General features: G+C 41.0%; 5 protein-coding genes across 16 annotated transcripts; 2 read left to right on the forward strand and 3 right to left on the reverse strand.

Moving 5' to 3' along the window:
- The first annotated feature begins 1,076 nt into the window (after positions 1-1,076).
- Positions 1,077-9,272, forward strand: LOC120107658 (putative protein-S-isoprenylcysteine O-methyltransferase). Of its 3 annotated transcripts, XR_005509353.3 has the most exons (6): positions 1,077-1,302; positions 6,506-6,749; positions 7,421-7,491; positions 8,160-8,288; positions 8,524-8,626; positions 8,745-9,272. XR_005509353.3 is itself a non-coding variant. In XM_039121021.3 (5 exons), the coding sequence occupies exons 1-4, from the start codon at positions 1,179-1,181 to the stop codon at positions 8,612-8,614; spliced, it is 588 nt and encodes a 195-aa protein (XP_038976949.3). In that variant the 5' UTR covers positions 1,079-1,178; the 3' UTR covers positions 8,615-8,622; positions 8,745-9,272. The 3 variants fall into 3 exon arrangements, 2 of the variants coding, with proteins under 2 accessions (XP_038976949.3, XP_038976948.3); XM_039121021.3 differs by lacking the exon at positions 7,421-7,491 and having other exon boundaries at positions 1,079-1,302; positions 8,524-8,622; XM_039121020.3 differs by lacking the exon at positions 7,421-7,491 and having other exon boundaries at positions 1,080-1,302.
- Positions 9,273-9,408: 136 nt separating this feature from the next.
- LOC120107657 (nifU-like protein 3, chloroplastic) lies at positions 9,409-27,304 on the forward strand. Its single transcript, XM_039121019.3, has 4 exons — positions 9,409-10,196; positions 10,340-10,415; positions 10,491-10,786; positions 26,920-27,304. Exons 1-4 carry the CDS (start codon positions 10,086-10,088, stop codon positions 27,109-27,111), a joined length of 675 nt encoding a protein of 224 aa, XP_038976947.3. The 5' UTR covers positions 9,409-10,085; the 3' UTR covers positions 27,112-27,304.
- Positions 27,305-27,434: 130 nt separating this feature from the next.
- LOC103718057 (Tetratricopeptide repeat (TPR)-like superfamily protein) lies at positions 27,435-29,464 on the reverse strand. The gene has a single exon (XM_039117536.3). The coding sequence runs from the start codon at positions 29,054-29,056 to the stop codon at positions 27,614-27,616; it is 1,443 nt and encodes a 480-aa protein (XP_038973464.2). The 5' UTR covers positions 29,057-29,464; the 3' UTR covers positions 27,435-27,613.
- A 114-nt stretch (positions 29,465-29,578) lies between these two features.
- LOC103718046 (uncharacterized) lies at positions 29,579-31,132 on the reverse strand. Its single transcript, XM_008806690.6, has 3 exons — positions 30,885-31,132; positions 30,602-30,772; positions 29,579-30,062 (listed from the first exon to the last, which is right to left on the reverse strand). Exons 1-3 carry the CDS (start codon positions 31,019-31,021, stop codon positions 29,822-29,824), a joined length of 549 nt encoding a protein of 182 aa, XP_008804912.4. The 5' UTR covers positions 31,022-31,132; the 3' UTR covers positions 29,579-29,821.
- A 4,488-nt stretch (positions 31,133-35,620) lies between these two features.
- On the reverse strand, positions 35,621-51,112 carry LOC120103659 (centromere protein O). Of its 10 annotated transcripts, none has more exons than XM_088716724.2 (15): positions 50,926-51,112; positions 50,625-50,789; positions 50,348-50,477; positions 48,221-48,268; positions 48,063-48,111; positions 47,865-47,913; positions 45,844-45,914; positions 45,305-45,363; positions 44,650-44,748; positions 41,445-41,502; positions 40,479-40,615; positions 40,331-40,387; positions 37,773-37,870; positions 36,099-36,298; positions 35,621-35,993 (listed from the first exon to the last, which is right to left on the reverse strand). In XM_088716724.2, exons 3-15 carry the CDS (start codon positions 50,438-50,440, stop codon positions 35,923-35,925), a joined length of 1,089 nt encoding a protein of 362 aa, XP_088572850.1. In that variant the 5' UTR covers positions 50,441-50,477; positions 50,625-50,789; positions 50,926-51,112; the 3' UTR covers positions 35,621-35,922. The 10 variants fall into 10 exon arrangements, with proteins under 10 accessions (XP_088572850.1, XP_008776492.3, XP_088572851.1 ...); XM_089929120.1 differs by having other exon boundaries at positions 35,784-36,023; positions 48,221-48,265; XM_008778270.5 differs by lacking the exon at positions 50,625-50,789 and having other exon boundaries at positions 50,926-51,110.
- Positions 51,113-70,704: the final 19,592 nt, after the last annotated feature.

Raw genomic sequence — 70,704 nt, forward strand, 5'->3', positions numbered from 1 at the left:
GTAATATGCTTCACTACGATGTTATAAAGGTGGTTGCATATTTAATTAGGAGTTAAAAAAAGAGAAAAATAACTAATTTATAGATCAGTATGTGTTTTCTTTGGTTTTCTTTCTTATCACTTGATTTGGTTTCTGGGTTGTTTGTTCTGGCCCTCTTACGGCATTGCTGATTAGCAAAGGGTATGCTTCTGCAATGTACAAACTGGAGGTTCTCTTCTTTCCAGGATTGAAGTATACTTGGCGGGTGAGCAATGCGAGTTCGCCGCATGATCTTCACTAAAGGTGTTGTACGACCACTTAAATCCTCCTCAATGGACGATGGTTACAGCTTGGCCTACGATCGTGTGCAGCTAATCTGATGCGCATAATAGGTGGGTAGCCACTGAGTTATATGTTCACCTTACTCGATAATGGATGCCGGCCCATGCCTTATATAAACAACGCTGGGGAACCTCTAGGTACACTTTCTCTATGCTTTTCTTACTTACACTCACTTCCTATCAAATCTCTATTGTTTCTTCAAAATTCATGCCCGACTTAGCCATCGGAAGGCCTTCCTCTAAGCAAACTCCGGCAAATGAACTTCTTGTTGTTTTCAGGTCGGAAGACGGCAGCCATAGCCAACCATCCTCGCCAGCTGACCTCTCTAAGTTCGAAAGTCGTATTTTGGCAGCAGCAAGGAGGTCATGCGAAAACTTCTATTCCAAGAGCCTATGTGCCTTCACACATAACAACAAATATATTATGAGGATCACATGAAATTGTGAGTTGGGAATCATCCTAATATTCACTCCTCTCTATGTTATGGTTCGATTTTTGGATGGATCTCCATAAAATCAGCTAAACTTTGGCTATAGTATGGGAATTGTACCCGATGTCAAGTTCAGCTCAAAACGGTCGCTAAATTGCACCTTCTTTGTGTCCAAATCTAATTGGCCTGGCCAAGTTTTGTAATTCCCACAGACAGCCCACTATTTGGACTGGGGCCCAACCAATCATGGGCCTTAATCAGTGAAACGGACGGGATTCAAGCTTGGGGCTTCTAGCCATGTAATACAAAGGGCCTTTACCGCTGAAAACAAAACGGGCCAAAATCGGCAAATATCCTGAAGCCGAAATCCACGATTGGCGTTGAAGACGGGGGCGGAGCGATCTGATCTCCGGCGAGAAGAGCGGAGATGGCACTGGGTTTAGCCGCCCGCATCCAGCTATTGCGATTCCTCGCCGCGGTTCTTTTCTTCCATGGCTCCGAGTACATCCTCGCCGCCTCCATCCACGGCCGCTCCAGCGTAACCTTGAGCTGTAAGCGTTTTTTCTCTCACCTTCCTTTTCTCTCTCGCTAGGGATTTGGTTTTCGGTAACTCGACTTTCTTGATTGGAACTAATTGTACCCTTTAATTTCATTTCCTGGTTTGATTTCATTGTTTTCTTGTGTTGGTGGATTTCTTGGATTCAAGATTTGGTGAATCAACCACCAAGTGCATGCTCGACGGGTATCACCTCTTGCCTCTTGGGGACGGGGTTTGAATCCTTTTGGAGTCATCTGGGGTGGTGGTCTAGGGTAGAAGGTGGGGATTAGCTCCTCCTAATCTCAAAAAAACAAATCAGGGTTTTAGGTGCAAGAAAATTAAAAATCTTTTAAATTATACCGGGATTGCAGGACATTGACCCGTCTGTTTGATCGAATTTTGTTGATATGATTTTTGTTATTTCTTCTTTTGTGGATTTCTTGCATGAATTCTGGAAGACTGTGTGCATGCGAGATTTGGTGACTTAGGGAGTTCAAAGCAGAACCTGATATGTGTGTTTGACATAGCTCAAGAATATGCGATATCTCAAGTCCTAGACAAGACGCGCGTGATAATTTCTATAAATTCCACAGCATGTGACAAGAGTGATTGGAGGATGTTCTTTGTCTTGAGGTTTCAAAGGCTAGGTCTCTGTCAGATAAGAGATATAAGCTGTAGAAGATGCTAGTTCTGCCCGTGAGATGATCTTGGAAAAAATTAGTGACGTTTCTGTTTCAATATTAGTTATATCTCATTTTTAGTAGTATAGTTGTGTTAGAACGAGAACCATGCCCTTGTTTTTTTTTCCTTAAAAAAATAAATGCAGATATACTAGATTTGATTTCACAGGGTAGATTCCTCAAAGATAGAGAATCTACATTTGGAAATTTTTGTTTCACTAGGATGTAAATAGTGTGAGTGAAGATAGTATAGCAGTTGGGTGGTTTAGGATGCATAAGCATCTCAAGTATTTCACTTGTTCTATTGGATGGTCTGTGCTCTCTTTATTCTTTTCTCCCCTTAATATATTTCTTTTTGGTACTGTTATGGGACTTTGAAAATCCATATCTTTCTATGAAACTTAAGAAGCAAGTGTTAGTATGGATGTGCAGCCTCATGGGGGTTATAAGTATCAGCACATTGGTATCTCTTTTGATGTTCCCCCATGCATCACTGTTTGTAAAGTAGTGCTGTATCACTGTTTGACTTTCTTTCTTTCTTTCTTTATTTATTTTTTGCATATCTAAAGTTGTTAACGGGCTTGTTTAAAGGTCATTTTGTTTTTTAGTACAGTTAGATTACTATTTACTGAAATTTCAGAGTCTGTGATCGGATAATTCTGTATAACCCAAATACGCAGTGGCTAAGTGCCAATATTTAAAATTCTTTAAGGAGATCTTATCACTAATTTAATGATAAGTAGTCATGATGGCAAGTTTTTGGTTGGTTGAATTAGAAGACAAAGGAGAGTTAGTGCTAGACATCGATTTCCTCTGGGGCCTCACTAGAGCTAATCAGGCATGATTTTTTTTCTTCTAATTTGTTCTCCTCTAGTGGTGGCTGCTTTTCCCCAAGAGGAGATTTTTTTGGAAAGAAATGGCCCCCAAGAAGCATGGGTTGGCTGCTGTTGGAGGTAGAACCGGGGAGCCACGCTCATAGGTCAGGTGGACATGCTTTGAAAGTCAGTGGAGGTTTTGCTTCTTCCAATATGCATGGTTCACTTTGCTAAAATGTGATGATCCTGTCATAATGTAGTCCTCTTATAGGGTTAAAGTAATGTAAATGTGGCTACATATGAAATAGTTGATTCTTCCTCGTTTTCTTGGCTCAATTTATCACCAATCAATTATATTGGAATCTTACATTTATTCCCATGAATATCGCAAGAACCTATAGACAAACATTTTGGGTTTAAAAAGTAGCATGAGATTATGCAATAATAATTCCATTTATTTTGACCTAATTGTTGAAGTGTACATTAGTAAAGAAGTCTTTAATATCAAGAATGCAGATATACATCAAAGTATCAGATTGCTTTTCTTGTGGATTGTGAGTAAATGGTAAATTGGTTTGACCAAAAATGAAGCTAGGCTGGCATGAACTCGACCAGCTCTTTGGTTGCTGAGACACTTTGATGGGCCACAGCCTGGGAGAAACAGAAAAGCACTCTGATATCGTAATACCCGTCTCCCTGCTTGCCACTTAATGCCAGAGTCACTATCTCTAATGCCGAGCTCGATCACCACCAGATCAAAAACACCTACTTGCTAGCTGCAATTTTTGATAAAGTATCCATTAGTTTTAAACTGATCTAAACATAGATGTTAAGGTAAGGACTCATGTCTGAAAGAGGCTAATGAAAGTCCATGTTTCTCTCCCTGATGTGGTCATGATAAATGTAAGGTTCCCTATGACTGGAACATGGTGAACCAAAGGCATGTGACATAATTTATTTGTCAATTTACACCATTTTGGCACATTTAGGCATGTAAATTGTTTGATATGCATTTGAAACACAATTTACATCACTGTGAAGCTAATGATGCAAAAAACTGAAATCCTACGAAGCAATTTATCCACAATTGCATTTTTGAAGAACTGGGAAGCTCTTTAATGTTATGTAGTTTATAACGAACCTATGTGATTTAGTTCAGTATTTGTTGTAGTAGATCCCTAAGGTCGATGGACCCTATATATTCCAGTTATGTTCTATAAACTCTTGTGCTCTATTTAATTTTCTCATATTGTTCGTTGCTACTTTTTTGTGCCCTTATTTGGTCTGATCATCTAAGATATTAAATTTTTAATTAAATTTTTAATTAAATTTTTAATTAAATTTTTAATTGAATATTATCCGAAACCATACCTTGTGATTTGGAACTGGAGCTGCCTCTGCATCCTTTTAAGTGTTTCAGAGATGGATGCTAATCATTAATATTTCCAAATCACGAGTTATTTATTTCATGAAGGGATTGGATCCTGAACCTCAGGTGGACAATACTCCAGCAAGCTGCCATGCGCATCGCTTCTGTTGTCATGAGAAAATGGACATACCCAAGCTACAATCTTTCTTTCTGACACCCACCTTCATATACCTATGCCACACCCTTTATGGGCCACGAAAGAAGTTATAGTCATGGAATATCCAACATGAATTCATATCTCGATTGCTAAATTTAAAAAACAAGTGTTGTCACCAAGTCAAATTGGTGTACTAGGATATGGTTCATATTCACATGCAAGTACTACAACACCATATATTGGCACTCATAGGCATTCAGAACCTAATTCTATATCAAGAAGGGTTCTGTCACCGCATCAGATTACTGTACTTGGATATTTTTTCAATTCACTATATCAATATAGTATATGGTAGGATATGGTTCACATTCACATGCACTATACTTGCAAAGGGCAAGTTATCTAACATGTTGGTTTTACGTATGCCAGCCACATGATAGATGCACATGAATGGAACCAAACAGAAGAAGCCATCTTACATGCCTTGCATTCTAGAGATGCATGAACTCATGTTGATGCACCACCTTGTGGACAGAAGTTCACTTGTCCTGCTTCTTTCTCCAGCAAATGTCCAGGTTAAGAACCCAACACTGATTCTCAATCAACTGCGCTGAGGCAAGACATGGCTAATTTATAGGAGTGTTGAATGCTTCTTAATGTTTGGCCAATGTATAATTAGTGTACAAGATGTGGGCTATGGCAATATGGGTCTTGCCTCCCGCTGCTGCAGCCAACCCCACCAATACTCCCTCCGCACCCCACAAAATACAGAAAGAAGTAGAGGAGGCGGCTTCATGTGTGAGCACATTGCCGAACTATGATCCATTTCTGCAGAAGGAATGGGAGAGGTGATAATGGGTCGTGTCTCAGGGGTTGTGTCTAGGTTTAGCATGTCAACGACCGATTCATTCAAGTAATGGGTTAATATAGGTCTAAGACACTACATTTTGAGTAATCCAAAATTGCCCACCGTTTTTGGCTCTTTGCTCTGAGTCTTCTGATAAAAGTAAAATTAGGCATTATGGTCATATATGGGACCATAGCTCAAATGAGGACACTGAAAATGTTGAAAATGAAATAAGCCAAAAGGGTGCAACATATAGACCTCCTTATGGGATCTCTATGAAGAATGTATTCGTAGTATCTTGCAAGATTTGGTACCTATGAAACATGTTCGGAACAATCAAATGAAACTAGATTGAACTAGAAAAGAATTCAGGCACACAAACAAATGATACAGCAGTTGATTACAGGTCAGAACTGAAGAACGATTCAAATTGATGCTTCAATGAACCAAATGCTCATGAATGATGGAGAGTGATACGACAAACCTATAAGCTGAAATTTCAGGAGCAGTGACATGCAAATGGCGAAGATATGCAGTATCCTATCTATAACTGTATTTCACTAATGAAAATAAGAGAAAAGAATTGAGAGGTAAGCAAGATTATTATAAGTAACCATAATTAACCTCTAATGACAATTCAAGAGATGAAACAACACCCCTTTCTTTCTTCTAAATCTGGTGAACTATCTAGTGGCTATTAAAGCTTAGATTTTGGTCTCATGAAATTATTTGTCTATCAGCTTATTGAGCAAAATACCATACACCCTTAGCTCACACCAGGGAGAAAGTTCCGTGGTTGAAATGTTGAAGAAATGACTATCGCATTCCCTTATTATTTTATCATTGGTCATTCTTAAGACAATCATGCATGCATGATGTCACAAATAGCAAATATCAAATACTGTCACTCATGAATTGAATTCCTTTGAATTGCTGACTAATGTTAAACAAGTCTGTGGTTGAGATCTGTTATAAATAATGTGTATAGCAAGTATGAAAGCATGTGCCAACTACTTCTAAGAATAAACTAAAAGAAATGACAGTTGATAGGAGAGCAGTCTTTTACAGTATCCCGTCAAACTCATGATTAACAAGTATTTTGATCTATAGGCACTTTCCTAATGTGTTTGGTTGATAGGTAAATGTAATAATTTATAGTTAAACATAGTTTTCCATTAAAAATTCCCTAAAGTTTGCTCATTGATGATGTGCTTCACAACATAGAACAGATTGGACACGTGTCTGCATATTTATTTTGGTGTGAGCACAACTAATTTATAAATGAATATGTGTTTCTTTGATTTTCTTTCTTATAATTTGTTTTTGTTATAATTTGGTCCTCTTGCAGCACTTTTGATTAGCAAGCAATATGCTGTTGCAATGATTTGTGCATTGCTAGAGTACAAGATAGAGCTAGTCTTCTTTCCAGAATTGAAGGAGAATTGGTGGATGAGCAACATTGGCCTTATGATGGTAATAATAGGGGAGGTCATACGGAAAGCTGCTGTTTTAACGGCTCGCCGTTCCTTCACACACACCATCAGAGTTTATTATGAAAATCACCATCAGTTGATCACTCATGGAATTTATAGGTAATTTCTTAATGAAGAAATTCATCACAATGTTTACAGTATTGCAAAGAACTCTAAATGTTATGGTATGATCAGAATTTACTTTGAATAAGCTACTTGCATATAGATACAAGTTCTTATTGAATAATCACTGATTCACTAGGTAGAATAAAATAGTTTCCTTGCTGGATAAGTTGAAAATAGTAGTGCAGATAATATTCTTGTTGATTAGGAGCCTCTTGATCTTTGACCTGCATCAGTTTTTCCAGTTTGTAACTGAATATACATTTCATGCAGCTAACTTGTTTTAGTTAGTGGAATGGGAGCCACATGAAACCAGTATGCTAAAGTACCAAGGATGCATCAGTATCCCTGCATGCTGATTTGTGGTGTGGATAGTGCTGGTAAATTAAAGTATTCCAACTAGGACTGCTAACAGATCTCCTGCACGTGCTCCCAACCCAACAGAATCAAAAGAAGAGGGAGGAGGAAAGAAATTTAAGAACTTGTTAATTTTACTCATGAGGAGAGGGAATATTGACTGATTTTAAAATTATCTTATATTAGGATTAACCTGATCAAGGCTCTAAATTCTAAAGTCTGATGAGGATAAGGTGTTCAATTTAAAGGTTAAGATGTTGGATACTTATTAATATGTTTCAACTGTTTTTTTTTTTTTACTTTTTGTATAGACACATGCCAGATTTAGAAAAAGAATTAGAAGCTGTACTATTAAGGAGCTCTGCAAAATACAGCAATTCAGGTGAGTAAAATTTCAGGTTTGGTTGTTAAAAATATAATGGTTTGAGTAAGCTATGTAAATGATATTCGTCTAAAGAAAATAAAGTAAATCTCTATTTAGGTTTCATCCTTCTTATCATGTGACTTTTTTCTGTACATTATCAATTAGATTAATGGCCTAATTACTCAGAAAAGAGAAATGCTTCAGGATGCTGCTGTAGTTTGATTACGGTATTTAATCTTTTATTTTCCAAAAAAAAAAAATCCTTCTCTTTCTTTCTTTATTTTTACCTTTCTTTTCTTTTCCTTGGAAGTTGGGATTTCTTTTTGTTCTCAGAGCTCATAATTTGTTAGTATCTGCTATAAGGTCTGAGGTGGTATAAGACAGCTTGTTCTTCTATATTTTAGATGTACTTATGTTCTGCACTGCTGCTTTATGGGATAATAAAGGGGTGGGCCTCTCCCAGCCAAATCCCTACCCCAATGTTTCTTAGGCTATAAGCCTTGTATCAGCATGATCCCAAAAATTGATGAGGGAGATCTTGCATAAACTAATCCCAAGCAAACTTTTCATTGCTAGAGCCTGAGTCCTGCATTTGACATAGTATACTTGCTATTTCTACTATTTGCTTCTAATGGAATCAACTAGTCATCATATAATAGTTGTCTAATATGTATTCAATGAAACAGATTCATGCGCCATCCAGGGTATTGTGGCTTTTTTATCTGGGCAACTGGAACTCAGCTTATGCTCTGCAATCCCATATGCATCGTAGCCTTTACAATGGTCACCTGGCGATTCTTTTATAGGAGGATACGGTATCCATTTTGGCAAGCAAAAATGATTAAATCATATTGCCTTTATTGCTGTCTTTAGTGTGCTTTTCATTTTGAGACGATTGACTAGATAGAAGAGTTTGTTGCCACAGTTCCTGAGTTAACAGGGATATTTCCATCTTTGATAGATTGAACCTAGCATGCTATTGAACTAAAAGGTTGATTTTTAGTTTAGTCATATACATTTTTTAAATACTAATCCTTAACTCTGAAATAGATTTGAAGAGTTCTTCTTGAGGCAGTTTTTTGGCTCCCAGTATGTGGAATATGCACGGCGAGTTCCTTCTGGACTTCCTTTCATAAAATGAGAAGCTGTGCAAGTATAATTGAGCATTTGTCTTGTTTCTTTTTGAGTTTCCCTGCAGCTTTTCGAAAGCTAGCAGATAAAAATTTCTAGGAAAGTGAAAATTAGTCTATAACTCTGCACTATGATTGCAGATTGACTTCTTACCAAATGGGAAAATGTCTGCTTCAGCATCAACTTGTTTGCTATCTGGCTGTGTGAAGGATGCAGGAAACACATTCAAGGCACGTATCAATTGATCTATGCAGTAAATTTTGGCATACTTAACCGGCCAAATGATGGTGGGGAGTTGTGGATAAGTTGAAATTCAGTCTCTCGCTTATGGATCCTTGGTCTTAGAAAGGAGCTGCCAGGTCTGAGCAGTGGCTGAAGATGCTTGATTAGTAACAGTCCTGTCCCAAACAGTATGCTAGGCTTTTCTCATCCAGCACAGCAGCAGTCATTTTTTGTTTCTGTTCAAAGTGAGTTACCAAATTTAGTTGTCTGAAATTCTGTATGTGCGTGCCCTGAGGTTTCTACAACTTCCTTCCTGTAGTAGCTACCAGCATTGAGAGAGATTTCATAGTCGTTTGGTTCGCTCTATGTGATTTCAAGACTTGTTGTACTCCATTGTATTCGAACGAAAAAAAGACTTGTAATCAATGTCTGAATCTCATTCCCAAGGTGCATGCATGTGCATGTTGACCATGACTCTGTAACTAATACAATCGTGAATTGTTACCTTCCTACGTGTGTATATATTTGTAACTCGAGGCTCTGCAGTCCTTATTGAAGACCACTGCCCGGCAAGAAGGAACCACATCAACCCTTGCTGCATCTTCTGCAGCCAATAGAAAACATCGGTGAATTCGCATCTGCTTGTAGCTTTTGAGAAGAAAAGCAAAGATGCCCTTATTGCTGCCATAAAGTGAGATCACGTCGCAAGGTTTTCCATGAATCTGTAGGGCTCGCAGCTCCTTCGTCGGTAGGGGGACGTTATCATAATCATCAACCCAATCAGCTACTTCGTGTTGGCTTAATGAATCCTGCGTAGGCTTAATCAATTCTCGTTCGCTAAATAATGTTCCTATCAGTGAGTGGATGTTAACAATGTTGAGGAAAAGAGCAGGTTCGTGCTCGCACCATTTTCAAAAGGCACGATGGGCACGCATAGATGCTTCTGTGCGGGTACGGAACAAACTCGATCCGCGGTGCCCGCATGGAAATCTAACTATCTGCGCATCCGGATTTAACAACTAAGCTTACGTGGCACTCCGTTTCCCACCCGAGGAAGAGGAGGGAGAGCACGGCAGCGGCTGAGAGAGGAGAACGAATCCTATCCACATACCATCCCTCTCAAAACTCCTCTCTCTCCCCACGCACCCCCTTCTTGTCCAAATCCAACTAGTGTCCTGTTCTCATATTAATGGATTATGGACCACTAGAGAGCGGGGAGAAATAGGAGGGAGGAGGAAAAGAAAGAGAAAAATAGATAGATGGGATTCTTGTCGTCAGCCCGTCTGCAGGGACCGAGCTCAACAGCGGCAATCAACCCATTCCCTCCTCCATCTCAACGCATCTCTACTTCCCACTTGAGCTTCCCCAAGGTACTCCTCTTCCTGCCCTGGCTTCATGTTATTCCAATAAATACTCTTCTCTTTTCGGCCGTCTGATGGAGAAAGTAGTGTTAAACAAGCCAATCATCCTGCTTATCATCATCCATTCCTCTTTCGGATAAACTTGGAAACAGAGCAGAGGCCAAACCGACCTCAGGCGTTCTTTCCAATTCGCTCGGCATCGGGGGAGAAGAAGACGAAGAGGGGCAGGTAAGCAATGATTAGGTTTATTTGGACGATGATATATGGTTCTTTGATGTAACGGATTCCCATGGTTGGAATTAGGATCGAGCTCGGCGGTCTGTGTCCTGCCATTGACTGAAGAGAATGTTGAGATGGTTCTGGACCAGGTGAGGCCGAGCTTGATGGCGGATGGAGGGAATGTGGCCCTGCAGGAGATTGACGGCCTCGTCGTGGTGTTGAAGCTGCAAGGCGCGTGCGGGTCGTGCCCGAGCTCGACGATGACTTTGAAGATGGGCATCGAGACGCGCCTCATGGACAAGATCCCAGAAATTCAAGCGGTCGAGCAAATCCTTGATAGCGAGACCGGGCTCGATCTCAATGAGGAGAACGTAGAAAAGGTTAGCCATTGCCGTAGCTTGATGCCAATTTCATGCATTTAAACTTTTCTTTTGATGAAAAATAGTGCATTTCAAACCTAGAATGCAGATTACTAGTTTTGAACAGCGGTAGGAAATCGATGAAACTAACAATTTCAGATTGTTCGGTCTGTTTTAATCTTTGTCCACCGTCACGAATACAAGTTATCAAGGCCCATGCAATCTTCTCACCACCTTAAATGCTAAAAATGTTTGAATGAACATAGGTTTGCGCTATTGACTTACGACTGTTTCGACATAAAACATGCTTCCCCATGAGTTGTCTCGCGCACAATTGGGAAGGTGGGAAGAAGCAAACAGGATGCTCAAACAATTTAGAGGCTTGTGGAAATCCATATTGTTGGGGGGAACAAGATTTTTCCCAAATGACGCAAATGTCCCTAAGGAGCCGCACGACCTCCGACCCTGGACGGCCGAAGTCGGCGTCCGACCTCGCGACGCCCGACCTCAAGACGACCGATCTCGAGACCTCCGATCCGAGAAAAACCCCGATGTTCGAGGTCTACTCTTGTCAGCCACCTACTACGGCCGTGCACCTCTGAGGTCCGGCCGAAGACCATACCCTGACGCCCCTCTGGTATTTATTGCGCATGATCGCTGTAAACCTCTGGCTTACTCCACAATAAATGCGGACCTCCGGCTTACTCCACAATAAATGCGGACCTCCGGCTTACTAATGCGGATCTCCGGCTTACTCCACAATTAATGAGGATCTCCGGCTTACTCCACAATTAATGCGGATCTCCGGCTTACTCCACAATAAATGCGGATCTCCGGCTTACTCCACAATTAATGCGCATGGCTCCTGTCATCTACGGACTCTCAGCTCTCCACGGCAAATTAGCCCAGCAGAGTCTAGTCGACTATGATAAGTCTCTGATCCCGACCATACCTCCGACACCAATGCAATAATTCGCCTGGTAGCGTGCTAGTTCGGGTTGTACGACGCCCTCACCGCCGACATCGGTGCAATGATTCGCCCGACCGTGCGCCGACCCGAACAACATGCCGAGCCGTACTACGGCCTCGCCCTGTTACATCGCAGGTAAACCGACCCCCGCCTATAAAAGGGAGCCTTGGCCTCTCAGGAGGGGATTGGAAGATGGATGCACTCTACAGACACTATTTATCTCCCTTTTTACACTATTCGCCCCCTCCCTGACTTGAGCGTCGGAGGGCCGGCGCCGGAAAACCCGGCCACCGGTTCGTGTGCAGGCACCCAGACGGAGGACGCCGCCAGCTGACGGATCGCCGCCTCGCCACGAGGACCAGCTGCTCCTTCTCCCCGATCACACCAGACAGAGGACGCCGCTCGCCGACGGACCGCCGCCCCGCCGTGAGAACTCGCCGCTCCCTCTCCTCGACCGAAGATTGCCCCCGGGTCCAATTTCCAGCAACAGTTGGCGCTAGAGGAAGGGCCCGAGTAGCAGTCATGAAGTTGAGAAGTAAGGGTGCCTCTAACATCTCCCGGCGTCCCCCACAAAGCCCTGGACACTCCGTCCAAAATTCTCCAACTCCGGCTGACCCAGCTCCTCAAGTCCAGCCGGAATAGTTCGACGCCCTGGTACAGCAAGTCCAGGCCCTGGCCGCCGCCGTTCAGGGTCTGCGGCGCGAGGAAGCCTTACCTACGCTCCCCCCACGGGCCCAGGCCCCGCCGGAGTGTTTCCCCAACGGCCCGGTTTTCCCAAGCCAAAACTTGCATGGCTCCTCCAGAGCCAACAACGGAGAACGAGCTTCTCCCTGGAGGGAGTTACCGGGAGAAGGTTTCGACCAGAGGCCCCAGCTTTCTGAGGCAGAGTCAGCCCCAGACCACCGTGAGCCGGCGCAAACCACAGCGACAATCCCACGGATGGGGGAGCTCGACCGGAAAGTTGAGTATCTGGAGCGCCAGATTGCGGCGCTCCACAGCAAGAAGGCAAGACAAGAGGGAGACTTTGAGTTCACTACCAAGTCCCCCTTTTCCCGCCAGATCGAGGATGAGCCGGTTCCCGCGAGGTTCAAAATGCCTCAAGTGGAACCCTACAGCGGGACAACTGACCCTCTCGACCACCTGGAGAGCTATCGGGCCCTCATGGCCCTACAAGGGTCCTCGGAGGCCATACTCTGCAAGGCCTTCCCAGCAACCCTCCGAGGGACCGCTCGGCTTTGGTTTTCGGGACTGAAGCCGAACACGGTGTCCTCTTTTGAGCAACTCGGCAGGCAGTTCGCTACCAACTTCGCTGCCAGCCGGCGCCAGCGACGGACGTCAGACTCCCTCCTCGACATCAAACAGAAAGAGGGGGAGTCCCTCAAGGAGTACCTGGATCGCTTCACCGCTGCTACATGGGAGGTTCGCGAGCTAGACCAGTCGATAGCCATGTCGGCTCTGAAGACTGGGGTTCGCTCCTACCAATTCCTCTTCTCCGTAGAGAAGAGCTTCCCGGCCGACTTCACCGAAATGTTGGCCCGAGCCCGGAAGTATGCCAAGGCCGAGGAGGCAGTCGCCTCCAGGCGGGGAGCAATCGAGCCCGCCTCGAAGAAGCGGAAGAAGCGCCGCGAGGAGCGCGGCCGGCAAAGGAGCCGGTCTCCCCGCCGAGAGAAGAGTCTCCCCAGACTGAGAAGTCCGCCCCGACAGCAGAGGCGACCTCAGCAGAGGACCCCTCCTCGACCGAGGTCCCCACCACGGCCTCGGACGTACCCGGGGAAGTACGAGAACTATACACCCGTCAACGCTCCCCGGGCCGAAATCCTGATGGAAATCGAGGGTCGGGACTTCTTCCGACCCCCGCCCCCCATGCGAGACACGGGATTCCCCCGAAATCCCAGGAAGTATTGCCGCTTCCACCGAGATCGCGGGCACGACACGGAGGACTGCTTCTAACTCCGGGACGAGATAGAAGCGCTCATCCAGCGGGGAGTACTCGACCGGTTCGTGAGGAACCGACATGAGGAAAGGAGGCCGGCGGAGAATGTCGCACCAACCGAAAATCCGGGCGACAACAGGCCCATCGCCTGTACCATCAACATGATTGGGCGGGCCTCGGCAGGAACAGCCGCCCAGGGAGCACCCCCGAAGCGCCCACGTACTGGTGAAGTCATCTCGTTCTCGGACGAGGACTTAGAAGGGGTCGAAACCCCTCATGATGACGCTGTGGTCATCTCTATGATTGTAAACAGGTTTGATGTAAAGCGTGTCCTAGTTGACAATGGAAGCTCAGCCAACATTTTGTATTATCATGCCTACCAAAAAATGGGAGTGACGGAAGGGTATCTCCGGAGAGTCAATGCCCCATTGGTTGGGTTTACCGGAGATGCGGTCCCGGTTGAAGGTGAGGCTAGCTTCCTTGTCACAGTCGGCCTCGCCCCCCGGGAGAGCACCGTGAGGATGGACTTCCTGGTGGTCCGTCTGCCCTCGGTCTATAACGCCATCCTTGGGCGCCCTGGGCTAAACGCCCTTCGAGCCGTGGTTTCAACTCGCCATTTGCTCGTGCGTTTCCCCACCGGCCAAGGAGTAGGCGAGGTCCGCGGAGACCAGCTGATCGCCAAGCAATGCTACATGGTAGCCCACACAGCAGAGCAACCGACCAAGGCGCCGGACCACCCGATGGGCCCTTCGCTGCCCATAGAAACCCTCGATGCGAGGGACACCCTCTGGAAGAAGCAAGTAGAGCCCGGTGAGCTCCTTATTCAAATCCCACTACAAGAAAATTTTCCCGAGCTAACCGTGCAGGTCGGCTCCGGCCTCGGTGCCCACGAGAGGGATCGCCTCGTCAGCTTCCTGCGGGACAACGCTGACGTCTTCGCCTGGTCGCCCGCGGACGTGCCAGGAATTGACCCTGAGGTCATGGTCCACCGACTCCAGGTGTGGCCAACCAGCAGGCCTGTAAAGCAGAAGAAAAGAGGCTCCACCCCAGAACGACAACGAGCTGCGGCTGAGGAGGTGGACAAACTCCTCGGGGCCGGCTTCATCCGGGAGGTCTCCTACCCGGATTGGCTCGCCAACGTAGTCCTCGTAAAGAAGGCCAACGGGAAGTGGCGTATGTGCGTGGACTACACCGACCTAAACAAGGCCTGCCCGAAAGACAGCTTTCCCCTCCCGAGCATCGACCAGCTCGTCGACTCCACTTCAGGACACCAGCTGCTAACTTTTATGGACGCCTTTTTAGGGTACAATCAAATTCGAATGGCGCCGGAAGACGAGGAAAAGACGGCCTTCATCACCGACAAGGGCACCTACTGCTACAAGGTGATGCCCTTTGGCCTGAAAAACGCTAGGGCCACCTATCAGAGACTGGTAGCCAAATTTTTAAAGACCAGATCGGCCGGAACATGGAAGTCTATGTGGACGACATGCTGGTGAAGAGCCGAGCGGCGGAACACCACATTGCCGATCTCAATGAGACATTCGCCAAGCTCAGGAGATATCAAATGAAGCTTAACCCGGCGAAGTGCGCGTTCGGGGTCACCTCGGGCAAGTTCCTGGGTTTCATAGTGACCCAGCGCGGAATTGAAGCCAACCCGGAGAAAATCCGGGCACTGCAAGAGATGTTGCCTCCGAAGACAGTTAAGGAGGTGCAACGGCTCGCGGGGCGGGTTGCCGCCCTGGGAAGGTTTGTCTCTCGGTCAGCCGAGCGCTGCCTCTCCTTCTTTAAGAGCCTCAAACGGCCGAAAGACTTCCGGTGGACAGAAGAATGCCAGCAGGCCTTTGAAGAGCTTCGGAGCCTTCTGGCCTCTCCCCCACTGCTCACCAAGCCCCAGAAAGGCGAGATCCTTTACTTATATTTGGCCGTCTCCCCGGCTGCAGTGAGCTCAGTCCTCGTCCGGGAAGAGGACAAGCTCCAAAAGCCGGTCTATTACACCAGCCGGGTTCTCAGGGATGCTGAGACCCGATATTCTAAACTTGAGAAGACCATCTTCGCTCTCATCATCTTGGCGCGGAGACTCAGGCCTTACTTCCAAGCCCACACGATAGCTATATTGACCGACCAGCCTATGAAGCAAATATTGCAGAGGTCGGATCGTGCGGGGAGGATCGCCAAATGGGCGGTCGAGCTCGAGAAATTCGACCTCGAATATCGGCCCAGGCCGACTATCAAAGCTCAGATACTCGCCGACTTCATCGTGGAGTGCACCCTTTCAGACAACCCCGAGCGGCCACCCGAATCCGTGGAGGAGGCCCCGAGGCAGCCATGGGTCCTGCACTCGGACGGGTCTTCGACCTCGGGGGGCAGCGGGGCCGGACTTATCCTCACCAGTCCAGACGGAGTGGTGGCCGAGCAAGCTTTGCGCCTCGAATTTCCGGCCTCGAACAATGAGGCCGAGTATGAGGCTCTCATCGTCGGGCTCAAGCTGGCGAAAGAACTAAAAGTGGGAGACCTGACGGCCTTCAGCGACTCCCAGCTGGTGGTGAACCAAATTCGAGGAGACTTCGAAGCTAAAGAGCCATCCATGCAAAAGTATCTCCAAAAGGTGCGGGAACTCACGTCTGCCCTGAATTCTTTCAATATTCAGTACATTCCCAGAGCGGAAAACCTCAGGGCAGACCAACTATCCAAATTGGCAACTTCCCGCATGAGCGAGCTTCCCAAGGGAACAACGCTCGAGTACCTCCAGATCCCCAGCACGGAGGAACCCGAGCCCACCATGTGCATCGACTCCGAGCCAAGCTGGATCGATGGGCTCGTCTGCTACCTTCAGGACGGAACCCTACCTCACGACGAGACGGAGGCTCGCCGAATCAAGCGCCAGGCCCCCCGGTATGTCTTGTACGAGAATAGACTTTATCGGCGATCGTTTACTTCTCCCCTTCTCAGATGCCTCCGCCCCTCCGAGGCGGACTATGCCCTCCGAGAGGTCCATGAAGGGATCTGCGGAAATCACCTGGGGGGTCGCGCATTAGCCCATAAGGTCCTGCGACAAGGATATTATTGGCCCACACTCCAGAGGGATGCAACGGATTTCGTCCGGAAGTGCAATCGGTGCCAACGAAACGCCAATGTCCAGCGCCGACCTTCAGCTTTGCTGACTTCCATCATCGCCCCCTGGCCGTTTGCCCAATGGGGGATCGACATCCTGGGGCCCTTTTCCCTGGCCACCGGACAGAGAAAGTTCCTGGTCGTCTCCATCGACTACTTCACCAAATGGGTCGAGGCCGAACCCGTCGCCCGGATCACCGAGCCAAAGATGTGGGACTTCGTGTGGAAGTCCATAATCTGCAGATTCGGACTACCCCGTATCCTTATATCCGACAATGGTCGACAATTTGACAATGTTCATTTCAGGAAATTTTGCTCTGAGCTTGGCATTGATCACCGTTTCACCTCAGTCGCTCACCCCCAGATAAACGGGGAAACTGAGGTAACTAACCGCACTATTTTGCAGGGGCTCAAGGCTAGGCTTGATCGGTCCAAAGGACAGTGGGTTGAGGACTTGTACAATGTCCTTTGGGCGTACCGGACCACGTTCCAACTGCCCACGGGAGAGACCCCCTTCAACCTGGCATACGGCACTGAGGCCGTCATCCCGTTGGAGATCGGCCTGCCTTCTCCAAGAGTGGAGCATTACGACCCCGACACCAATTCCTCCCAGCTCAGGAGCAACTTGGATCTTGTCGAAGAGACAAGAGAGGTCGCCCGGGTCCGCATGGCGAGATACCAACAGCGAACGGCCCAATACTACAACGCCAGAGTCAAGCCCAAGCTCTTCAAAGTGGGGGACCTCGTCCTCAGGAGAGTCGAGGCTTCTCAACCGACCGAGCAAGGGAAGCTCGCCCCAAATTGGGAAGGGCCGTATCAGATCGCCCGGGTGCAACGACCAGGGGCCTATAAATTAAAGTCCCTAGAGGGGACCCTGATCCCGCGAAGCTGGAACTCCGAGAATCTACGAATGTACTACCAGTAAAACCCCTAGGGGTTCATGACAATCAGGACAATGGACTCAGCTTCCTTTTTGCAAATAATTCTCCCATCTTGATGGCTGTAACTCTCTTCTAACGTTGGGTCGTCTGTGATCCTCAGATTCTCCGGCCAAAATCGGGACGCCTCGAGGCTCGACCGTAGAGTCCCAAACTCCCTCGACCTCGAGAAGTATCGCAGGACGATGAAACATCGGCTTGGCGCAAGAATCCCTCGACTAAGGTCGGGATGCCCCGAGGGTCGACCGTAGAGAACCAGACTCCCTCGACCTCGGAAAGAAGCCGTAAGGGGTGGAAAGGGTGGCTCCACCCGGGGCGCCACAAAGTGGACCCCCGGGAGCGGTCGACGATCCCCGATCTCCGAAGCGAGCTTTCCCCTGACTAAGGTCGGGATGCCCCGAGGGTCGACCGTAGAGAACCAGACTCCCTCGACCTCGGGAAGAAGCCGTAAGGGGTGGAAAGGGTGGCTCCACCCGGGGCGCCACAAAGTGGACCCCCGGGAGCGGTCGACGATCCCCGATCCCCGAAGCGAGCTTTCCCCCGACTAAGGTCGGGATACCCCGAGGGTCGACCGTAGAGAACCAGACTCCCTCGACCTCGGGAAGCGTCGCAGGTCGGTAGAGCATACCCAGACCCGCCGACCTGACGAAAGATCCCCCGACTAAGGTCGGGATGCCCCGAGGGTCGACCGTAGAGAACCAGACTCCCTCGACCTCGGGAAGAAGCCGTAAGGGGTGGAAAGGGTGGCTCCACCCGGGGCGCCACAAAGTGGACCTCCGGGAGCGGTCGACGATCCCCGATCCCCGAAGCGAGCTTTCCCCCGACTAAGGTCGGGATGCCCCGAGGGTCGACCGTAGAGAATCAGACTCCCTCGACCTCGGGAAGCGCCGCAGGTCGGTAGAGCGTACCCAGACCTGCCGACCTGACGAAAGATCCCTCGACTAAGGTTGGGACGCCCCGAGGGTCGACCGTAGAGAACCAGACTCCCTCGACCTCGGGAGGCACCACAGGTCCGCAAAGCGTCCACGGACTCGCCGACCTGACACAAGATCCCTCGACCAAGGCTGGGGCGCCCCGAGGTCCGACCATAGGGTCTCAAGCTTCCTTGACCTCGCAAAGAGCTACAAATCAATAAAGCCTCCCCAAATCCTCTCAACCTCGGCAGACGCCGTTGGGTCCGTGAGAAGCCCGAGCCCCCTTAAAGTCAAGAATGACTCCGGAGGTCGACGAGGAAGGGAGGCAACCTACTCCACCATGCAAAGCATAACTCTAAGAATGCAAGAGGTACATCTAACTAGACGCCCTCTTTGTCAAATTTTATCTACATACTGCTGAGCGGAATCTCATCCAACGTTGGAGTCTTATCCCGCCCCGAAGCCGGGCTTCTCCAATAGGTCGGCTTAAGACCGACCCCCTAACTACATTATGCATGCTCCGTTCATCAAGTCTCCGCAATTTGTACAAAGGCTTCATAAATTAGGGCCCAACTCGGCTCTTCTACGTAAACTCCGATGTCTGGCTGAGAAAGTGGTCCCGACCACGAGTGTACCAGCCAAACACGGGTACCAAGGCAATCTTTGGAAATCCCAGCCTTGCTCACCGAAATCTCGGCAGAATCCGAGAACGATAACTACGAAAACCTTCGGCAATAACTTGTTTATTAGCCCGCGCTCCCTACGAGGGGTTCAGAGTTGAGTTCGGAAACCCGACTAAACTCCCCGAATAGCAGCACGCACAGACCTAGTTCGGTCTTACTTGAAGGACTAAGGCCCGACCTCAATGCCTGGGGATTTTCCTAAAAGCTAAACGTGATGACTTCCACGACTCTCAGATCCGAGTTATAGGACTTAGAGAAATTTTCTAAAAAACCTAAGACTCGGAGCTCCCTTCGGTCGGAATGACTGGAATCCGAGAAGGCTAAGGCGTAGCCCGGGAAAAAGGGGCAACTTCGTTAAGCAGCCCGAAAATTAAATTACAAAGTTAGAGGTCGTCAAGGCGGTTAGCTAAGGCTCTAGCCTCATCCACAACAACAGAGGGAAAGATGAACACAGAATGACAAAAATATTTTTTCATTGACAAAGGGCCGGAAGGCCAATTACAAAATTGGAAGTCGGCCACTCAAGGGCCGACCTCGGATACAATGGAAAAAGAGAAAGAAAAAATAAGATATACGCTAAGTCCTAAGCGGCGGGAGCAACATCCGGGGGGTCGTCCGGCACATTGATGATCTTGGGGTCTTCGGCCGGCACAGGCTCGGGGTCGGGGGCAGGGGCCTCAGGTACCGCCTCCGGGACGGCGTCCGTCTCGGCCGCCGGAGCCGCGTCCATGGCACCGACCGCCTCGGCCGCCCCCGTCGAAGGCTCGGCGGGGTCTTGTTCGTATATTCCCGCCTCGGATGTCAAAATGGCGGGGAGGCCTTCCGCGTCGGACCCCCAGCCCAGGTCCTCCCTCGGACGGACTGTCGAGAGGTCGTACTGAGGGCAGTACCGGCGCATCTGCAGCCGGAAGTTCTCAAAGCCCCGGAGGAACCCGTCCACCGTCTCCTCCTCCAACATGTCGCGGAACTCTTGCGACTCCTTGAAGAGTTCCACGGCATGGTCAGCCCGCTCAAGTGCCCTCCGCTCTCGGGCCTCGAGTTGCTCGATTCGGAGACGGGAAACCCCGTCCTCATACTTGAGGGCCGCGACCTCGGCCTGGACCTCCCCCAACCGCGCCTCCGTACCGCGCATGGCCGACCTGGTCAGGGCATGAGCAGCCTTTTCCTCTTCAAGCGCCTCCGCCATAGCAAGGCGCTCGGCCTCGGTGGCCGCCCTCCGAGCTTCGGCCTCGGCCAACGCCGCCTCCAGCTCGGCGACTCTCTTCTTGGCCGGCTCCAATTGTCGGCCGAGCCGCCAGGCCTCCTCTTGACAGCCTTGGGCGATAAACACCAAGGCGTCGAGCTCGTGGACATGCTGAAAAGAAAGAAACGAAGATATCATGAGTTGAAAAACACACAAGTTCGCTAGTAGCTTAAGGAAATTAAGAAGGAAGCTTACCCGGGCGGTGTTGCAGTAAGCACTGTTGACGACCTCCAACGGAATGTTCCGGAACTCAGCCCGGTCCGCTGGAAGCATCGCACGCCGCAACACGGAACGCGCGACCTCGGCATCATGAAAGGCCGAACTCCCCTCGGGAATAGAGGAGCCCGGCTCGACTGAATCTTCTCGGAAAGCCCGGGAAGAGCTCGGCACGATCGAGCCCGAGGTCCCGGAGCCGCTCGCTTCGGGGCCTCGAGTAAGCCCGGGTTCTGGCCGCCGCGGCCGGGCCATGGACGACTCCCCCCGCTGGGCAAGGGGGGTAGGGCAAGGAGGGGCCGATGCACCCGCCTCAATGGCGACCCGCGCCCGCCTCGGGTCAGCTGTGGAGGTCCCCGCCTCGGGGCCACTCGTCCCGGCCGACGTAGAAGCGCCGTCTGTCCTCGCCCTCTTCCGAGGCTGGGGTATGGCTCCCCCGGCCTCGGCCTCTCGCCTTCTCAGGCGGGAAAAAAGTGATGTGTTGCTGGTCGGCATATGGGGAATATCTGAAATCAAAAATTTCGTTAAGTGTTAGACCAGTGGCAGTAAAACCAAAGAACGAGAAAAGAAAGTAACGTAACCACCCTTACCCTCGGGGCGCGCCGAGCTCAGACCCACGCTCGCCAGGGCGTCCTCCCGCAGGAGCTCGGTCAGGTCGTTGCCCCTCCCGAGGGCTCGCAGAGAGTCCAGGGTCCTCAGCTCCCTCCTCGAGGGCTCAGAGAGCTTATTGAGGGCCTTCAACCGAGGGTTCCCCCACCTCGGGTCGAACCCCCAAGGCGCCTCGGACGCCAGGAAGAAAAATTTCCCCTTCCACTCATGAATCGAGGAAGGGGCACCCTGGAAGAGTGATATACCGCCCCGAAAGACGAAGTATAGCCACCCTGCGTCCGCCGGGTTCTTCTTTAACAGAAAACACCGGCGGAAGAGACCTACCGAGATCGGGACCCCGTGCCCGAGGCACAGGGACAAGAACCCGATTATGGTCCTCCACGAGTTCGGAGCCAACTGCGCCGGGACAAGCTGGTACTTGGCCAGCAGGTTGCTCACGAACTCGTGGGCGGGAAAACGCAGGCCAGCCCAAAGTGTCTCGCGGTAGACCGCGATCCGACCTGGGGGCGGCTGCGTCACCCTGTCCCCCGGCCCCGCAGTTTCAAGACGAAACCCGGGCTGGAAGAAGAACCGGGAGCGGATCAGCTCCAACTCCTCCCCCGACAGGCTCGACCCCACTTCCTCAGGACCCAAACCCATTCCCACAGAAGAACGAAATAAAAATTAAAAACAGCGAATGGAAGCTGGGGAGGAGAAGAAAAGAGGAACTCTAGCAATCACGGGGTAGGAACCTACTGGACATCGCCGGAAATCGCTCCGGGCACCGACGGCAAGGTTCGGTGGAGGGAGGAAGCAAGGGAGAAAGACAACGAAAATAAGAAGCAGCCAAACAAGACCTTTAGGGCAACCTCGAGGGGTTTATATAGACCCCCCTGACGGCCCAGATCAACGGGGTCGGTTCCCATCCCCCGATCGGGTTGCGCCACGTGTCGACCTCGGAAGCCGAGGCACCGTATTCATTCCGGATTAATAAATCGGCTACGAAATCGAAGCGTTGTCCCATCGAATCTCGGGGCCTCATCATGGGTCCGCAAAATCAAATTGTCTTGAGGAACGAGCGGACGCCACCCCCGCTCCCCTCATTTAATAAGATCTGGGACACGTGGAGCCCCGATGTGGCCTCCACCTCCCCGGAATTATGATCCAGTAACACGAAAGCGGAAGCGTCCGACCTTAGGTCATGCCGCGTGTCCGCTTTAGACCCCGCAACGGCACACTCATTGATGAGTAAGGGGTCTCGATTACGGGATGGAGACACCGCCTCGACGAGCTCGAGGACCCCCATCCTTAATCCGCCGCAAAGCAACCTCGGCAATTCAAGAGACGCCACCCCCGCTTCAAGAAGCGTAATGATACGAGCTTCATCATAAGCTCGCTGAATAAAGCAGCCTCGAGACGCCAAAGGGCGCAGGTTTCACCATGAAAACTCCGAGAAGCGTAAGGACGCGGACGAGATTCGCCCCCCCCCCCCCAACTTTAATGATAGACTTTACTTCCCACGTCCGAGCCCACGAGCCGCTCGAACTCGGAAGTCGGGGGGTAGTGTTGGGGGGAACAAGATTTTTCCCAAATGACGCAAATGTCCCTAAGGAGCCGCACGACCTCCGACCCTGGACGGCCGAAGTCGGCGTCCGACCTCGCGACGCCCGACCTTAAGACGACCGATCTCGAGACCTCCGATCCGAGAAAAACCCCGATGTTCGAGGTCTACTCTTGTCAGCCACCTACTACGGCCGTGCACCTCTGAGGTCCGGCCGAAGACCATACCCTGACGCCCCTCTGGCATTTATTGCGCATGATCGCTGTAAACCTCTGGCTTACTCCACAATAAATGCGGACCTCCGGCTTACTCCACAATAAATGCGGATCTCCGGCTTACTCCACAATTAATGAGGATCTCTGGCTTACTCCACAATTAATGCGGATCTCCGGCTTACTCCACAATAAATGCGGATCTCCGGCTTACTCCACAATTAATGCGCATGGCTCCTGTCATCTACGGACTCTCAGCTCTCCACGGCAAATTAGCCCAGTAGAGTCTAGTCGACTATGATAAGTCTCTGATCCCGACCATACCTCCGACACCAATGCAATAATTCGCCTGGTAGCGTGCTAGTTCGGGTTGTACGATGCCCTCACCGCCGACATCGGTGCAATGATTCGCCCGACCGTGCGCCGACCCGAACAACATGCCGAGCCGTACTACGGCCTCGCCCTGTTACATCGCAGGTAAACCGACCCCCGCCTATAAAAGGGAGCCTTGGCCTCTCAGGAGGGGATTGGAAGATGGATGCACTCTACAGACACTATTTATCTCCCTTTTTACACTATTCGCCCCCTCCCTGACTTGAGCGTCGGAGGGCCGGCGCCGGAAAACCCGGCCACCGGTTCGTGTGCAGGCACCCAGACGGAGGACGCCGCCAGCTGACGGATCGCCGCCTCGCCACGAGGACCAGCTGCTCCTTCTCCCCGATCACACCAGACAGAGGACACCGCTCGCCGACGGACCGCCGCCCCGCCGTGAGAACTCGCCGCTCCCTCTCCTCGACCGAAGATTGCCCCCGGGTCCAATTTCCAGCAACACATATTATCCAAATTTCCAGAGGCCCAAGATTTTAAGGATACTTGAAATCGCATTTTATCAGCAGATCTATCCTGAAAATCGAAGTACTGGGTAAATTTTGATGTAAGATTGTTGTCACCCACAAGCCATGCCATGCCATTAGTATATGAATGTCAATCCGTTAATTCAGCTAGTTGTGACCACTTTGTATAACTAGTGTTGAACTAGAAAGTGGCACATGTTCTTTTCTAGCTTCTCACTATATGTATATCATTCTTCATCTGAAGAGCTTGACCTGTTCATGGCCTTTGTTCTTTCTAATATCCAATACAACAGTTCAACATTTTTGTTATGCTTCCTGCTGCTGAAAAATAGACCCGGAGGTGACCACGAACCGAGGAGGAGGAGCTTCTGCTGCCGGCGCGGTGGCGGACGGCTGTCTCCAGCGGACTTGCAAAAAGTCTTTGGCCGAGGGATCCGGCGAAGACCCTCGGATGCTTAAGTCAGAAAGGAACTTTGGATATATTTTAATAGAAAGGTGTTTTTTGGCTCGGGGAGAAGATCCTCTCCCTAGAGTCCCCCCCTTTTATAGGAGGGAGTGTAGGGGTTACACGCAATCAAACGTGATTGCACGAATTTTGGTTTAAATGAATTACCTTAGATGGCCCGAAATTTTGGGCTAGCTGACGATCGATTGAGATTGCATGAATTCATATATTGACAGCCGTTGTGGCAGAGATTGTAGGATTTGATCCCGGATATGGAGGATTAGGTGGTCCTTTCCTTAGGCGGACCAGCTTGACTGTTGGTGGAGTTGGGGTCGGCTCGAGGTCAATCAGGCTTTACTCAGCCAAAACCATGCATGCCGAGGTCATTCCTGCCGAGGTCGTGCCTGCCGAGATCGTGCTTGTCGGTGTTATGCTTGTCGGGATTACGCTTGCCGTAGGATTCAGGTGCTTCAATTGTATTTTGTGGGGTGGTCCACTTTTTCCCCCATCACTACTTTCCTCACAATAGGAACATCATGTGAAGAAAGCCAGAAGGTTTCATCATGGAACATCGCTATGCAATGATGAAGAAAACTAAGAAAATTTCTGCGAGAAAAACCAAAAGGAGACTTCATTACATGACTGGATATGCAATGACTCGATAATTTGTGAGAATAACTGATGTGGATCATATAATGTGTACTCATAAATAGGAAATTCTTGGGTTGGGATGTGATGACCATGGACCCTATTGAAATGTGATCGTATAAAGCATGTTAGTACATGTAAAGAGGTGAATGGCAGTATTACTTATCTCCCATACAATTTGATTAAAAAATACTGACCTCCTATACGGACTGATTAAGTTAAGCCTCGATGATAATTATGTGGTGAACTTGGGGCTGGCCAGGTTGGGGTATAGGTTCATAAATGAACCTATTTTTAAAAATATTCGGTAATTAATATTCCTATGCAACTACACAGACAGGAGACCATTAAACCAAAGAAATTGCATCAATATATACAATCAACCTAACATTCCAAATCTGATTGACAAGGTTCTGTTCTATAAAATTAGGTATCTCAACCAGTTGGTGAGATATTTGAGTGAGCACTGTTTTTGTTGGGACTCTTCAAAGTTAAATATGTCTGTTCCTTTTTGCAATTGAAGCATTTGCTTTTTCATGAGGAATTTACACGGAGTACATATAAAGCTCCCTTCGAGAGAGAAGGGGGTGGGGTGAGTTATTCTTGATTTTTATGGTAACACTGACTTGTAGAGTTGATATTATGGTTTTGCTTATCACACTTTTTCGGCAGCTCAAATAGCCAAGACCATTGCTGCTGATACTGATCAAATGAGAAACAATTAATTCCAGTTTCAGAGCAAAATATTATATGGAGACATGCCATACAAACTAAAGCAGCCATAATTTGACACTATAGGAAACATGAAGAAAGGTGGCCATTATCTTCACCCTCGAAGATAAATATCTAATTTCATGAAAAACCTTAAAAAGTAGAATGCAGCCCAAAAAGACCAAATGAGCTCCAAATCTGATTATTTCTTGTAGTATCTCCATAACTAAGCTAGAAGTTTCAATTTTACTGAAACGGTTCATTCACTGAAAGATATGTGAGATTGCTAAGCAACCAATCATTCAGCTTCAAACAATTTCTCAGTTGCACTGCAGTCTGAAACAATCTGCGCAGAGCTGATAAAAGTAACATACATTGACATTAAATAAGATTAACCCATTCCAACAACCATATCTTGGAAAATCTGTTCCACTCTATTTACTATAGCACATTAGTGCATTATAGATCTTGTAGCTAGCTTTCCAACATCTCTAATAGAAGCCATTCTGACTCCTGCATGCGAAGTCATGGCTGCACTCAAACTATAACCCTCCACCTCATTTTACTTTGGAGTGGGACTTCAGAACGCGCCTGCATGCACGGGTTAGTAACAAAATAGAAAATCTAGAAAACACAAGCAAAAGTATGGAGATCAATTACCTATATCACAGAAAATAAACAGACTATATATTTATGATTCAGTTTAATTTAGCTGTGTAACATCTACTATCATTGCTATAAATATATGCTCTTTTGGTACAAGGACTAGAAAATTGGGTGGCTTCCATGATAACTATGTATTTTTCTCCATAAGTAATCTAATAATTCAGATTTTACACCTGTAATTTATGTTGGAGTTCTCATAGTTGCTGTAGGGATATATTGGAGACAAGGGGAAACTTTGATTTTTGAAGATTTACTTGTGCATAAATTTCAAAAAAAAAGAAGAAAGATTGACCAGTCACTAGCTTCCTGTTTTGAATCTATAAATTTCACTGGATTCTTATTTAAGAAGTACATCTCGTTGCTGCTTGGGAGTAAACTTGCATGATTTTATGATTGGCATGAAGGAGCAGTTTTGCTGGATAGTTGTACATATTTCCTCTAATGCAACCCAATTTCATCTTTAGGTTCTCGCAGAGATAAGACCCTACCTTTCGGGCACAGGAGGTGGTTTGCTGGAGCTTGTTCAGATTGATGGCTATGCTGTGAAGGTTCGATTGAGTGGACCTGCTGCTGGGGTTATGACGGTCCGTGTAGCTCTGACGCAGAAGCTAAGAGAAAAAATCCCTTCAATCGCAGCTGTCCAGCTGACAGAGTAGTAATCTTAATTCCTAGTCCCAAATGTCCTCAAGCAATCTTGATATATTGTATCATCACAAAGCAATCAGCCATTCAGTCATCCCAGAATTGAAGGTCTGAGTGTTATCACTCAATAGACTAACATTCAGTAACTGGGATTATTCCCACTTTTACACTGTATGAGATAATTTAACTTTCTTACATTCAGCTCTACATGGTTGAGTTCTTATAGGGGATTATGGGTGCGTGCTCATCGATAAAATTCCCATAATTCAATCATCTAACAAAAGGAACATTTGCAGCCATCTTAGTCCTGGCCATTTCAGAATAACAGCATAACTCATTCGCCTGAGAATCAAGCTTCAAGTCTTATCGTAATTTCATCAGCTCATGATCAAGAATTTGGATTCACATAACTTATTACATCCAGCTCTCCAATGTATCGAGTTCTTAAATGAGATTCTATGCCACAGCATCTCTTCTTCTTGTGCTACCTTGACAAGAACTTAGAATTTCAATCATCTAACATGAGGAAGGTGCAAAAGCTTGCACTCCCTTCATCATGCGGCCAAGCTCCTCCACCTTCTCCATCTCCTGACCTTGCATCAAAAACCCCTCCAACACCCGAAAAGCTCTCTCCGATGGCACCGACGCCCTGTCCACCATCTGCCTAAAACAGTGGTAAGCCTCCTCCACCCTCCCTCTGCAGCACAAACCAGTCACCAGCAGATCCAATGCATGCCGGTGAGGGCAACATCCCTTGTCCACCAAATAATTCCACAACTCCAACCCCAAGTTGGCCCTCCCATTCTCGCAGAACACCTTCATCAACAGCATCACTGTCCTCGTCCTCGGTACAAATCCCCTCTCCACCATCCTCCTATATAGTTTCCAAAATCCATCCAATTCCTCCAACCTCTTGAACCCACAGAACAGAGTGTAGTAACTCACGTCGTCAAGCCCGATCCGCTTTGCCTCCATCTCATCCAAAAGCTCCATTGCACTCTTCAAATCCCCGACCCTCGTGTAGGAACCAAGTAAAGCATTGTAAGCCCCTCTATCCGGACTCAGTCCTCTCTCGCCCATTTCGTCGAACAATCGGCGGGCACGCAAAGGGTTCTTCACGATGCCAGCCCCATGGATCAAAGTGGTCATGGTTTGGACCGTCGGCGTGCAATTCTTCTTCGTCATCTCGTCCACAAGCTCCAAAGCATCGAAAAATTGCCCCTTTTTGCAGTAGGCGTCGATCCGGATGCAGTAGGTGACGGCGTCGGGCTCGAATCCCCGGGCCAGCATGTCGTGGTAGAAGAGGTCGAGCGCCACGAGATGGCCGGACTCCTTGAAGCCGAGGAGGAGGGTGTTGAGGGTCCGGGCGTTGGGGGGGAAGCGGTGGTGGAGCTGGCGGAAGACGGCGCGGGCCTCGGCGACGAGGCCCTGGGAGCAGAAGGCCCGGAGGAGGGCGTTGAACTCGTCGGCGCCGAAGGCGAGGCCAGCGAGGGCCCAGGTGCGCTCGGCGCGGTCGAAGGCGTCGAGGGCCTCGGGTAAAGGGCGGAACTTGGCGAGGCGGGAGAGGAGGACGGCGAGGGGCTTGGGGGAGAGGAGGGAGGGGTGGGAGCGGGCGACGTCTTCAAGGAGCGCGAAGGAGGAGTCGAAGTCGCGGGCGCGGGAGAGGTGGTGGAGGGTGGTGGAGAGGGCGGAGGGGGAGGGGGGTGGGTGGTGGTGGTGGTGGAGGGAGAAGCGGAAGAGGTCGAGGGCCTTGGTGGCGAGGGCGTGGCCGGCGAAGAGGCGGCGGAGGAGGGGCTCGAGGAGGAGGGAGGAGGGGAAGTGGCGGAGGAGGAGGGGACGGAGGGGGAGAGGGTGGTTGCTGATGAGCTTCGCGAGGCGGTCGACGGCGGCGGCGGAAGGCAGTTGGGGGAGTGAGGTGGTGGTGGTGGTGGGAGCCGCGGTATTCTCGGAGCGGTTCATCAGGTGCTTGCGAATTTGTGTTGGGGGGGATGATCTAGTTATTGGTTCACCCACCAACCTGACCTGACCCTAATCAAGTTCTTGAAATGGAATGACATTAGCTTATTAATGATCTTGTGATCTGAAAATATAGTGCTTATTTATCATTATTCCAATTTGAATTAAAGATCTCTTGAAAAGTACCAACCAGGGAAATGGGGAATACCATTTGGTTCTGGTTCCAATCCAATATGAGAATTACAATCCAGTCATGTAGGTTGGTCACGTGATATAGCCATGCCCTCCTAGGACAAGGTTCTAAAAAATATGCAAGGTTACAACCTTAATATCTAACAATAATGGCTACAATTTATAACAAATAACAAAGTTGTAAAATTATAAAATTTAATTATATGATTAGTACCAATAATGCTCTGTCCATTTATCCTTATTTCAACCATATCCAAATACTAAGCAATCTGGATGAGTGCAAAATCTTTTTAGCAATGAAAATAGGACAACAATGTGTATATCAGGAACAAGTTTATCAAGAACAAGTACCAATATTGGTACATAGATGTTTGTTGTGCAGCAAAAATTAATAGTTTTATAGTAACCTCGGAAGTTAGATAGATACATGTTTTAATTGCAACAAGATCAAATAATAATATGATGTATGTACTGTTTATCTCTCTTAGCATATATTTTTCGGGAATAAAGATATTAATCATGAATACAAAAGCGGAGTAGTTTTGGTGTGACTTCAATATGGCTGATGGAATAGCATCAGTAGTCATCTTCATCGCCATCTCGCCATCCTGTGAATCTTCTGATAACAGCTGCAATCGCTCCAAGCACTAAGAACGCAGCAAATACTTCAAACCCTCCTCCAATACCTACTGCAATGCTGGGGCCTGGTGCAAAGAATGTGAAAGGAGACCAGCCCCATCCACCGTAGAATGGTACCCCATAGCCATACCCACCAACAAGAGGCGGCGCCATTGGTGGGTTGATGAATACATTAGTCCTGTCCAAAATGGAACGCTATATGATTAATTAGAAAAAGTAACAATCTAGGATCTCGCTCAAAAAAGCTAATCGAAAGGTATTATTTGGGTTTCTTGATTCTGTATAAGTATTGAAGATCTATACAACAAATAACCGATGTGGGACTAAACACTCTGTATATCAATACTCTGTATATCTCATCGCCTCGTATTGTACCGTATACTGATACTGTAATAGGATAGTACTGGTATAAAGTTCGATACTAAGATGGCGAACCTTGCCATTGATTGCACCCTGATCATTCTTAGTCCCAAAGATGCATTACTAGTCTTACCAAGTAGGAGCCTAGCACATGTAACCTATTTGGTGACTGAACTAGGGAACAAATATTTCTGCTTTATATGCCCATATGATAAATGGCCAAGGATTCTCATAAAACTGTGACATAAAGAGAGAACATTTAAATTCAAGATTAATATCTCAATCTTTGATCAAAAATCTCCTAACTTGGACATTCCTAGAAGTTCAGGTTCTAATTTAAACCAGTTCTTCCCTTACCTTGAATTGTTAATTCGCGGGCCTGATGACCTTGGTGCTGCTGACCGGAACGCCTGACCTCCGACTCTGCCACCGGACTTGGCGGCCATGGCATCATGGACAGACCCAAGAGCGAGCACACCAGCCGCCAACGTGACAATACCCAGTTTGGCCAACTTCATCTCACTTCTGCTGCTCAATCCATAATACAAATCTTATATCGTCAGACACCAACCAAACTAGCAATGAAAAGTTTTTTAAGTATTGGGATGGAGTATGTGGAGGAAGCTTTTCTTGGTCATACCCAGATGAGCCTGATTCCTTTTCCATGGAACACCGGAATGAGAGCAGTAGGGGCGGAAGCGACCTCCTTGTGGGCTTGGGAATTGAGGAGAGGGGGTTGCCTGTGAGGAAGGCGTGTTGAGGGGAGGCTAAAGCCATGCTCTTCTTGCTTGGTGAGGAGAAAGCTTCTTCTTCCCTCGCTGGGAGCCCTTGTATCAGATTTTTTTTTTTCTTTCTTTTCTTTTTCTTTTTCTTTTTCTTTTGTTTCAACTGTGGCATGTTTTAGGGAGAGAGCTAGAAGAAGTAGGCTGAGGCTAATCTTTCTAGAGGTTGGAAGCTTACCACGTGGCTGGAGGACAATGGCGTGGTGGAAGTTTCAAGAGGGGGAGATCTTTTTCCCTTCTCCTAGCTTGATAAAATTTGGTGCCATTCTCTGCTGGCGTTTTGTCTCGGTTGGAATAGCATGTCGTATGCAGTGAAATTGACTGCTTTTCTGCATGGTTGTGGTTTTACTGCATAGGATGTTACTAACTACAAAAATTATCTTAAATATCAGGTCATGTTCAAGTCCAATTTACTTTACTTCCAGTCGGCTACAGGGTTAATTTGTGGAACTTGTCTTTGAACCAGAAGATTTTGCACAAGTAGTGCATATTTAAATCTCCTTAGCTAGTTGAATTTATGCCTGATCATCATTTTCTAAGGTTTTAGCAAGTTCACTATTATACTGCAAGAGGCATGCATCCTATACAAGTGTAGGTTGAAATTGCCTGCATTGCAAGCTTTACTGTACTAGGCCAAAAATTAAACTCAGATGGGTTGCTTGGTATGTCACACTTTTGCCTTGAGGGCGAGTCTTAATATAAGTGTAAGGTTGCTCCTGTGATTTGGAGGTCAAGAGTTGCTATGAAGTCTGGAGAGCCAGTATTGGCCATGCAGTTAGTACTGTCGTAGTCCAAGAGCTTCCCCCAGAACGTTTCTCTCAGATGGAAGAAAAGAGAGTTTTGGCATATGAATTTGCATTAATCTCTCATGCAAATTCCCTAAAAGCCAATGAAGCCATAAGTAGATACCTCCATCCAACATTAGGAACATGTAGATCATGGAGGCAGAAATAACCAAACTGTTGTTTCACATTGCAGAGTGATCATTACCGAGGACATAACATCTATGGTAGCCATGGCCAATGTATCAGCACATGAGATCTTGTTGGTGCACCGGGGGATTGCTGTCCACCGCTGCCTTAGCTTTGATCACCGTGTCAAACCCGTCCCCTGCGAGCGATGAGTCCTGAATTGTGCCTCTCATCATGACCGATCGGTGATACGAGCATCGCCGATACATCACAACCCTGCCACCATGTCAAACACCAAGCTAGTTGGGTTCTGGAGTCCGAAGAACTTATCACAAGCATTGTCATAATAATAGAGGGACTAGTTTTTGCCGAAGATCATGGTCTGACCCGGACGAAGCAATCATGGAAGAAGAGCCTAAGTGTGCGCCTGGGGCTGCGGCAAAAGTCTGCTGTAGCTTCTGAGTGACAGCAACACGCACGGTGGACTCAAACATTGTGTAAGAAAATATAAAAAATATAAATAAATCTATCTCATCCTATCAACTTAAGTTTTTGGAACAAGTGGTGATTTTAACATGGTATCAGAGCAGAAGTTCTGAGTTCGAACTCTGTCTTTGCACTATTTAACTCCATTATTAAAAATTTCACATGTTGGGCTCACCAATTAAAGAAAAGTCTAGAGTGGTTCGTTGTTTGGTGAAAGCTACGTGGGCTCATATGGAGGTATGATGAGGCGTAAAGATGAGTGCGGGAGCGGGGTTATGGTTTATTACTTGATATTCTTCAAATGCGTTGACGAAATTTCCAGGTGAGTGAGATCGTGTTGAGTGCAATGGAATATTAGAGCTTGTGCTTTGGTGTTGGAGTTTGGATCTTACTAACACGTAGAAACCAAGGATTTTTTGATGGGTTCTCATCTTTACATCGAAAAAAGGTAAATGAAGTTTGGGTCTGGATAGAATGCACTGGCTTACGTGAGAATTTCAAGACACGTCAAGGGTGCTTTTAAAGAAGAGTGGTGAGTGTTCTCATGGACTTCGTGTCAATGGATTGTAAGCATTTAGATCAGGTAGGCTTACAAGATTGGACTGACGCAATGGGAATTTGGACCAGCTTGAATCCTAGCACGCATTGGATTGCTTTATAAAAGCGTAGGTCACCTAGTTAATATAGGCTTGGCATTGCCATTGCCAACCCCTTGGGCCCTACTGGCGCTAACTGAGCATGAGAAGCCACTTACTTGGATTAGGAAAGCCAGTGTTGGGAAGCACATGGATGACCAATACTATCCCAGTAACCACTCTCGACTGCTGATTGTGGCTCTGCAATCAGTCTCACCTCCGCATTTAGAGAACTATTAGAAACACCAATTGGTTTTTTTCTTCTTCTTCTTCTTTTTTTCTTCATACAATGCGTGTACGAATACATCCAATAAAATCAAAAAACACAAACTCACGAAGTGCTTGTGCCAGCTCCCCCTTTCCTTACCACAGGGTGTATCCTGAGTGGTGGGCCGCGTAGGCAGCCATCCAGTCAGCCACCCCGTTGGCGAGGCCACCCCATCCCTCATCATCCCTATGTCCCAGATCAGGGGGTGATCCGTGCTCTCTCCACTCGGCCCCCCTCGAATCTACCCAATGACCGTGGCCGAATCGCCTTTCCGGATGATCGAACTGGCCTGCAGCACCTGCCGCGCATGTCAAATATCTGCCCAGGCAGCTCGCAACTCCGTCCCTAAACTCGACGTGTCAAACAACTGACAGCTGCCCACTGCCACTATTATGGAGTGCGGGCCCCGTATAACAAAGCCCGCACCGCCCAAACACCCATGAGTTTGAAAGCCTTTTTAACATCATCAGCAAGCACCCCCATTAGAGAGAACCTAAGTTTGATCCTCATCGACACCATCATTGGCATCGTTAATACTCGCATCTACGCAGAGAATGGAGAGTAATGCATGAGCTAAACTTTCATTTTATATTACATAATAAAATACATATGAGATATGAATCATTACATTTAACCCTCCATCGGACTAAGATATAAAAAAAAAAGAGCTTCGAATGTGAAATTTGAACTAAAGCTTGTCAGGTTAAGACCGCATTTTCGGCCCATTTGATATCACTCTTGTTTTGTGTTCTCGTTTTCCAAAATAAACAAGAAAATCAATTAAATAAATAATATGTTTGATGAAATCCCTTATTCTTTTTTAACAAGGTAGTAGAATTTTTTTTTTTGTTGGAATATTTAGAAAAGCAACCATTTTATGATTTCATTATATATATATATAAAAGCTAAGGAGCACCAGGGTTCCATGCAAGTGCCATCACTAAATCAATCTTCTTCTATTTCATAATTTGTATGGAAAAACAAGAATTAAAAAAAAAAAAAAAACAAACATGCTGTTAATAGTTGATTTTGTCGTCAAGTTTCCCCCCTTAGAATGACTAGTTCACGTACTTCTATGGTGAGTTTCAACTAATCCGGGACGTGACCTGCCAAGCCTATTACATTTCTTTTAAAAATCTCTCACGACGAATTTCATTTAGTCCAGAGCTTCGCAATGTAATTATGATTATAACAGAGATTAGGGACTATTTAGTTGGGAAGACATCACCTCACGGTTGGCTTTACTTATCCCTTACAACTAGGGATTGGGGAATCCTAAAGTCGCCTCAATCCTGGAAATTCTGTGTGTTTGCCGCTAAGCTGAGGAGACAGAAAGCACTGTAGACAGATTATACACAATCTTGTGATTCCACCATCCACCCAGGCACTAAACAGTTCTTTCGAACAAGTCTTAAACAAGGTTGCAGATCTGCAATCCTCAAAGGTAAAACTACAGTTCAAATATGGAAAAAGTTGCTCTTAGAGATGCTACACGTAACTTTTCACCCATACGACAAAAAAAGTGTAGACAAACCTGGTGAAATGATGGCAGTGAAAGATCAATCATACCTGGATATCAGACTCAAAATACAGAAATATCCTCTCTACACCTAGGGATAAGGTAGCATACATATGACCCTTCAGAGACCCCGCAATCCCCGAAGGCTGATGCACTGAGGCACCCTCGTTGTAGCTTCCACCCTTCAACCATCCACAGTCCAATTTCCAACTTACAAAAATCAGCAAGATAAAATAATTAAAAGAACATCCAACATGCATTTTGATGTAGGACACACATCTGCATTCATCAAGAACATATTTTGGTCGTGAGTTCAACATGATATCATGGGAAAAAATCAGCTCTCAAGGGCCTACATTGCTTCAAATAAAATGTCAAGTGAAGACAACATACAAGAAACTCCTGTATACTTGCCCAGACTAATTCCATAAGTTAGTTTAGTTTGGATTATGTACAATCAAACGTTCAGTGCCAATGAAAACATAGAGGAAATTCCTGCACACTTGCAAACAAATTCAATTAGCTAGGTTCAAAAATTACACATAATCAAACTTTCTAAAATCCTTGATGATATTAGTCATCGGAACTATGCGATGGAAATACAATCAAAGCTGGATGGCAAAACTGCTGTCATTCTCTATCACAACACAACAAAAACAAGAAACTAGATTATCACCTACATGCATATCCTTAATGAAGGGAGCATCTCTGAAGGAGAAAATCAACAACACGGAACAACCAGAATGAGTTATGGGATCACCAAAATGTTCATTAATTTTGGATCAACAAGAATTTTATTAGAACTTTGAAGTATATTGCCATCAGCAATATCTTGACTTCTTGGCAAGTACATGTGCGAGTCAGTGACCAAAAAATGAAGCCAAGGAAAAACATCTTTCCAGTCTCCATGATCAGCACATTCAAGTTCCAGTGCAATGGGCTAATGCATGTTCTCTGACAATGCCTCAAATTATATCAATGATATTGGCCATCAAGAATAAGAACCATATCTCAGCAAAGATCGGCAAGCTTGAAGCTTTGTTTCAGTGGTCATTTTTGGAATGTGCTTGAATGACCCTATGCACCTCCCAGCTGCGGGAACATTTGTTGCAGAACTCGAGGCATGTTCAACACAATCTCAGCATATGCTACAAGAGAGAAAGCCGAAAAGGAGAAGACTGGACAAAGGTTAGGAGGACAAGAAAAATGTCTTATGCTTGTTGAAAAACATAAAGAATTGAAATACAAAAAACCTTCTGGCAGGCTCATAGTTCTTAATGCATCCTCGGCATATGAAAGACGAGATGGAATAGATTGAGCTAATGCTGCCCCACTGCCTTTTCTATCTCCCACAAGAATTTTTTTTAAGGGATGGACAGGCCATGCCAGAACCCTTATTCGACTTGGCAATACTGAAACAAGATCTGCATATCTTAGACTGACAGTCACCTTGCTACACAAGATAAAATGGACTGATATTAATGAGGTGCCATTAGACAGCATATCATAAACTTCTTGTAAAAGAAGAAAAAGTAGCCTTGTAGCCGATAGGTTTCCATTTTATCAGCAGAATCAAAACAAGCACTCTAAAGTCTAGAGGATGCAAAATAAAACCCAGTTGAGCACCTGCCTTCCAACGGAGAGAACTCTATTTCAAACCCTGGCTTAAACAGTTTATGTTAGAAAATACTTTTACATCTATGCCCATACCAATATTCAACATCTGTACCAACACTGACAACCACCATAATTCTTCGTTTCTGACTTATTGTGTGAAGAAGAATGATTCATTTCGAATGCATGGTAGAAGAAGATTTGATTTGGGTTCCACCCTATAATCTGTTATGAAATCAACTAGAGATTTGGTCTCACTATTTGCAAGCGAGATAATAAATTGCCACATTGTGGATCTGGTTTGTTGCTGTATGGCTTGTTTTCCTTTGGTGGCAGATTATCATCACTGATACAGGACTTTTTCTTTTTTGTATTGAACAATTTACAGTTGTCATTCTACCTTTCGTGATCATCTACCTAGCTATTCCTCATCAACAATACATAAAAAATGACAGGATCCGTAGACCTTCCATGTCTAGACAAGGCGGTGGAAGAAGACTCCATAGATTCCATCACTTCGGATTGATGATGGGAGTCCATATTTGACATGATTGGAGCTTGATTAAGGTGTCTTGCAATTGTAATAAGCAGACACATGGCAACATTTTAGCTACTTTATGGAATAGTGCAATAACAATCAAGATTTGATCTCATCTAATGGCCAAGATCATTTTTTTTTGAAAGGTAAGAAAGGTGAATAACTTAGTTGAGGAAGGGGGAAAAAATATTTTCCGGAATATGATCTGCAATATTTTCTCAAAGATCTCATCAAGATGCAAAAGAATCTTCAAGATCTTGGAATTTAGTAACATAGATCTCCAACACCCCCCACCCCCCCCCCCCCCCCCCCCCCCCCCCCCCCGCGGACCCTCCTCAAAACCCCCCGGCGCACTCTGTGTACATACACATATGTTGTGCACGGGACATGCATGGGTTCCTATTCCTTGCCTTTTCCAATCAAAGATTTCTATGGTCATAAGACAAGCAACATACATAAGAGAAGTGAGTGCCCCTGGGCTTGGCCGCTTGGAACATGTATCGGATAGGCAACAAATACAAATATGAACTTAAATGCTACATTAGCTGTAGGATCCGAACAAAATACTTCAGTACAAAACAACAAAACAGTTTTTCCACAAAATGACTCCGTATAAGAATTATAGTGCTGACGACTATTAAATTATGATTGTTGAGGCTCCAACATGAAATCAACTATATTTATATTTAAAAACTTAAATTCATAAAGCTAATTGTACAAGTGGATCATAAAAGTAAACATGAATTCAGATTACACCATACAAATAGGCACTTACCAATCAAAGTCTTCCAATACAAATTCGATCCAATTGTAAGCAAGACTATGGAATAGCTCCCCAATTTGGTTTCCATACAGTTCCTTGATAAGGCGTACCTAAATGAACCCAAAAACAAGTAAAATTGTGCAAGAGCATTTCTTGAATGAAAGGAAGTTTGCAACAGATATGCAGGAAAAGAAAAAAAAATCATGCAGCCAAATTTGAAGACAAATTTAGCTGGAAAAAAAAATAGAAAAAAAAGAAAAGGTACCATGAGCAGAATAAAAAGTCGCATTTGCATAGCTATAAGAAAACAAGAAAAGGATCATAAACAATTAGTATAACATGATCTCCTCAACCTCCTTATTTGTTATTATCTTCCCAAGGAGTCAGTACAATTGCATATCATGCCAGCAAGCTAGCAAAAGAAATCGAATGTTATAATTTTGATATACGTACAAGGAATGTGCATGTAATCATTTCATGTGTAACATAATTTAGTATGTAAATTCAAGTGATGAAATTCATCGTTCTTAAGACGCTAATCTCCAGTGAAGATATTGTAAAAACAAAAGGTGGAATAAAAAAGCATATATTACCTGCTTAATTTGCAGTAACAAGTGAACAAGAGAATCAGGATGGAATTCCACAAGCCTTCAAATAAAGATTGTAGTGCATAATTACAGTACAGATACATGAGCAGGCTTAATTAATCAACATCATAAGGAGATTTTGTCCCTCTTCTAGCTAGAGCTGATATAAATCATGTTATGTGCCTTTGTATTACATTCAGGCCGGCAACTCAGCTGGGTATTAAGGCTTTCTTGAAAACATAAATCACGTCAGATCCCGCTTATACACATAAACACGAAAAAATTAACTAATTAAGGAAAACTAAGAAAACTCCCTCTTTCCAGATTCACTCCACCTAAATGTCTATATTTTTTGAATTTAACATGAACCTAAAGATTAACGTTAAGTACTTTGCTGACACATGTCCAATAAGACCAACAACTATGTCATGTAAAACCTTCTACAACCAAAAATTTGCAAAATAAATGCCTAGCAGTGAGCTATATGGAATAAACTTACAGGTGTAGTGGCCAGTTCATATGCATATTCAACATAATAACACCATATTTTCTGTCTGTCATACTTTAAGGCAAGCATTGAAATGTCAAATGCATGAGGCATGTGGCCAATGGCTGGCACTGCAGGCACTGTGCCTCCCCATGCTGAAAAGAAAAGATATATAGAAAAAAAATAGAAAATCTTTTCTGAATTATAAAAGAATAACAAGAAAAGATGCAAGAGGTGTCATGTATCGATGTGAGCCTGGTGGCTGCAGTAATAGCCTGGCATGCTATGTCCCAGCGGGCAACAACTGAGGACTCCTTTCGGCACAAGAAAGAGAGATGTACTCTCGGATATGGTTATCCCTCTCATTTGGCAAGAGAGAGTCTCCTTCTTCTGAAAGTCAATTCTCTGTTCTTTCTCTGATTAAGTCTTCCAGTGAGGTAATTAAAAGCAAGTCCTCCTGGGAAGGAGGTTGCTCATGTTCGATCCCTGAAAAGCCCCATATGTCAGGCATTTTGCGCTCAAAAAAAGTTGTCAATTCGTCAGAGGGTGGTAAGAACACGAGGAAGAATTGGAGACATAGGAAAGAAATGAATAGACAGATGGTGTGAAAATGGGTCGTATTTTTATATGGGATTGGATTTTCATAAAAAGGACGTTCAAATCGAAACCAAAAATGACACCAAAAAAAAAAAATTATAGTTGCAAGTAAAAGCAAAGAATATAGTTTCCTAAGGAAAATGGAAAACGCCGAAGTAAGCTGCGGCTTATAAATAGGAAAAATAATACGGGACTTACTGACTCTGACATCATCTGTGGACTCACAGTACCATATTTTCTGTCTGTCATACTTTAAGGCAAGCATTGAAATGTCAAATGCATGAGGCATGCGGCCAATCGCTGGCACTGCAGGTACTGTGCATCCCCATGCTGAAAAGAAAAGATATATAGAAAGAACATAGAAAATCTTTTCAGAAATATAAAAGAATAAAAAGAAAAGATGCAAGAGGTGTCATGTAACGATGTGAGCCAGGTGGCTGCCGTAATAGCCTGGCATGCTGTGTCCCAGCGGGCAACAACTAGCAAGGCGCCGACATTTAAAACCATTCTCTATGGCTAAAATCCAATTTCTTTCCTGCAAGTTCATGGGTTTGTAAACAAATTATTTTTTTTGCCGCTGCAGCTTCCGGGTCCTGATTTGAATTATTATATTTGACTATTGAGAGCTAGAACGAATAAAGACAACAAATACAGGATTTTGGAAGCAACAACAAATAAAATTTGCAAACTTGAAGCTAAGCAATATGTAGCCTCACTAAATCACCTCTTCACTGATATCCAATGCAGATAAACAACCTAAGCAAAATAGTGCCACCCTCGTAAAGCATCAATATAGACATGACAGCCAAAAAAAAAGAAAGAAGAATAGATGAAGATATAAGACATAAACATCACATTCTTCAGGCCAGAGCGGAGGATGACAGTTACAAGCATCATACCTGCTCTCTCCTGTCCACATAAGATTGCAAAAGTTCTCCAACATGGTCGATAAATTTCTGAAGGCACATAATCAATGTCAGTAGGTAGGATTAAAATCCAAAACTTTAAAGAAAAATCTCAGATACAGTAGATGCTTAGAAAACCCACAATTGCACTAGAAGAGAGAAGGTCATTTTCTGCTTCACGAATTGGAAGAAAGAAAGGAACTGTATGTTCGATTACAGTCATTTTTTCAAGAAATGATTTGCTTTCAAGAACGCAATGATAAATCTCACAAGGTTCTCCTGCCAAACAGAACTAAATATGATTAACTTCTCTAATTACTCAGAGAACATTATTCAAGAAATAACAGCATAGATCACGGGATCATCAAGTGGGACCTAAAATTAAAAAGATTTGAAAATAACTTCAAAATGTACATAACCATGTATTTCCCTTGTCAAATTAAGCTGACTCAGCCAGATGCAAGATCATAGCGATATATTTAACAGAGTTAAAGTAAATGTACATGCTTTACTCATTACAGTTTAATTGTAGTCACTGTTATTAAATTAAGTATGAGTAGTTGAGCAGTTTTGAAAAAATTCTGCTCTTGATCCAAATCGTATAAAAATGTATACAACTGGAACACAGGAACAACCATTTATGGTCCGAGGGTTTCAGATTTTAGATTTTTGTAGACTTATTAAATTAAGCATGAGTGGTTGTGTAGTTTTGAAAAATTTCTGCTCTCGATCCAAAACATATAAAAATTTAGTATGAGTAGTTGTAGAGTTATTAAATTAAGTATGAGTAGTTGTGTAGTTTTGAAAAATTTCGGCTCTTGATCCAAATCATATAAAAAATTATACAACTGGAACAACCATTTTGGTGCAAAAGTCTGAGGGTTTAGCTGTTCTATTTTTTGGAGAGTTTGTTTCTTTTCTTTTATAATCCCAATCCCACATAAGTTTCATGATCCTTGCAACGCCCAAAATATGCTTAACACTTCCACTTAATGAAATCTAAGAATTCGTGGCTTACCTAAAAGATAAAGCAAAAGGCCATTAGGTTGAATATATAAAAGTAAGTCATAACTATTTTTCCAGCCACAAAATAACTTTACACAATTACCAGCAAAAGATGTCTCATACTGTATGCCAATCCTTGCACCCTCCAGACAACAGATTACCTGCTAACAAGAACCGCAAACTGCAGACTCAGCAAGTTTCACCAATAGATCTTCCACATAAAAAGATAGAACTGATAAACTAAAGATTGATATAAAGTTTTTGTTATTACCTTATCCAGCAGTCCAGTTTCTTTCAGGAAAAAAACTTTTGCAATGCAAAAATGATATTGAATCTCAAGGTGAACTTTGCGTGTATATAAACCAAATTTATTTCAATCACAAGTTAAAATTTAACATTGTGAATAGACCACGATCCAACATAAGTAAGACTAATCAGCTGCATGCCATTGATTGCCTTATAAAGTTTGAAGTTGAGTATTGTCAGCCTAGTCGAGCAAGAGCTTGTCCACTAACAAACTATCATACATGGGAAAAACAAATTATGTCAACAAATTCCTTTTTGACATGAATATGGTATTATTTCTATTTTCTATGATTCCATGTACTCATGCAAAGATATGCAACATTTAAATTTATACAGGTTCTTAATAAATTGACCAACTGGTCCTACATCACAACCTTTAGTATTTTCATACCTTAATCTGTAAAAAGGTTAGTTATAGAATTTCCTCTAGTTTAAGTGCATCGTATTATGGATGAAATTAGATGGCAACCTAAACCCAACACAATGGCAACCCTGGCCAGAAGAAAAACTTGGATTGCTGTTAAATGGAACAAATTTGGTGAGAAGTGTCCATGATTTGGATAAACTAATTGGCTTCAAATTTGGTTCAGGTCCAATTCTTTTTGGGTTTTTATACAGGTTAGTGATTCATAATCCTTAATGAGTTCAGATATTGGATTAAATACCGGTTGGATTTCAGTATATCCAATCCTTATTATTTTCATTAAGGGACGAAATTGCAAATACAGATATTAAACCATAACCATAAGCATCCAGCCTTATCCAAACTATATGGGATCAGCGAGCCCATGAAATTTGGATCCATTTCAAGTTTGACATGCCTTTTTATGGCTGTCTGTCAACCCAATGTCAACCCTCTGCCTTTCTAATTCAGGCCCGAGATTAGCAATAACAGTGCTCTAAGCAAATGTGAGCAAGAAGCTAATATTTGTATTCAAATTTGTTTTAAACAGATATAGATATAGAATAAGCAGTAACAATATCCATATTATTCAAATCATAACAGATATAAATCGAATATGAGCAGTACCTCAACTTGTTTTAGATAAATGTAGATAATTTTTAATATTAATACGTATGAAATATTGTTTTTTTTTTCAAACTTATTATTTAACTTTGTAGATCGAACACATTTCCACTTTATTCTTCATTAACTCAAGCAATGCATGCATGTTTTTCAACCTTTTTTCAAGATGAGAGGCCTGTAATTAGTAGTCCTAACAAGGATTTAAGTACTGCATGCTACCAGTATGCCAACCTGGCACTATCACGACACATACTATGTTGTGTTGTGTTATGTTGTGTTGTGTCAGCAATTCCAATGCTCAGCACAATAGCAGGGAAACATCCAAGTATTGTCATGCATCACATACTATGCTAGTGTCTCATGCTAGGAAGCACTACTATGCAAGGTTCGCTGTCTCAGTACCGGGCCCCATAATACTAGTACCATAATGGCACAATGTTGGTACGCCCGGTATAGGGTTAGTTCGGCGTACCAAAACTCAGTAACCCCCCCTCGTGCCCCCAACCGAGTCTCAGTTTGGTACTGATATGATACGATACACCCGATACAGAACATTATGTATAAGTATGACAAACCATGTTACTACATTATATATCATGTTTGTTGATAGGCACTTAAATCCATTAATCCTAAAGACTCTAGTAAGAAACACACTTTGGATTAAGAGTCTCACTGTTTTGGGTCCAATGATGGAACCACCAAGTTAAAGATATCATTCCTTGGAAAATTGAAGACATTGATGTTGACACTTATTAAACCCACAATAGAGTTTAAGAGCCATATATGAGACTAAGAAGTAGGCTAAAATAGATTAGATACATGTCCATGCATCATGGACTGGCGTGCCGCCCTGTACAGCCCAATACAGGGCATACCATACCGTACCAGATAAGAACCAGTACGAAACTTGAGTTTGGATCGATACAGACCCTATACCACACTGTACCAGCCCATACCGAGGCCAACTGAGACATACCAAAGTGCGTACGAACCTGTACCAAGATGTACCGATCCATACCAAGATGTGCTGAGATGAAAAATGAGAAAAATGGTTGGAGGCCTATCTCACTATAAAGTGCATACTGTACCAACCCATACTATACCGAATCAGTAAAGTACTGGCATGATACCTGATACCAAAATTGCGGACCTTGCAATGCATACATATTTGTATCCACTTTTGTTTAATGGATATAATTATAAATGTAGATATTAATCAGATGCTAAAACTTGTTGTCATCCAGATAAACTAGGCTATGGGAATGAATCTAGAAAGATATTACCTAATCTGTTTTCCCCCTAAGTTCAAATCCATTATTGGATTTAAAATAACCCCTCAAGCATATCAAAGTAACTATTTGTTTTTTGCCATTTTCCAAAACAAATTCCAATATTTACCTTAAGCAATACTTCAAACAAGCTTGTAATGCTAAAACTATCAAATCCACAATTGACAATGATGATTTTTCTCGAAGTTGACTAGACCTCATCTAGTCACAAGTTAATGACCATGTTCTTTTGCAGAAATGTCAAATTCTAATAGCACCCATAAGTAATCTGACAACAAGCAAGTACTTGAAACATTGCAAGCAGTATAACAATAAGTACATGTACTTAAAATATGTTCATTATGCATGTGCGTATATCCATACTAAACATTATAATAAGTTATTGGGCTATAGTGTTTGAAAGAAATTATATCTACTCACAAAAGAAGTAAAATCCAAGATGTAAAATATATTTGGAACCAAGTACTGGTTACACTATTAGAACCAAATGTATGCATGTGAACACACCAAAAAAAATGATCAATCTTTCCAAAACAAAAACTTCTAAGGTTCTAGTTTTTACATATAACTCATAATCTAAGCTATGGATGTTAAATGGAGATGTGCTTTAGTTTACTGCAAATGCACATTTAAAAGAAATCAGCTACAATAATAAGAATCATGAGATAGTTGGAAATACAAGTCACCTTATTTTTTATTCTGTAAGTAGTTTTTGCATGAAAGTGGGTATCAGGAGGAATGCTTGTTTGGCTTGACATTGCCTTTCTATCAGCTTCCATGTGAACCTGTCTACGAGATTACGCATACATCAGTTCCCAGCAGAAGGAAATTGAGATTTGAGATGGATATCATCCAATACTTTAATAATGATGATGATGATGATAATAATCAGAAAAGTGGGTAATGTTAGGGTGAAGCCGAATCTAAGTTTGGGTTGGGTAAGCCTTCTATCGTAAGAGAAAAATTTATGAACCCGGTAGACCATCCCCATTGGAGCAGTGAAGGGAATTATTTTTTTAAAAAAAAGTTAAAGGGCATCCCAGTGCATGAGGGTTCAGCCACTATGGGTCTAGGGAGGATCAAGATGTACACAACCCTACCCCTATGTACGGAGAGGGTATTTATGTATTTCAAACATTTGACACCCAGGTTACAATTGAGCAACCTTACCGGTGAAGAGAATGATGGTAATAATAATATTATTATTAACCACCTTGGTTTTACTTTCCCATACAAGCAGTAAATCTTAACAGGAAAAAACAAAAAAAAACAGAAAAATAATATGAATCTATAAGGTAAACTATAAAGAGTTGTAGGAAAATAATTGAAAAAGAGTAGTACCCTCTCACGGATTGTCGCTAGTAATCCTTCATTCCATTGCTCACCATCCAAAGATATCTCTGCAGAATGAGGAAAATTTACTTCAGAAAGGTATAAAAATACCAAATGCATAGCAGATGAGAAAGTGCATTTTAATTTATGAAGTTCATTGTTTCCCAGTTGCCAAGCAAGCAGTGTTTGCTTCATTTCTTGGAGTTCAACCATTCAGCCATTGTAAATGCTACTAAGATCATTTGAAATGCAGCATCATATTAATGAGATGTGCACTACAGGCTGAAACCGACTCCAGTTGATCAATATGATTGATCCTCTGGACTCTCCTATACCACAAACCATCATGCAGAGGGCAAACATTGTGCAAAAATATATACTCATACAACATGAAGACCCGTAACTGGGTGTTCATAAAAACCAATAAATAAATAAAGATGTAGTATGGACCATGAAAATTGATAGTTAAGATAATTTAGACCACTATTCCAATATAAAACATTAAGAAACAATTCTACAAAATTGTTGGAACCACTATGTAAAGGTACCTTCAGTTTGAGCAGCTCGTGCAGCTTCAAATTCTTTTTGCAAACGCTCAAAAATCATCTTATCAGAGTCCCTGCAGCAGAAGAGGAAGCCTTAGAAACAGAACAGCAGCTAGAAAAGCAAAGCCTTCCTTACTAAGAAATAACGTCTTTATTTAATAATAAATAGAAAAATAACATGCATGTTATATAAATTACAGTTAGGGGTGTTTGGAGCCAAGAGATTAGCAGAACTAACAAAATTCCAAAGAAAAAAATCTTGAAGCCCATTATTTAATGCCCATGCAGCCATAGTTTTATATGGACTCGCCCATAATCTCACACACACCCCTCTTGCATCACTTTTCTCCATGAGAAAAGCTCGATCCAAGGGATACACACCCATGCATACTTGGACTTCACATGATAGTCGCCCAACTCATAGCACCCCACATCCCTGTCCCATTGGCTCTCTCACTCTTGCATTAAGGAAAAGAATAGGAGAGAAGAAGCACAAAAGTTGATCCCCATCCACCACCACTGCCCCCCCCCCCCCCCCCCCCCCCCCGCGTCCTCCACCTTTTCCTTTAGCTCCATCCATTAGCTGCTTGTGAGTCTACTACTACTACATAGTTTGGTCCAATCAGATGTCTCTTTTCATGCTTTTGATTGAGGAACATTCAAGTGGTTGGATTTAATATCTACATTTTTATAGTGGATATCTTCATTCTATTCTTATCACATGCACCATGCAGCACAAAGGTCAAAAGTAGTAGGTAAATTCGGGAGATAAGAATGTCCATTTAAACTATAAACAAACCCTCCCTCCACCCATATAAAAAAAAGACAAACAGGGATATTAGAGGGGGGGAAAAACAAACGATAATGTATAATAACCAAAAAAATAGGGCCGATTTGATGATGATTGTTTGGAAAAGAGTGGTCAAGCAGGAGGTGTGAGCTTAATCAAATGCATTTCAATGGTCACACAAGTATAGGTAAGAATCCAGGAACCAATTCAATTCTTTCAAATTGAAGATCCATTTGTCACAGTGGCCTGGAAGTGCTCTTCTACTTATATACAAGAACAGAATCACTATCATAATTATTTCAAATGGGACCACAATTTGAGAGCTGAGATATGTACTATTCAAACTGAACTTTATGGTTTCCATCTTGTAAAATACATTATTCAAAACTAGGATATTCTTGGCTTCCAAAAATTTTTCCTCTCAGTTATTAGATTCTAATATGTTTATTAAAAAATTCCTTGATCCCTAATAAAAGCACTACTAACATGAGGTTTTGGTGTATGGTGGATTGGGTGGGAGATAGCTTCACTAATAGTTTATCATTTATCATAAGGGATATAAAAGTTAGATTTACATGCGATGTAAGGCATTTCAAACCATGACTGATCCTCATGAGAAGGAGGATGTGAGAAGGATTCTGAAAGCATCAGTTCCTCATGAGAAGTGAGAATGTGAGATGATGAGATATAACCATAAGTGATTTGTGGTTGTACATATGTTCAACTTCCCTTTCTTAGCTTGCCTAGTCATTCTCTTTATGGAAATGTTCATATTTAGTTATTAACATTAAAAAAATCAACATTTTTATTTTTCATATATTTGCAAGCTAAGACTCATAAAACCAGCCATGAGAGAATTAGATAATGAGGATTTTTGGTAACAAAATCATAGCAAATGAAGCCAAAAAATATGAGCAGCTCTATCAACAAGTGTAAGAACTTTTCATTGTCCGTTGCCAGTTCTAGTTGCTGGTAAGGAAAAAGGCCAATCTGGTCACTGTCTATACTCATTCAACAGTCTCTTGCTTTTGTAATAAAAACTTTGCTGCTAATTACAAAAAGCATCTAGAAATTGATTTTTCCATAATGTGCAAAAAGCATGCAATCAATGACAAATCAGGGAATGGTGCAAAAAAAAAAAAAAAAAAAAAAAAAAAACACCCAAACGAATTGGCCATCCGTTCCAGTGAGCGCACAATGTTAGTTTATCAGTAGTTTTCCACAAACAGCTTACCTTGAGAGACGCTCCTTTAACTCCTCATGCCTTCTAAGAACATTTGCTACTGTGAGAAGCCAAGATAAGTTTCAAGTGTCAAAAACATCTCACGACATAAAGTAAGTTCAGGTACTTCTATATTTTGTTTTCTTCTTTTTTTTTCAACGAAATGTGCACGGAGTAAATCAAATATAGCAGCAAAGAATATGACTGTACATCTTGCACGTGTGGTTTCCAATCGAGTATCCTCTTCCTGAATGAAATTCTACAAAACATAAATATAATGCATTAGAAACTCCAAAATCTCGCTTAAGTGATTTCATCTCCCCGCCAATAAGAAAAGAAAAGGATCAAAAGAGATGAGAGTTGCTTACCACTTCTCCAGTTAGCGCATATGGGCGCCTCCTCAGTTGCTCTAGCTGCTATAGAATTTGAAACAATGTGTCATTAGCGTATCATGCTACAATTACTAAGAAATTTTTTCTTCAGCATATATGAAATAAAGTTTTTAAATAAAATAAAAAACTGCAGATTGTCACTAACAATGTGGTAGGCTGACTGGAAGTCCAAGAAAAATCAACACAAAAGTAACATGGAAAAGTTCATGCTCTTATAATGAAACACTTTCTAGATGGATGCTTGATCCAGTGTTGCCTGACATCTCTCCATATGCAAAGCTCGTGTCAAAAAGAAATTGCTTCTAGACTTGCAAAACAGTGTACTTTGGTGGTGGCAGGCTAAGTGGGAGTCCAAGAAAAATCAACACATTAAAATGGGAAATTTCATTTTCCTGTGATGAAAACACTTTCAAAATGGACGTTTGATTTCATGTTGCTCAACATCTCTCCATATCCAATGCTAGTTTTCAACAAAAAAAAAAAAGCTTCCAGACTTGCAAAACAGTGTACATTGGCAGTGGCCAACCACCAATCTTCTTGTTGTTGGGTATAGGAGGGAAAGATGAAGCAAGAAGACAACTATGCATCACAACAGGGACAGAAAAGTAGGGAACTAAATCTCACTGACTGCTTCCAGGGGAGAAGAGCATGGATTCTATGGTCATTCTGGCAAAGACATTCACTGTATAGCTCCTCCTTATGAAGGCCATCTAGACAGAGTTTCATCGTTTTAGAACCATTTGGTTCAAATGCTACGTTCAACTTTATTCAGTCAAACATTACATAAATACATTTATGAGCTTGACAAGTGTGTTGAATACCAGCACCATCGAGCCACAAGATTGCTTTATAAATATTTCTCAGTTGTACTGTCATTTGTTTGGTTTAATCCTCCTCCTCTTTATCTTTGCGACAGGAGAAAGATCTTAAGATGATGTAACAATGTAATGTCTGTGATCACATGAAGCAAACTCGAGGAAGAACTTTTGGCAATCAACAGATATGAGGATATCATGTCTCAGAGATCTTTCAACTATATCTTTATAACCAGCCATCTTCAAGATTGATTACATTCTAAGACATGCTGCTCCAAATCTTTGCCTGAATGTCAAATAATGGTTTGACACACTCCATAATTTGCTTGAACATGTACGATTAAGTTTCAATCTCTGTCCACAAATTATCCACTTTCTACAAGCTAATTCAATGGCTCCTAGATATCAATTACAGCACTGGTCTACTTCCAGCGTACTCTGCCAAAACCTTGAAATTTTTTTTCATGAATTCCAACAACCATAGCATCACACTCAGTTTCTTGTGTTTATTCTTTTTTTCCTGACAACTCCCTTGCAAAATATTCCTAATGCTTAAGCATCTAACACACATTAACTAGAATTTTAAAATTCTGATCTCAATCCTTCATCGACAGATTTTATCCAATATAAAGCCAAATTTCCTGCCATGTAAGTCAAATATTTCACCTGTTTTTCATTACTATTGCTCCAAAAGAAAAAACTGGATTATATTGTTGAATTTAACTTCATGCTAATGTACTGACAATGACTTTAAATACCACAGACTTGATCAAATAACAAAGGCTCAGGCGAGGCATGAGATGGGCAAAAGACCAATAGGTGACCAGGTGGGTAAATTGAGAATAAAGAATCTCTGACTTTTTTAAAACTGAGAAACCCTAAAGTACAAAGAGGACCTAGATGTAGCAGGAAGGGGAGAAAAAATCAACCCGACTAAACCAATTAGCCTCGAGTTTGAAAGGCCGGGAAGTGCCAAGAAGAGTATTTTGCGATCTTTAAGAAATTTTTACCTACCTTTCCTGACGAGTTTCTTGCAATTCTTGATAAATTTTATAGTCATCAAATCTTACTTACCTTTTCTTTTCACGGTCTTGATGTGCAAAGCAGCATAAATCACCCAATGTAAATGAATGAATGGATAAATAGAAGAAATTCTTGGACCACACAAAAAAAGGAAAGAAAAGAAAAGAAAGATCAAATCACTTCAGTGAGAAATTCGAACCCCAGATTTAAAGAGAAGTGGGAACGAGGACAAAATAACTCGGTGTTCAAAGGAGGGGAGGCGTACCTCGTAAGAAGTAGCTCTGACGTCTAGGAAGCCGGCCTTGTCGAGATTGACGGCGCCCTTGCCGAGTTCCATGGGAGGCTTCTCGGCCGACATTGACCAAGAAACCCTAGTCCGGCTCACAGTGGGGAAGCTGACAACGAACACGATAATAAAAAGAAAGAAACAGAGGACTATGACGGTGCTCCGGAGACCGGAGACGTACAAATAAAAGGGACAGAAGGAGAGGAGGGGGAGGGGAGGGGAAGGGGAATGTATGTGTGATTGTGTGTCTTGATACCGGAGCGGCGCTTGGAAGAAGGCGGAGCAACGGCGGTCCAGGAAGTCCGGCGGCGGCAAGAAGAAGGTGATGCTGCCACCGGTGCCGCTCAAGGAGGTGGTGGCGGCGACGGGGCAGGCGGTGGAGGTGGCGTTCAGCCGCTACAGAGAAGGGCTTAGCGGGAGGCTGGCCGGAATGGGCCAATCACGGTGATGGAACCGCACTCGGCCATTAGACATCACGGTGATGGAGCAATAGAAAAACAGCAATAGGCCCAAACGACAACGAAGAGATGAGAGAGGGGGGAGAGAGATCGTTGTACCTCGATCGAACCGCAGTCGGCCGACGAGAGGAGGCTCGCCTGCGCCTTGTTTGGACCAGCGACCGGCGACCGGCGACCGGCGACCGGCGATGAGGGACGAGCCTGGGATGCAGTGGAGGCGGAGAGACGAGAGAATCGAGAAACCTAGCGGATGACCGATGATTTTGATTGGGGTTCGGGACTCTTCGAAGGAAGAACAGCTCAGCGAACTCAGCGGCACCATATCGACCGAACCAGTGAATCAAATCGACTCCTGCATCGGTTGGTCTGGCCAGACCAGTAATCAAATCGACTCCTGAATCCGGCCTCGATTTTAAGGCCAAAGCGGGCTCAGGCTCGGCTTTAATTTTAAGACCAGTAATCAGGCTCGAGCGGTCCCGGTTCGAAAGGTATTGAGGCCCTAATTTTAAGTCCAACCCCGATCCAAAACTACTCGTGCCTGGTACGTAGTTCGACCTGAAGTTAGCGTAGCCTGATGGGCCTGAGCCCGGCCTGAGCCCATTTCCAGACTTAGACAGGGGAATGGATGTGCGTTGTGTGGGTTGGCAGTTTAACCTGGAATTTAATATAAAGTCGGCAAATAATTAACCGATTTTAAATAAAACAGAGACGAGTGGCCAATTTGCCGGCTTTATATGCTATCTAACGACATTTCCTACTTAATATAAACTGCCGACTTATGATATAAAGTCGGCAAGAACCTCACCAGCTTAATATGAAATAGCTAGACTTTGCCATCGCCCAGTCCAATAGAAATTAACCAACAATTTCTTTGATTCTCGACCTCAATTTTAGATAATTTCTCCTTTTTGTGGTTGTAAGAGAAAGAGGAGTGCAATTTCTTTGAGCTTCTAACCCCATGCATGATGCTATGCTTGTCACCACTGACTTGAAAACATAAGTGAGTCATTGGTTGCATGTGCAAAACCATATGATTGAGAGTGTAACTTTGAAAAAAAAATGCACTTGAATAAGTTGAATGTTCAATCTTACTTTGTAAATTTTCCCCAATCAAAGTCTTAATTATCAATTAACATGGCCCCGGAATGAGTTAATCCATTAAAGGTTTTTATCCTTTAATGTGACCTTGACCTTGTCTTAAATCCATTCATATATCGATAATCTAATCCTATTATCCCATGAAACATCTAGCATAAAACAGAGAGAGATAAAGTGAGTTAAGCAAGGAATAAGAAGATGGAAGAGGGGAAGAAAGAAGGAAAAGTACTTATGATGACCCAAATATTGAGTTAAAGATTGATTTTGATGATCACAAAACCTTGAAGTATAAATACTAATGTTTGTGTTGCAAGAACAAAGATAATTTGTTTTGCAAGGAACATAGCAAGTTAAAAAATACAAGAAGGCCTCAAAAGCTCTCAAGAAAAGTTGGAAGAAAGCTACAATTTATTGGCCCAAGTTTCAAGTTTAAAGTATTCAAGTTGGAGGAGCAAATTCTAAAGAAAAATTCAAAAGAATAGTTCTCGAGTCGACTCCTCGAAAATTCGAGTCGACTCCGATACATGCCGAGTCGACCCCCAACGTTTTCGAGTCGACTCAAAAGAGTAATAGAAGAAAGACAGAACAATAAATTTTAGACCCTGCAACCGAGCCGACTCCAGAGGACCACGAGTCGACTCCGAAGTCAGGCGAGTCGACTCCTAATTGTGCAAAAGTCGACTCTCAGAAGAAAGCACATTGAGAGACAGAAGATCAAAGAATAACACTGTGAACGAGTTAGCCAAGTCGACTCCAAAAAAGTGCGAGTCGACTCCGAGACATTTCTACTTGGAAGACAAAGGATCAGTTTTCGGGCTCTGAGAGCCGAGTCGACTCCAAGAGAATCCGAGTCGACTCGAGGAAGAAAATCAGAAAATATGTCTTCTGGATTCCTGAGAATGAGCCGACCCCCAAGTGCCCGAGTCGTCTCCAGCTATTGGCGAGTCGACTCCAGTTTGGTCCGAGTCGACCCTAGGACAAGGCAAGCACATTAATTCAAATTTGGAATAGTGGCCGAGTCGTCTCCAGTAACAGCCGAGTCGACTCCAGATCGCGCGAGTCGACTCCGATCCCAACGGAAATATTGTCAGGAGGTACAGACTGTGTCCAACGACTCTATTTTTGTCTCTAACGGCTAGATTTTTGTTTTCACGCCATCTAAAGCTATAAAATCAAGAGGAGAGCTAGGGAAGAAGGTATGGAAGTGGGAGAGAACATTTAGGGAAGAGATTTCAAAGAGATTACAAGAGAAATCTCCCAAAAGCACAAAAGAGCCATTCAAAGTAAAAGAGAGAGAAGAAGAGCATCCAAGTGAATCCCAAAGCTTCCTCACCAACTGTGTGCTGCCTCGGTGATCCTCTACTTCATGCAAAATCAGAAGAGGGTCAAGTAAAGAAGAAGCCGAGTTCCTTCATCTACAAATTTGTTTGAGGGCTTCTTCTCTTTACTCTACTTGTTTACATTGCTATATTTGCTTGTTTAAGAAGCTTGTATTTGTTTTAAATTCTTGTTCTAATATCTTGTAACTTGATTCAATCAAGGAATTGAATCAAGGGGTTAAGGTTTGTTGGTGAGCCAAAGGAAAAACCAACGTTATAAGGTTGTGGTTGGTGAGCCTTTGGGAAAACCAACTGGGTTGATTGTGAACCCGGAAAACAATCGTTGTAAGGTTGTGGTCGGTGAGCCTTTGGGAAAACCAACTGGGTTGGATTGTAAGCCCGTGAAAACAATCGGTTGGTTCTAGTCGGTGAGCCTGTGAAAACCGAACGAGTTCGTTGTGATCTTGCAAAACAACAAGTTGGGTTGTGAGCTTGTAAAACAACCGACTGTAATCTGAGGGATTATAGTGAAATTTCCAAGAGGTCTTGGGGAGTGGATGTAGGTGCTGGGGTGCACCGAACCACTATACATCTTTGTATTTGTGATGCCTTATCTCTTGTATTTCATGCCTTACATTCATGCTTGATTGTGTAATATCTCTAGCTTTGTTTTCTATAGAGTTACAAGTGATTGTTTAGAATTTGCTTAGCTTCCACTCCATTCTTACCATACTTATAGATTAAAATTGATCATACAACTATAAGTTAATTTTAGATCAATTGCACCCTAAAGCCATAGTATAATTGCTCTAGCTTAATTTTTCACTGCTTTACTTGTAATTGCTTAGAGCTTAAGTAAATAACATCTTATCATTCCGCTGCATTCTATTCAAAGTAAAAATTAGGGAACATAATTTTTAGAAAATCCAATTCACCCCCCCTCTTGAGTTGTCACCTTGGGCAACAAGTGGTATCAGAGCAGGTGCTCTAAGATTAATTATTGATCTCACAATCAAGAGCCAAAGATCATGACAACTCAAATAGATAGTTTTCTAGGAGAAGGACAATTAATTGATACACCTCCACTATTTAATGGCATAAACTATACATATTGAAAAGCACGCATGCGCATTTTCATACAATCACTTGATTATAATTTATGGAGCATTATAGTCAATGGAACACACACAAACACTAGTCATAATGAGAAAATGGCTCAACAAAATTCAAAATCCATGAGCCTATTATATTGTGCATTAGATAGGAATGAGTTTAATTGCATATCTTCTTGCATGACTGCTAAAGACATATGGAATATGCTTGAAGTCAAATATGAATGCACTAACAAATCTGAAACATCATGTGTAGAAGAAGAGCAGTATCATATTGTAAATCCACGCTTCATGGCACATGAGGTACATGCTGAAACTAAAAGTAATTTTACATTTGATGAACTTCACGATGCCTTTTCTGATTTGTATTTAGAATATAAGAAACTTATTTGTAAGAACAAGAACTTGAAGAATGAAAATCAAATTCTAATAGATGAAAAACTGAAACTAACTAATAAAACTGAAATCTTAATTAAAGAAAATCAAGAACTAAATCAAAGAAATCAACTTCTCACTGAAAGCCATGATAAACTTAAGAAAAACAATGAATTACTTTCAGAAGATAACAGAAGATTAACTAAAGAAGTTGACAAATTAAAACCTGTTGTTGAAAGATTTACCTTCAGCTCTGAAAAATTGAACCTAATGATAAATAATCAAAGAGCTGAATTTGATAAAGTTGGATTAGGATATCAACCTTGGTACACCCAAAAATCTTTCAAGAATATGTTTGTTAAAACAGTTTTTAATTATTCTAAAACAGATTCTTATAATACTGATAAACAGGAACAAAAGCTAAGTAAAATCTCTTCTATTGTTCCTAAATCTATACATTACAAATTTGATGAACCTAAAAGGCAAAAACAGAAAACTGAAAGTTTATCTACTACTTATGTTAGATCTATGTTTGTTAAATTCAACAAGAGGATACAGAAATATATTCCTTGTAATCCTAAAATCTGCAAATTTATGGACAAAATAGCTATTAAGAAAATATGGGTTCCAAAAGGAACAATTATAGCTAACCTACAAGGACCCAAAAAAGCTTGGGTTTCTAAGTTGAAAATATGATTATTTTTCAGCAAGTATGTCTAGCTATCCAAGGTTCTAATGAAAGATGTTATCTAAACAATGGGTACTCTAGACACGTGTTAAAGAATTGAATTTAAAATGTAATTAAGAAGAGTGATTAAAATGAAAGAAATAATGAAATAAGTAATTCTTGCTTCCTCTCGTATTAAAATTATGTTATTAGTTGATTAAAACATAACTTGCAAGTATTAATCATTTTTGTGATATAAGTGATATTTTTGGTATGAAAAGAAAATATATCCAAATCACTCCATCTTTCTATGTTATACTTTACTTATTGTTGGATAAGTTGCTAAATAATTAATCAATTTATTAAGAATAACTCTATGAATTCTCTATATGCTTGATTGAGAGTTTTTATCCATGGCATTATTTTTATTGATCATAAACATGAGAATGTGTACTTGGTATACCTTTGAATATATGCATTATAAATACTAAGATCAAAGAATTCTTTTTGGCATATAAAATTAACTTATGCTAGTATGGACCTAATTTCAAAAGATCTTGTCATTAATTTACTTAGATTATCTTCTGCAAGGTCAAAGTTTGCTATGCATGTTAACTAAGAAAACAAACAAAAATCAATTTCTAAATCTAAAGATGTTGTTTCCATCACTAAGTTTTCAAAAGCTTACATTAGTTTTGTTCTTGGCACTCAAATTGAAATATTTTCTACATTCGCACAAACTCACAAAAAGGGTTCAAATGAAAAAGGTTTGCAAACTATGAAAATAAAGAAGTATCATGGCATAGTTTTGAAAACTAATTTTGTATTAAGTTGTGCACAGAAAATAATATTGAATACAATTGTTTCAGAACCAAGAACACCATAAGTAAAATAGGATTAATAGAATCCTTGAAGAAATGAAAAAGGCAATGTTGTATGATTGTCATCTACTTAAATGATTTTCTTGTTAAAAGCTATCATCATTGCTTGTCATATACATGGTTTCTATTAGATCTATTTTTGATGAAAACTCCATTTGATCTTCTGAAAAATAGAAAATGATCTATTGCATATCTTTCATATTTTTCAGTCGTACATATTATGCTTGATATGTTCTTATGAAAATAATGCCAAATCTGATAAAAATACTTCTATCTTTGGGTATCATTCATCAAGCAATGCATATAGAATATTCAATGAAAAGATCCTAGTTGTAGGAATATCAATTCATTTTATTCTTTATGAGACTAATGATTTTTCATCAAGTCACTAAAATCAGATTATACATGTATATGTTAATCTTTTTGCTTACATATAACAATCTAAAACTAAAACATCTTAAGAAGAATGAACAAGATGACAATTGGTCAAGTTAAACTAAATCATTTTTAAAAGAGATAGAATTTGAAATCTTGCCGATAAAATCTGAAAACCTGTTAATAATTAGAACCAAATTGAGTTTTCAGAAATGCACTTAATGAAGAAAAAATTGTGACTACTAAAAGATTCAATCAAGAAAAGATGAAATAGATCTTGATGAAATTCTTGCATGATTAGAAGTAAAGATCACCATTATCATTTGCTTGCTTTATGAGCTTTATATTCTGTCAAATGAATGTGTAGAATGCACTCCTATGTGGTTATTTTATTAGAAAAAATCTATGCAAAATAACCACCTTATTTAAAAACACTCATTACAAATATGATAAAGCAATATGTGATTTGGAACAAGCACCAAAAATATGATATAAAAGCTTGACTAACATTTTGGTAGAAAGTAATAGTGATAAATCTATGCATCAAAAAGAAGAATTTGTGATATCTTATTTGCTCAAAGTATACATTGATGATATCACTTTTGATTCTACAAATGAAGATTTATATGAAGATTTTACTAAGCTCATGCAAGGTGAGTTTGAAATATGTATGATGAATGAATTAACATTTTCTCTCGAACTCCAAATTAAGAGAAACAAGAAAGAGGATCTTTATTGACCAAAGTTAGTCCACAAGAAAACTCTTATAGAAGATTGGCATGAAGAAGGTATGTCTATGACCTCATCTTGTAGAATTTGAAAAGGATGAGCAAGGTAGATCTATTGTTTTTAAAGCTGTATTGAAGCATGATAGAATAATTATTTTATCATACAGCTAGTAGACCAGATTGTATGCTCATTATGTGCAAGATTTCAATCTAACTCTAATGAATCATAATTTATTGATAACAAATAAATCATAATCTAAATTTTGATAGAAACAACTGTTTAAGATAATTTGATAAAACTTAGCTAGCATGTCTTATTGATAATTATCTTAAGCAAATAGAATCTAAGCTAAATTGAGTCTGAAAATAAAAAATTGATTTGACCTTGATGAATCTTCCTATTATCTCATATGCTTGTCCTTGAACCATCTTGGTTAATGAAACTATCTCTTTAAGTTCAAGTGACATATGCTTGCTTATATTTAGGCAATCTCTTAAGTAAAATGACTCAACATTCAATTATTGTCATATCGTACGTTGAGTCATCTAGTTAAGAAATATATGGTATGAATATTTTGTATCTTGAAGAAACTAATGACTTTCCTTCAAGAAAGAAAAAGTTTTTGTTAATAATGCACAATCCTTAAGCAAGAAAATGAGAGATTTCAGCTTGAAGGACACCTCCACATAAGATACAATAAACATTCACATGCAAACAAGAAAGGGGACCTTCTTCAGCCAAAAGTTTACACATAAGAAATCTAGTACGTATTTGACTGAAGAATGCAGAATAAATCGGTAATTCTAGATACCTCTCTCATAAATTAACTGAGCAAAGTCAATAACTTAAATCTTATTATGGCATGATTAAAGTCTTTAATTATTAATTTTTGATATCATGTCTATATATGTATTGATTGATTTATACTTTTAGAAATTGTTTCATGGTTTGCCCAAACTAAAATATATCTTTGCCTATGTCATAACCATGAAATACACAAGTTTATGCTTAAAATTTTGATTTAAAATAACTTGTGAGAAGCTATGAATCCTTAAGCATAATGAAAATGTTGTTTGCATGATATACCTTTATATGATACATTTGATTATTTCTTTATTCTGCTCTTTCATGTAAATTACTTGAGAATAACAAAAAGAAAGAGAGATAAAGAAAAGAAAATGAACATTATTCAAGGAAAGTAAAAATCTAAGTAAAGGCAAATACTCCAATCTTAAGGAAAAGTAAAACAAGCATAATATATTCGGCACATTTGTGAGACTTGTGTGAGCATTCTTTTGGAAGGATAAAATCCGTAATTAATTACACTTAAAGAGAGAGAATTTGAAGTGAATATTTTAACCTTTCTATATTGCTCATCATAGGGATGGTGCCAATGGGGAGGCTAGTGGTAGTACCCGGCACTATTTGACCCAACTATCCGGTGTAGGGTATATTAGGGACGGCACAAGAGGGAGGCTAGTGGTAGTACCTCGTGTCCCTTCCAACTCCACCGGATAGGGAGCAAATAGAGTATAGAGCATAAGAAAGTAAAAATGAAAGACAAAGTAAATGAAAGTATATAAGAAGAATCAAGTCAAATTTTTTAATCACTTGAAAACACACTTTAAGGATAAAATCAATGCAAGATTATATTTAAATAGGGGGAGTTTATTTGAAAAGAATTGATTTTGATCCTTGACATGCTTGTTCTTAATATTTTAATGCATGACTTAACACATAATATATTTTGCATGTGGCATGATGTTTTGAATTATGGGTTCTCAATATTTTGTAATGCTCCATGCTTGGATAATTTGATTGAATGTTTGAAATACTGCATAAAATTTTTTTTTGGGTATTATTGAAAAGAAATTTCAGATTTGTCGTTCACAATCATCTTTAAAATCTGAAAGTTGAATAAATTTGTAAAAAGGAGAAGAGAAAGATATCTCTATTTAGGCAAAATGAATTGATCTTGATCTATCTTTCTACTTGCCTAACTTTGATACATAATATCCTAATACTTGTTAAAATATCCTTCATTTTGTATCGAAACTCAATATTAAATACAAAGATTCTGAAAGTGCTCTAATGTTATTGAAATATGTGTTTTCAATCTTAGTAATTTAAGATGAGCTACAATGTAGAAGATACATATCTCAAATTATAATTTTGAAAGCCTTCTTGGAAATTCTTATGAAATTCAGAATCTGATTTTGTATAAAAGCTTAAACTTAACTTAAAAATGCTTATATCATTACATCTTTGTAACCTTAGTTATATGCTTCAATGATCGCGTCATTTAGGAGAATAACTCAATATGATTTCTAAATAAAAATTTTAATATAAGAAAAACAGAATTAATTTTGACGCCTTGGTTGATCGTCTCGATACGCATCCGAAACATATCTTTGCTTATCGTTAAAGTGTACTAATATTGGTCTAAATGATGTGTCTTTCAATGATCTTGATTGCAAACAAATATTTTTAAATATATGATTTTATTTTGATATTAAAAAAATTTATTGTGCTTCATGTATACATTGCTGAAAAACTATGATTAAGAAATTGAGTTCTATAAAGAAGTGAATGATCTTAAGTCTAGAAACATTTCAGCTCACTCAAATGATTCTTAAAAGAAAGAAAATATAAATGCTTTTGAAAGAATTTGAGCTTCAAATGAATCATTTTCTGATTAATATTTCTATACATTTTCTCAAAGATTTAGAGAAAGCATAACTTGTTCTTAAAGGATTAGAAAGAGTAATTGGTACAAATTTTGAATAACTCTAGATCAATCTACATTCTCGATATCATAGAATTTCAGTTTTATTCACGTTTATCATTAAAATCTGAAATTCAACAAAAGAAAAGAATGATTAAAGAAGAATGCATCTTTTGAGGGGAGCTTTAGATATTCAGTATCTTATCCTAAAGTTACTTTAATTTGATGCATACCTTGAATTTTATGGATTGATTTTGATGAACCTCCTTGTATGGACTTACTAGCCTTAGTTACATAATAAGCCTATACCTTGAGTTGGGTTCTATAGAGGTTATCTTATCTCAAACTTTGAGCTTTATGAACATATGCTCTCATTAGTATAACCTATGCTGAAACTCATCGCATAAATCTATAACTAAAGGAGAGAGAAAGAATTTATGATACACCTTGAGGCTTGTTATTTGGTTAATATATCCTATGCATAAATCATGAACCAAATTCCAATTCAAATAGTTGATCTTAAGAGCCTATAACTTAATGAAAAAGGGGGAGAATAATGTGTTGAATTTTCTTGAGTATCTCTTAGAAAACCTATTTTTGGAATTCACTAATGAGTTCTTATTGGCTTGTTCTTTAGAACTTCAATTTTGTGCCAATTCATTATTATATGTACCAAAATGTGCTTCTTTTTAAAGGAATAAAGTCTTTAAAAGAGCTCTAAAAGAACCTTCAAAGCTTTGAATTTTATGTATGCTCTAAGATATATCATAAATTGCATGAATTCATGTTTTGGTATTTATGCCACAATATTTTTACACCATAAAAGAACTTTGCAATCATACTTAATATATTGCTCTTATACTCTAAAAATCAGTTAAATTGCTCTCAATTGACATGCATTAATTGAAAATCGGAGTACTATAAGGAAAAGAAATATTTGAGTATTCTTATCTTTGTGCTTAGTATTTCACTATCCTTTTGATGTTGTCAAAAAGGGGGAGAAATATCTGAGTATATGCTCATAATGCTTTATATGTTGATTATATTAAGTTGATTAAATCTAAAGCATTATCATGAAGTATATTTTAAAGATATATATTTTCTACTTCAAACAACTTAGCTATGCACTACTTCTAGAACATAATATATTTTATATTGCATATACTCCAAGTTTTGTCATCATCAAAAAGGGGGAGACTGATGACCCAAAGATTGAGTTAAAGATTGATTTTGATGATCACAAAACCTTTAAGTATAAATACTAATGTTTGTGTTGCAAGAAGAAAGATAATTTGTTTTGCAAGGAACATAGCAAGTTGAAAAATACAAGAAGGCCTCAAAAGCTCTCAAGAAAAGTTGGAAGAAAGCTACAATTTATTGGCCCAAGTTTCAAGTTTAAAGTATTCAAGTTGGAGGAGCAAATTTTAAAGAAAAATTCAAAAGAATAGTTCTCGAGTCGACTCCTCAAAAATTCGCGTCAACTCCGATACATGCCGAGTCGACCCCCAACGTTTTCGAGTCGACTCAAAAGAGTAATAGAAGAAAGACAGAACAATAAATTTTAGACCTTGCAACCGAGCCGACTCCAGAGGACTACGAGTCGACTCCGAAGTCAGGCGAGTCGACTCCTAATTGTGCAAAAGTCGACTCTCAGAAGAAAGCACATTGAGAGACAGAAGATCAAAGAATAACACTGTGAACGAGTCAGCCGAGTCGACTCCAAGAAAGTGCGAGTCGACTCCGAGACATTTCTACTTGGAAGACAGAGGATCAGTTTTTGAGCTCTGAGAGCCGAGTCGACTCCAAGAGAATCCGAGTCGACTCGAGGAAGAAAATCAGAAAATATGTCCTCTATATTCCTGAGAATGAGCCGACCCCCAAGTGCCCGAGTCGTCTCCAGCTATTGGCGAGTCGACTCCAGTTTGGTCCGAGTCGACCCTAGGACAAGGCAAGCACATTAATTCAAATTTGGAACAGTGGCCGAGTCGTCTCCAGTCAAGCACGAGTCGACTCCAGTAACAGCCGCGTCGACTCCAGATCGCGCGAGTCGACTCCGATCCCAACGGAAATATTGTCAGGAGGTACAGACTGTGTCCAACGGCTCTATTTTTGTCTCTAACGGCTAGATTTTTGTTTTCACGCCATCTAAAGCTATAAAATCAAGAGGAGAGCTAGGGGAGAAGGTATGGAAGTGGGAGAGAACATTTAGGAAAGAGATTTCAAAGAGATTACAAGAGAAATCTCCCAAAAGCACAAAAGAGCCATTCAAAGTAAAAGAGAGAGAAGAAGAGCATCCAAGTGAATCCCAAAGCTTCCTCACCAACTGTGTGCTACCTCGGTGATCCTCTACTTCATGCAAAATCAGAAGAGGGTCAAGTAAAGAAGAAGCCGAGTTCCTTCATCTACAAATTTGTTTGAGGGCTTCTTCTCTTTACTCTACTTGTTTACATTGCTATATTTGCTTGTTTAAGAAGCTTGTATTTGTTTTAAATTTTTGTTCTAATATCTTGTAACTTGATTCAATCAAGGAATTGAATCAAGGGGTTAAGGTTTGTTGGTGAGCCAAAGGAAAAACCAACGTTATAAGGTTGTGGTTGGTGAGCCTTTGGGAAAACCAACTGGGTTGATTGTGAACCCGGAAAACAATCGTTGTAAGGTTGTGGTCGGTGAGCCTTTGGGAAAACCAACTGGGTTGGATTGTAAGCCCGTGAAAACAATCGGTTGGTTCTAGTCGGTGAGTCTGTGAAAATCGATCGAGTTCGTTGTGATCTTGCAAAACAACAAGTTGGGTTGTGAGCTTGTAAAACAACCGACTGTAATCTGAGGGATTATAGTGAAATTCTCAAGAGGTCTTGGGGAGTGGATGTAGGTGCTGGGGTGCACCGAATCACTATACATCTTTGTGTTTGTGATGCCTTATCTCTTGTATTTCATGCCTTACATTCATGCTTGATTGTGTAATATCTCTAGCTTTGTTTTCTATAGAGTTACAAGTGATTGTTTAGAATTTGCTTAGCTTCCACTCCATTCTTACCATACTTATAGATTAAAATTGATCATACAACTATAAGTTAATTTTAGATCAATTGCACCCTAAAGCCATAGTATAATTGCTCTAGCTTAATTTTCCACTGCTTTACTTGTAATTGCCTAGAGCTTAAGTAAATAACATCTTATCATTCCGCTGCATTCTATTCAAAGTAAAAATTAGGAAACATAATTTTTAGAAAATCCAATTCACCCCCCCTCTTGGGTTGTCACCTTGGGCAACAACTTACCAATAAGTAGTAGGAATAGTAGTAGTTATTGCTGCTGCTGTTTGTTTGTTTTTCTTTTTCTCTGAAAATAATATTTGTTTGTTTTCTCTTTCTTTAGAAAAGGGGCAAAAAACAACAAGAAGAAGAAGGATAAGTACTTACTGAAACAGTGTGCTGTTTCTATTTTGTTACTCTTTTCAAATGGGGACCTTCTTCACATAAAAGTTTATTTTTTCATTTGCATACTTCTCCTACCTTGTCTTTTCTTAATTATGTTTTTGGAAGTACACTATTTGTATGTTTTTACGCTCTTTGTATGCTTTTTCTTAATTATGTTTTTTTCTCACAATTTGCATCTATAATTACCTAGCTTTAGAAACTATAAAAATCACACCATAGAGAAAGAATGCCATTAAATAGTTGAATCATGGTTGGAAGACACTTTCTTTATCAAATGAGAAAAAAATTAAAAACTTATTCATACATACACACATACATACATACATGCATACATATATACATATATATATATATATATATATATATATATATATATATATATATATATATATATATATATATGTATGTATGTATGTATGTATGTATGTATAATATAAAGGTTAGTCTTTTCGGTAGGGATTACATATAACGTTACTAAGTGTATATAGCAAATATTGTCATGTGTACATAGTAAGAACCTATCACCTATTCAGCAAAAAATTCTTAAGATAAGCTGTCTATTTTTTTCTTAGAAAATTCCACATGTGAGTGCTTCAAAAAATTAAGAAGTTTCAAATACTTTCATCTCTTATGCCGCATAGATTGAAAAGACATCTATTTATTTAAAAAAAATAAAAGTCTATCATCTATTTATTAATTTTTAAGATAAAAATTCTTAAGATAAAAATATTTATTAATTTTTCTTTAAAAGATCCATATATGAATGTTTCAGAAAAATTAAGAAGCTCAAAATTTCTTCGTCTCTTATGTCGTATAGATTGAAGAGACATCTATTTAGAGTAATAAAGAGAACTTTAAATGAAAGACTTTTATAAATTTTTAAAACAAGAAAGAATTGGGAGAGATGCAGGAATATTGACAATACATACCACACCTGATCCTTTCAGCAGGGATTGCCTATAGCATTGCCATCTATTAATAAATAGAACTTTAATTAAAAGACTTCTAAAATTTTTTAAAAGTCTATCATCTATTCTATGAAAGAATCCTTAATATAAAAGCATCTATTAATTCTTAGAAAATTCCACATATGAGTATTTTAGAAAAAAATTAAAAAGCTCCAATTTCTTCATCTTCTGTGCCAAATAGATTATAGAGATATCTATTTAAAGTAATAAATGGAACTTTAATTGAAAGACTTCTAAATTATTTTAAAATAAGAAATAACTAAGAGAGATAGGGGAATACTGACAATAAATAGAAGGTGAGTAATTAATCCAAGAAGAATATAAGAGTATTGAGGAAGGTATGCAAGAAGAACTACCTCAAAATGCTCATACAATTTGCCGCTGCTTCATCAAGCACTAGGTCATCATAAAAAAAGAAAAAAATCTTATTTGTTAGTATTTCGAAAAAAATTAAAAAACTCCAAATACCTTCATCTTTTATATTGTATAGATTGAAGAGATATCTATTTTGAGTAATAAATAGAACTTTATTTGAAAGTCTCCTAAAACTTTTTAACTTTAGAGAGAACTCAGAGAGATGGAAATATTGCCCAACAAAAGAAATTAGAACATCACTCAAACTACAAATTTTTAACAAAAAGATAAATGAAGGACTAACCATTTTTCACTGAGTATTTATATGAAAAGGGCTTTAATCCTGATGAAATAATTAGACAGAAGTCAGATTGTGAATTGTCTTATATTGTGCCTCTATCACACCCAAGAAACCTTGGATTTACTAGAATGATCATCATGTTTTGAAAAGAGCTTTGATCTTTATTATGGAACAGCCTTTGATACCATCAAAATTCCCTAGGTACTTTTCATCTTTGATGCATTATTTTCCATCAAAAGCTCATGGTCACCATATGCTTCCAAACTTATGAAAATGATCAATGTGTAGTCCACCATATGCAAGGTTCCTACTTCTATAATCCCCAAACATGGCATGTGGCTCCACATCATATACCATATTTCCAAATGTTTAATGCCTTAGTTTAAGTGTTATTATGCCAATAATGAGGTATCCAACTAAAAATGATAAGGCTAATGACATACTTCTATAGCTACAACCAATTTTATAATTAAAAAAAACCACAAATATTAAATATACAAATATATGTAGTTAAAAGTTGCCATACAGCTACCAAATTATCACTACTTGCTTCACTGTAACCCTATATCATCCATGAGCTCCGTAAATGAACGATGCAAAGAAGACTTATTTGTTGTAAAAGTTTTCACTTTGAGTCACATACTTTGGATGGGATGAACAGATCTTTAAAGTACTTAATAGAAATGGCAGACACAATAACAAGTAAGATGATAGTTGAGAGAAAACGGACTATCTGTAAAGTGAAACAACGATAGAGAAAGGTTATCTAAAATGGGTAAGTAACGTAACCTGATGTATGTATGATACATGCTCTCATTATTAATATATGGAACCAAGTGATATGGATAAAATGGCATGCAACACAATGGTGATCATCGCATTTTTATTTGGTAGTCTACTTGAGTAAATTTTTAGTCACGAATTTATTTATGGTGCTCACAACTTATTTTTAGAAAAAATATAAAAAAGATTCTTTTTGGCATTCACTTTTATCTATTCGTCTATTTTCTTTGTGGGATGAATTATATTGGAGCCTAAAATCTATTTGATCTATTGGACATAGATGCAAATGGAGAATTGCCGATATATGTATGTCTACATCTATCATCTTGACCACATGGATTTGATGCAGAGCTAGAATTTATGTTTACATACTATTCTTGCTATTGGAGGAGAGTTCAGATCTATAATTGTGCTACACCCATATATATGAGTTTGTATTTGAAACTACAGTTACTCCTATCCATGATTATGCAAGCATTAGTTAATGACACGTGTAATGTTTAACAAATCATAAAAATATCATCACTATTTATTATTTCTAATAAAAAAGTCATTTTTTACAACTCAATTAAAACTTATTAATATTGACAAACTTTTCATATGCATACCAAATCCCATGCAATGCACAGGTATATGGCTAGTGTCTATTTAAGTGCCATTAGCTTTTTATTTTTCTAAAGATATTTTAGTTTTGTGGACTTATAGCATGTTATCTAATAACATATGGTCTAATAGCCAATCGTTCTATGGCGGAGTTGAGAGCGGCATAGTTTGGATTGTGCTATGTACGGCGTGCCTTGCAGGAGAGAGAGGTACTTCTAGAGAGTGACTCTGCATTGGTTATTGGGTAGATCCTGTAGACTTCAGGGGGGTCAGCGATTAGCCGATTACCCCCCACTGCTGAGAGATATGTGAGCCATGGGCCGTGATGGGTTGTTGATTCAGGCGAGGCATGTATTTAGAGAGGCCAATGGGGTTGTGGATTAGGTGAATTTTTTTGTTGCCAACCATTCGGAGGACTACCTATAGGTGGGAGAGGCGGAGTTGCCTAGTACTCTTCGGGATGTATTGTTTTTTGATTTTCTTGGTTGTATCCGTATACGTTATGTATGATACTTCCATTTCAACAATATATATATATATATATATATATATATATATATATATATATATATATATATATATGTATATATATAGCTTCTAGATGCAACATAGTTATTGACTAACAAAAAATGCTCCCTCGTTGCAACATAGTTATTATTATTATTATTATTATTATTAGAGCCAATCTCAATTAGTTTGGTATTAAGGTCTAGTTAATTTGAATTAAGATTTAGTATTGCTATTATCATTTCTCTTTCAATCTGTTTGAAAGCCTGTTAAAAATCAGAAGTGGGAGCATTTTTCTATTTAAGTGTCATTGGCCTTTTATTTTTCTAAAGACATTTTAGTTTTGTGGGTTTATAGCATGTGGTCTAATAACATATGGTCTAATAGCCGATCGTTATATTTCTTTCAATCTGTTTGAAAGCCTGTTGCCTGGTGAATTCATGACTTCAAGTTTGGGCAAGGATAATGTTATGGTGATATCATTAGATCAACAAAATCACATCGTCGTACACCGATCAATGATTTAAGGTGTCAACTTTTCAACAAAAGTGCTCGATGTGTAAGTACATAAGCATAGAAATTGTTGTAGGTGCTGGGAATGGCGCTAGAGTGAAGAGAGGGAACTAAGTATTTCAATTCTCTAACGAAGCACCCAACACGATTTCACAAGGCCTAGGTCACAGGAGAGTAATCCGAGAATGTCCACTAAACGCCGGTTAGAGAGCCCTGGCTAATATTTCATTCAGATTAGATAAGATATTAAGAATATAATGGTAAGTTCACATCGGATGAATGTATCTTTTTTGGCATACTCGATCAGATGATCTGAATCATAGGATTAAGAAACATATCTGCATATCACAAAGTTTTTATGCTATATACATTTGAAATGACTTATTTAACTTTCAGGATTTATGCCAATAAGCATGTGGATGATATTGAAAGAACGTTAGTATGTTTTGGGTGCAAACCTGACTTTTTAGCTCTGAAGTTCCAATTTACGTTTAATGTCTAGGACACAGCTGAGTTGAACATGCATCAGGAAGGTTTTTGGAAATGCTGAAGACTCGTTTGGCTCACGGAAAAAAAATTTCTTACTGAAATTTTTTTCTGAAAAGCTGATTCCTGAAAAAATAGTTTTGATATATTTGATTGACTATAGAAAAGTGGTACATTTTAGAGTGGCTTATATTTGATGAGCATCTACTTTTCTAGAATAAAGGAAAAGATCTTACCCCATTCTAAGTAAAAGTTTAAGGGTATATTTGAAAAAATTCCTCCAATTCATATCTAGTAGGAATTAGATTTTTCTATATCCAAATGGTTTTTTTTTTCATAAGAAAGTTACTTTTTCATCTCTCTCTTTTGAAAACTTTAACCAAATATGAGAGGAGAAAGTAGTCCACGGAAAAACAAAGGGGGAAAACTGTAGTCAGTGAGAAAATAAAAAAAAATGCCTTTTGTTTAGTTGGAGTTTTCAAAAAAGAGAGATAAAAAAATAGCATTCTCATAGGAATAAGACTTCTATATTTTATAGAAAAGAAAAACCTATGAAGAACATGAAAAAGCTACTTTCTTATCAATTAAAAATTTAGATGCTTTTTTTCTCCCAAAACTACTTTTAAGCCATCAAAATCTATAGATAAGATCTTTTCTTTTTATTAAGAGTATAACAGATATTTTACACAACTTTTTTAGAAAAATAGATGCTCAACCAAATATAAGCCACTCTATAATAGCTATTTTTTAATAGTCAACTAAGTATGCCAAAATTATTTTTTCAAGCATCATATTCCTAAAAAAAATATTCTATTAAAGGAAAACTCTTCCTGCGAACCAAACTAGTCCTTAGTATTTTTCTCAGCAAAAAGGATGAAATTCATCTTTACCTAGTGGCAACTATCTAAATATAGGTCATAAACATTTAATGCCTACAGGAGCTACTACCACTTTCTCTAGATTACTTTTTCTATTATGTTTTAGGCTCAAAAGTCCAAGGGTAGGTACAATAGAAAGTTTACTTTGACAATAGAAAGAAGGGATCAAAGGGTTGTAGATTTTGACAAATCGTGCAGTACTCCAAAATCATTTATTGAACATGTGATGGTTAATTGCATCAAAGAGGCGCTGATATAGCTGCATATATATAACTCTAATTTGGTAAATGCTATATACTCCGAAGAGTTTTACACCTTTATACATGTGATTATCTTTGGCCGTTCGATTCAGCATAAATAGCCATGATTTACTCACTGATAACTGATTGTAGCCAATGATGTGCGTGGCTAGTATGGTAATTATGTTGAATTTTAGGGGTTATAGTTGATACACACTCTCCCCATCCCAACTTCCTTTTGATTTCTTTTGCAATACTTATTGTTGGATTCCGCCCTACACAACTCTCAGAGCATTCTAAGCTCCTACACAGATCTTGAAATGATTATCGCACGATCCAATGGTGCATTCATGCAAAAAAAGATGAATCCTTCTTTCACTCAAAAGATACAATTTGAATCATTTACGCAAAAAAAATGATTGATGTTCTTTCACAATTGGATTGCACCCCATGAGTACTCAAAATATTTTGAACCCCTTCATTCATCCATCTGCATATATGTCAAAGCAACCATTGCACGATCTAATAATGATTCGTACGAAGGAAGGTGAATTCTTCTTTTATGCGAAAGATACAACACCTATCCCCTCCCTTTTCTCCTCGCCTCCTTTTCTTCACCCTTGTCTCTACTGTCTATGCTAACCACAATTTTTTTTTGTGCATGGAGATTTTTTTTTTTGACGACTCCCTAAAATTATATTGAAGAGTATAACTAAAATTCAAACTTTTTTCCTTTTATGCAACTTCCTTTTTTATACAACTTTCTAAAATATTTTTTTTCCTTTTTGGAGCAAAATACCTTTTTGATTTCCTTTGAACGAAATATATTTTATGCTTGTGAAGAAAATATCTTTTACGCACAAAATATTTTTTCTTTTTTTTACTTAACTTTGGAATGCCAAATTCTTTCTTTTATTAAGAATGAATTATTTTTTCTTGAATTTTATTTCAAAGTTTTTGATTTTTTTTTGTGCGCTTGGACTTCCAAAAATAAATAAGAAACAATCTTTTTTTTTAGTGTGGAGGATTTTCCTTTTTTACAAGGCTTTCTATAATTATTGTGAAATTTTTTGAGCGCATGATATTTTTTTCCTTTTTGAACGTTCTTTTTTGAACAAAATATATTTTTCTTTTTTGAAGTTACTCATTGAAAATGTAATTATTTCTTTTTGAAGAGTCCTACTAAAAATCTAATTTATCTCAATTTTTTTGTCCTCATGAAATGATATTTTTTGAATGAAATATTTCTTTTCTTTATGCAACTTAGGGTTTTCCTTCTTTTTGCGTGTGTAAAGGACTTTCTAAATTTATTAAGAAGACAATTTTTTTTTTGAGTAGATGAAAACATGAGCAAATTTCCAAAAGTAATTAATAAGAGTAAATTTTTCTATAATATTCTTTCTATTTTTGATCAAATGAAAATAAGAGCAATTTTTTTTTGCATGACTTTCGGATTTGATTTTTCTTCTAATTTTTTTGAATTTTGGAGAGTTGTCAAATTTTTCTCCTTTCCATTTAATAGGTATGG

The sequence above is a fragment of the Phoenix dactylifera genome, chromosome 2 (assembly GCF_051530095.1).
Source record: "Phoenix dactylifera cultivar Ajwa chromosome 2, Ajwa_hap1_PhDact_Kaust_v1.1, whole genome shotgun sequence".
In the NCBI taxonomy this organism is placed as follows: domain Eukaryota; kingdom Viridiplantae; phylum Streptophyta; class Magnoliopsida; order Arecales; family Arecaceae; genus Phoenix; species Phoenix dactylifera.

What these genes read in the sequence shown, in the direction of transcription:
- LOC103718046 (XM_008806690.6), bottom strand. Translation starts at nt 31,021, where the DNA reads ATGGCTTTAGCCTCCCCTCAACACGCCTTCCTCACAGGCAACCCCCTC. An exon ending in AAGGAATCAGGCTCATCTGG is followed by an intron (nt 30,773 to 30,884) that starts GTATGACCAAGA and finishes TGGATTGAGCAG; the next exon opens with CAGAAGTGAGATGAAGTTGG. An exon ending in CCGCGAATTAACAATTCAAG is followed by an intron (nt 30,063 to 30,601) that starts GTAAGGGAAGAA and finishes CATTTTGGACAG; the next exon opens with GACTAATGTATTCATCAACC.
- LOC120103659 (XM_088716721.2), bottom strand. Translation starts at nt 50,440, where the DNA reads ATGTCGGCCGAGAAGCCTCCCATGGAACTCGGCAAGGGCGCCGTCAAT. An exon ending in TTAAAGGAGCGTCTCTCAAG is followed by an intron (nt 45,915 to 47,864) that starts GTAAGCTGTTTG and finishes CTTCTGCTGCAG; the next exon opens with GGACTCTGATAAGATGATTT. An exon ending in ATGTGGACAGGAGAGAGCAG is followed by an intron (nt 37,871 to 40,330) that starts GTATGATGCTTG and finishes GGGTTCATTTAG; the next exon opens with GTACGCCTTATCAAGGAACT.
- LOC120107657 (XM_039121019.3), top strand. Translation starts at nt 10,086, where the DNA reads ATGGGATTCTTGTCGTCAGCCCGTCTGCAGGGACCGAGCTCAACAGCG. An exon ending in CCCACTTGAGCTTCCCCAAG is followed by an intron (nt 10,197 to 10,339) that starts GTACTCCTCTTC and finishes ACTTGGAAACAG; the next exon opens with AGCAGAGGCCAAACCGACCT. An exon ending in AAGAAGACGAAGAGGGGCAG is followed by an intron (nt 10,416 to 10,490) that starts GTAAGCAATGAT and finishes GGTTGGAATTAG; the next exon opens with GATCGAGCTCGGCGGTCTGT.
- LOC103718057 (XM_039117536.3), bottom strand. Translation starts at nt 29,056, where the DNA reads ATGAACCGCTCCGAGAATACCGCGGCTCCCACCACCACCACCACCTCA.
- LOC120107658 (XM_039121021.3), top strand. Translation starts at nt 1,179, where the DNA reads ATGGCACTGGGTTTAGCCGCCCGCATCCAGCTATTGCGATTCCTCGCC. An exon ending in CTCCAGCGTAACCTTGAGCT is followed by an intron (nt 1,303 to 6,505) that starts GTAAGCGTTTTT and finishes GTCCTCTTGCAG; the next exon opens with CACTTTTGATTAGCAAGCAA. An exon ending in TTCTTTTATAGGAGGATACG is followed by an intron (nt 8,289 to 8,523) that starts GTATCCATTTTG and finishes ACTCTGAAATAG; the next exon opens with ATTTGAAGAGTTCTTCTTGA.